Source organism: Glycine soja, chromosome 14, assembly GCF_004193775.1.
Source record: "Glycine soja cultivar W05 chromosome 14, ASM419377v2, whole genome shotgun sequence".
Lineage (NCBI taxonomy): Eukaryota > Viridiplantae > Streptophyta > Magnoliopsida > Fabales > Fabaceae > Glycine > Glycine soja.
Genome location: NC_041015.1, coordinates 48,155,759 through 48,227,481, shown reverse-complemented (window position 1 = coordinate 48,227,481; position 71,723 = coordinate 48,155,759). Strand labels below are relative to the sequence as shown.

At 32.7% G+C, this 71,723-nt stretch overlaps 8 protein-coding genes across 11 annotated transcripts in view; 3 read left to right on the top strand and 5 right to left on the bottom strand.

The window, feature by feature from the left end:
• LOC114382961 (probable NAD(P)H dehydrogenase (quinone) FQR1-like 3) overlaps positions 1–346 on the bottom strand; it is a 2,235-nt gene extending 1,889 nt beyond the window's left edge. The window contains exon 1 of one of the 2 annotated variants that reach the window (XM_028342512.1): positions 313–346. The gene's annotated coding sequence lies outside the window, so the exon portion shown is untranslated. Of the gene's footprint in view, positions 1–98; positions 245–312 lie in introns of those variants that run through there. The other variant, XM_028342511.1, reaches the window with a different exon arrangement.
• A 12,653-nt stretch (positions 347–12,999) lies between these two features.
• LOC114383445 (transcription factor MYB64-like) lies at positions 13,000–14,696 on the top strand. Its single transcript, XM_028343123.1, has 3 exons — positions 13,000–13,349; positions 13,480–13,606; positions 13,928–14,696. Exons 1-3 carry the CDS (start codon positions 13,000–13,002, stop codon positions 14,573–14,575), a joined length of 1,125 nt encoding a protein of 374 aa, XP_028198924.1. The 3' UTR covers positions 14,576–14,696.
• Positions 14,697–15,403: 707 nt separating this feature from the next.
• LOC114383137 (cytochrome P450 86A1-like) lies at positions 15,404–18,089 on the bottom strand. The gene is made up of 2 exons (XM_028342737.1): positions 17,330–18,089; positions 15,404–16,511 (listed from the first exon to the last, which is right to left on the bottom strand). Exons 1-2 carry the CDS (start codon positions 18,061–18,063, stop codon positions 15,623–15,625), a joined length of 1,623 nt encoding a protein of 540 aa, XP_028198538.1. The 5' UTR covers positions 18,064–18,089; the 3' UTR covers positions 15,404–15,622.
• Positions 18,090–36,239: 18,150 nt separating this feature from the next.
• On the bottom strand, positions 36,240–37,363 carry LOC114383673 (josephin-like protein). The gene is made up of 2 exons (XM_028343398.1): positions 37,144–37,363; positions 36,240–36,974 (listed from the first exon to the last, which is right to left on the bottom strand). The coding sequence occupies exons 1-2, from the start codon at positions 37,225–37,227 to the stop codon at positions 36,507–36,509; spliced, it is 552 nt and encodes a 183-aa protein (XP_028199199.1). The 5' UTR covers positions 37,228–37,363; the 3' UTR covers positions 36,240–36,506.
• A 1,650-nt stretch (positions 37,364–39,013) lies between these two features.
• LOC114383447 (zinc finger CCCH domain-containing protein 48-like) lies at positions 39,014–42,596 on the bottom strand. 3 transcript variants are annotated; one of them, XR_003660507.1, is made up of 8 exons: positions 41,526–42,596; positions 41,026–41,211; positions 40,824–40,925; positions 40,527–40,676; positions 40,210–40,389; positions 39,986–40,083; positions 39,689–39,888; positions 39,014–39,572 (listed from the first exon to the last, which is right to left on the bottom strand). XR_003660507.1 is itself a non-coding variant. In XM_028343126.1 (8 exons), exons 2-8 carry the CDS (start codon positions 41,928–41,930, stop codon positions 39,744–39,746), a joined length of 1,266 nt encoding a protein of 421 aa, XP_028198927.1. In that variant the 5' UTR covers positions 41,931–41,936; positions 42,477–42,596; the 3' UTR covers positions 39,582–39,743. The 3 variants fall into 3 exon arrangements, 1 of the variants encoding a protein (XP_028198927.1); XR_003660508.1 differs by having other exon boundaries at positions 39,014–39,503; XM_028343126.1 differs by lacking the exon at positions 39,014–39,572 and having other exon boundaries at positions 39,582–39,888; positions 41,526–41,936; positions 42,477–42,596.
• Positions 42,597–44,074: 1,478 nt separating this feature from the next.
• Positions 44,075–52,091, bottom strand: LOC114384600 (ATP-dependent zinc metalloprotease FTSH 9, chloroplastic-like). Its single transcript, XM_028344307.1, has 13 exons — positions 51,090–52,091; positions 49,345–49,410; positions 49,090–49,224; positions 48,873–48,938; positions 48,312–48,497; positions 48,140–48,226; positions 47,918–48,031; positions 47,687–47,811; positions 47,490–47,598; positions 47,194–47,319; positions 45,619–45,942; positions 45,422–45,545; positions 44,075–44,994 (listed from the first exon to the last, which is right to left on the bottom strand). Exons 1-13 carry the CDS (start codon positions 51,888–51,890, stop codon positions 44,870–44,872), a joined length of 2,388 nt encoding a protein of 795 aa, XP_028200108.1. The 5' UTR covers positions 51,891–52,091; the 3' UTR covers positions 44,075–44,869.
• Positions 52,092–57,794: 5,703 nt separating this feature from the next.
• Positions 57,795–58,377, top strand: LOC114384167 (N66 matrix protein-like). The gene is made up of 2 exons (XM_028343826.1): positions 57,795–57,870; positions 57,947–58,377. The coding sequence occupies exons 1-2, from the start codon at positions 57,795–57,797 to the stop codon at positions 58,375–58,377; spliced, it is 507 nt and encodes a 168-aa protein (XP_028199627.1).
• A 5,137-nt stretch (positions 58,378–63,514) lies between these two features.
• Positions 63,515–67,164, top strand: LOC114384166 (protein prune homolog 2-like). The gene is made up of 5 exons (XM_028343825.1): positions 63,515–64,410; positions 64,556–65,400; positions 65,589–65,999; positions 66,302–66,535; positions 66,622–67,164. Exons 1-5 carry the CDS (start codon positions 63,516–63,518, stop codon positions 67,162–67,164), a joined length of 2,928 nt encoding a protein of 975 aa, XP_028199626.1. The 5' UTR covers position 63,515.
• Positions 67,165–71,723: the final 4,559 nt, after the last annotated feature.

The following is a 71,723-nucleotide window of genomic DNA, read 5'->3' as shown; positions in this document are numbered from 1 at the left end:
TTGAATTTAGCTGATTCAATTTCATTACTGAATTTGGTAAATTAAATTAAATTCATTTAAAATGAACTAATTAAGTCATATAAAATACCAGAGCATACCTCCTGTGAACACATCAAGGATGACCAGAGGACCAAAAAAATCAAAGATTATTGTTTAATCAGTGCTAGAGAAATGGGGTGTGGTCCTCCATGAAAGATGAATAAGATGAAGGGATAAACAACAGGAAAATCATAATAGTTGAGTTGTAAAGTGTGATGGTTTCGACAAAAAACAATACAAGTTAGGCAAATCGATAATAGGAGAGAAACAAACCTTTGAACTGAGATGAATAGAGCACAGAGAAGGCGCAAGACACAGAAATCGATGGCATATATTTATATTTATTTATTTATTCATTTATGATGATGTATGACTATGAAGAGAATTTGATTAAGCAAAACTTGCAATTGGGTGGTGTGTGTTAAATGAAAAATGTTACTTAGATAATTCTTTAGTTATATAAGAGAAAAAGGAAAAAATGAAAATAAATAATTGATTTAATTGAGGATGGAATATGATTAGGAAAGAGATATAAAGAAAAATAAAATATTAATGACTGAACATTTAAAACCTGTAATTGTTAAAATACAAACTATCGTGGTTTTTTTCGTAAATATATTTTTTTCTTTTCTATTTTTTTTCAATTTACATTAATTTGTAATTTAATTTTTAATATACACTACTCGGGATTTTTTCTCTTATTTTTTTGTTTTCTTTTTAAATTTAAAATATTATATTATATAATTCTTTTAATTGATTTTAACATTACTTATTTATTAAATTTAAAATTTTATAATTTTGTTTTTATTTTTTTAAAGAAAAAATATACAGATAAAGAAAAATAAAAAAATTGGATAAAATTAGAGTATATTTTTTTAGTTATTTTGTATATATTTTTGTAGTTAAATTTATGTGTTATTGATATTTTTTTTGTTATGTTTGTTAATTAAAAAAAATTAGTTAGTAATATTAAAATAAATTAAAGAACACAGTAAACAAATAATTGATACATCTATCTTATGCAGTAGACATAAAATCTCAAAGAATAGTAACTATTATATTCAAAATATCTTTAAAAATGTTTATTTAGCAATTATTTTTAGCTTAAGTGATAAGAGTTGATATTTTTATTATTTATGACTTGCATATATAAAAAGAAAAGATTAAAATATCCGAAAGATACTGATAAATGTTAAATATGAATTATTTTTTATAACAAAAATATATTGAAGATGACTGTAAGAAGAAACAGAATGGTAAAAGGTCCTGATCCTATGGGGGGTCCTCGTCCAAGTCCTCGTCAAGGAGGGAGATGACCCTATAGACAAAGAAGTAAATGAATGAGAAAGTAAAAAAAAAAAAGATGTAAAATTTATCGGCAACATGACATGACAGAAACAATTGTCCTAACAATTTTAAGTTTTTCTTTTTAGTCAAGTGTAATTGATTAAGTATTTTATTGATAATGTAATATAATGTTCTTCTATAAAATAAGTTGTTAAACATCAAGTCTTCTCATTTTTAATTAAATCTGATGACATAAATAAATTAATTATATTTTTTAATATAATTATATTAGAAAATTTAGATTTTAAATAAAATTATTCACCTAAAAAATATGTTAAATAAATTAAATAATAAAACAAAAATAATTATATTTAATAATATCATTTTCTTTAAAAAAAATTAAAAAACAAAATTATAAAATTTAATTTAATAAATAAGTAATTTTAAAACAATTAAAAAAGTTATATAATATAATATTTATATTTTATAATATTTTAAATTAAAAAAAATAAAAAAGAAAAAAATGTCAATAATATATATTGAGAATTAAATTATATAGATTAAAAATAAACAAGAGAAAAAATATATTTACTAAAAAATCAACGATCGTCTTAAGTAGGACAAAGAATTAAAACTTTACGTGGCTCCGTACGGTATCACAGATACTCGTGACGTGGAGAAATTAATGTTTCTGTATCTTCTATGAAAAAGTATGATCCACTGGACAAGAGAAAAATTGACCACAAAATGTGTGGATCAAGTAGGTACATTGTTTTCAGCTTAATTAATTATCTCTATTTGAGTCTTGATATATATATATATATATATATATATATATATCAGTAAAAATGTAAGTGTTGTTGTGTCTGTAAGTCTGTATTTTTATTTATTTATAATATATTTTGTTAAAATTAATATATTTTTATAATTTATTTGATTATATATGTATTAAGATGTATATTAATTATTTATTTTAGTGCTTGTTTGTTCACATTTTTATATTAATAAAAAGTTGTAATAATATCTCTTGATCTAATATTTAATTTATGTGTACCAAGTTTTGCTTCAGTTTTTATGTTATATAGACAAAATATTACTTCATCTCGAATTTCATGTAAATATCACTTCAAAAATATTATTGATAATATTAAAAATTATTATTATTATCATAAGTTTAAAGGATTTTATGTATAATTTTTATCCTGCAATTATTACATACTCTCATGCTATATATATATATATATATATATATATATATATATATATATATATATATATATTACTGCAACTGTTATTTATTCGTAGTTATATATTTACTCACATAGTTAATTAATCATTTTTAATTTTTAGTAGATTTCTCCTAAAATACTACTTTCAATACACGGTTAATTAACCTCCAATCTTTATCTAATTATCCTGTTCTTTTAACTTAACAATTAAATTCAAAATAAAGATAAAATAATGGGTAAAAGAAGTACACCCCAAAAAGAGAAAACTTTAATTTTCATGTATCTTTTTCTACAAAGGAATCGAAATAAAAGCTAAGAAGATGGAGAGAATTGTAAAAAGATATAATTGGTAAATAAATTTAATCAAAACACAAATAACATGTCAAGTCAAAGCAATAAGATACACTAATTGATTATATTCAATACATGATATAGGTATCTAAAACAAAAATAGAATGTAAAAAGAAAAATTAATAAAATATTACACTGAAAAATCTTATCTATTATCTAAATCATTCCAACTTTCTTCAATAACGCACCAAGATTCATGTTGATTGTCTCCATTGAAGGGTTGCCATTGATTATCTTTGGCAAACCAAGATTTTTTTTTTCTCTCAATTAGTTACCTTTGTTTAGGAATAGATACCTTAGTTTAATTCGGAATGCATAAAAATCATATTTTTTAAAATATATTACACAAAATTGCACATACCTCTCATTTATAATATTTGTTCCTTCTTTGCTAGAGAGTATACTTCTGAAATTCATTATTATATCTTTTAGTTCTATATCATTTCAGCTACCAAAAATACTTATCTTTAACCATCTTTGTTAAAATAATAGATATATATCTGCCATAACAATGAAAATGAATAATTAAAAGATTAGAAACAATATTTCTATTATATGTTAAAGAGAAGAAGAAAAGTAATTGACTATTATAAATTTGAAAAACATGAAGGGCAACAATAATGGATTATAAAATTATTTTATTGTTGATCGGTAGATTTTAAAAACTCAAAAAGAATATTTTTTATTCATTGAAAAGAAAGAACAAACATAAATAAGAACAGAATCAATTGCAAATTAAAATGAATAATCATTAAATTCAATTGCATTTCAAAGTATTCCATCAAAATACCTGTAGAATGGCATATTATCACAATCTCCATGTCCATGAGAATAGATATACTATCTTTGATAATATTGGTCACCAAATCTGCCCAGGCTCGAATGCACGACTTCCTGGAATTGAAAAAGTTGAATCTGCCTCATGCACCCCCTACTGACTCATACTAAATTGAAGAGGAGATATCACCCTTCAACCTTCACCCTTGTCTGATAATAATTTGAAATTTTACAGAGAATAAATTGTTGATAATAATTCATAATTTTGAAGAGTAAAATTTTATGAAAAAGAAACCGTGAATACAAAATAGTAAATAGTTATTACCTGATGACGATTGTCTTCGTCTACTCGCAACTCTCAACTCTTACCTCACTCTTTCACACTCTTTTCCTTCAAATGGTGACCAAATCAATTATGAGCCTTTTCACGTTGCTTGTAAAATCGTCTCCATCACCACTCGAGTTCGAATCACACATGAAAAAATTAAGAAATTAACAAAAACAAATATCAATAAATTATTTTGAAAAAGAATTAAGAAAAAAATGGGTGAAAGGAGTTAATTAAATAATTTGGTCTGAAATCATTCAATAATTAAATAAATTGTAAGGAAGTATTCAAACAATATTACTAAAAGTGCAGGTGTCCTTAAAAAATTGAAAATGCTTTCCTTCAATAATATTACAACAAAGGTATTGTGGAATATGGAGGAAGAAAGATATATAATAATATAGAAATGAATTGTATGCATTGTGCATGGAGAGATAGTGGAGAAAGAAAGAAACCAACTGATAAATACACAATTTCTAATGGAAGAGTCATTTGTGCGGTTAATGAAATAGAATAATGGGTCATGGGAAAGAGGTTAAAACTTACAACATCAGAATTGTGGGCAAATATATGCACAGTAAAAAATGGAAATAGAGAAAATATTATTTAGTTAAAATACGATCAGTTGCACATACCTGAAGTGAGTGGTGAGAAAAAATGTTTGAAAAATCGTGTAACTTCTAGTGAGAGAGTGAGTAGAAGTGACGATAAAGGTTTTTCTGAAAAAAGTGGAGAATAAATAGTAGATTTACATATCTTTATTTATTTATTATAAATGCATATTAAGGGCAGAAATGGAAAAGTAGCAATGGAGACCAACAAATCATTACAATATCTTGTATTGCCTTTATCCATTATATATATATATATATATATATATATATATATATATATATATATACTTAAAATGAGATCTTAATTTATAAATACCTATTAGATACCCATTGAGATTCAAATATACTCCGCACAAATATTTGATCCTTAGATACCCTTTGGAGGTATATTTGAAGTGTTATGTGAGATTGGATCTGATTTGTGTGAACCAACCATATGGGTCATTTGGTGTAATATAGTATAATATTCAATCCTTATTGCTCTAAAACCTTTTATGACATATAACATCTTGACATATTCATATAAAGATGAATATCTTTTATGGACAATGTTAGAGTGGTTTTCTCCTTTAGCATGGTGACGTATGAAGCTCAATGGGTATCTCAGAAGATCACATGAAAATTAGTTTCTATTGTGATTATTCACCGTTCTTACTTTATGGAGTAATGACAACTCTGGTCTAGAAATGAAGCTCAAATTTGGGAAACTTTTGAAGTATATCCCTTGGAAGAAAGCTATCGGAACCAACTTGCAAGACATCTTTGAGAAGTTAACAATGACTCATATAGACCTTTGGATTCAAATCTACCAAGTTCATCCCAAAGGCCAAAGGATAGTTATCCTAGTGATAGAATAATACTTCAGAATACTAATGAAGGTCAAATCCGAACAGAGATTTATGTTCCAGAACCTGAGTTTCAAAAGGTAGAAGATTTGGTTGATGACTATTCTGCATTAGAACGAGACTGGGAAGACTACAATGCTTAATTGATGGAGGAATTGTTACACAAAAAGTGATATCCTTATCATCACCCAGCATACGAAAGTCTCACCAGGTCAGAGGTACAATATTACAACTTGTTATTATCCACCAGATCAGACTAGTGACTGCTGAATAAATCTTGTATAAAGGTGTGTTGTAGAGAGAGTAATATTTAGGATAAGGATAACCGTAATCCTATCCTCCTCATCGTGTGTCACGTGTCAGTCGTTTAGAAGTTGTCTTATCTTGAATCTATTCAGCCTTATCTTATCTTTAATAAAGTAGATTTTATGTTATCTCTTGTTGTAATAATCTTATCCTTTCCCGGGTAAGACTTTGTATGTTAGTGTCCATTCCCCTCCCTCCTGTATAAAGGGGATAAGTCTATATGTTGAGGCACACTGAATCGAATAATACTTTCTTCTTACTAAGATGACTTTCTTCTAAAATTCTTCTTCTTTGAAACTCTGAGTTATATAATGATTATCATCTGAAACTCTCACCACCACCTAGTATGCTCTACACTCGCCTTTTTGAAGGATCTTGTGTATCAGAACACCGAATATTGATATCAATTGGTGGGTTATCCCTATGGTCTGTAGATATCTTGCATCAAAGTTATCCTGAGATGCTTAATGCCTTGGGTATGGCTCAACAACATAACGGATATACAGAGATAATAGGTATTTATAAACCTATTAGGATAATATTGGAAACTTAAGATAGAAAATCAAAATGGGTCTGATACTTATTTGCTGTCATTATTAAGGTGTAGTTATTTGCTTTCAATTCTATTTTCCATTTTTCAAGGATTTAGTGTAATTACCCTAGGAAGAGCAAGCGGTGTGCTTTGTGTATATAAATCAGTCTTTGTGCATCAATACAACATACAAAATTCTGCCTCATCATATTCTTTTATGGTATCAGAGCGAGGTCTTGAGAACCTGTAGATGACCAATATGGCAGAGAAAAAGGATGATGGCAACAAGATAAATGACGAATCCAACAAAGATGAAAGTGGGTCTCATTTGAAGAAACAGATCTCTCCCTACGATCTGTATTCAAGTGATAACCCAGGAAATATCATAACCCAGGTACAATTGAAGGGTGAAAATTATGATGAATGGGCTCGTGCAGTCCGAGGCTCGTTGAGAGCACGACGAAAGTTTCGATTCGTAGACGGATCGATTAAAAAACCTGATGATGCTGCCCCTGAAATCGATGATTGGTGGACTGTCAATTCCATGATTGTTTCGTGGATTTTCAATACGATTGAACCGAAACTTCGATCGACCATCACATACAGAGAAAATGCACAAGAATTGTGGGATGATATCAAACAGAGGTTTTCTATTTCAAATGGACCTCGCATCCAACAATTGAAATCTGAATTGGCGAATTGCAAACAGAATGGAGACTCGATTGTCACATATTTTGGACGGCTTAAGAAGCTGTGGGATGAATTGAACGATTTCGACCAGATACCCATGTGCACATGTAATGGGTGTAAGTGCGGCATATCTGCGGCGCTAAATAAGAAGAGAGAAGAGGAAAAGCTTCACCAATTTCTGATGGGCCTTGATGATACTCAGTTCAGGACCGTGCGGTCTAATATCCTGAGTCTAGACCCGCTGCCGAATCTGAACAGAGCATACCAGATGGTGGTGCAAGAGGAAAGAGTCGGAGTAATGACTCGAGGCAAGGAAGAACGTGGAGATCCAATCGCATTTGCTGTCAAGTCTGGTAGGACATCGAGTTGGGAAAAGAAACCTAACACAGGGTCGGAGAAACCATGCTCACATTGCAAACGTGATGGGCATGATATCGACTCATGTTTTCAGCTGGTGGGTTACCCAGATTGGTGGGGAGATAGACCTCGATCTGTAGGTCGTGCGCTTGGACGTGGAAAGCATGTGCATTGACCAATGAATGGCGCGGTAAAAGGAAGAGGCAATAATGCAAAAGTGAATATGACACAAGTTGTTGATGACACTGAAGTAATGAAGTATGAAGATGATCAGGTGCTGCCGGGGTTGAGTTCAAAGTAGTGGAATGCTCTTCTTAATGCGATTAACACACAAAAAGGTGGGACGAGTACAAGACTAACAGGTGAGAATTCATGGATTATTGACACAGGTGCCTCTCATCATATGACTAACACTCTTGCGTGCATGAATGATGTTCGAGATATAGAGCCTTGTCCGGTTGGAATGCCCAATGGGACACGGACATATGCAACTAAAGAAGGAATGGTCACTGTTGGTGACAAGCTAATGTTGAAGCATGTCCTTTTTGTCCCTAATTTAAATTGCAATCTCATCTCAATCTCTCAGCTCTTACATGATGCTGATTATATTGTTCACTTTACTAAAACAATGTGTGTTATACAGGACCGCACTTCGAGGATGATGATTGGAGCGGGTGAACAATCAGAGGGGCTTTATGTGCTTAGTGTGGTGACACCAGTCCGTGCATACCAAGCAAATGGCATTAGATTTTGTGAGTTGTGGCATAGAAGAATGGGACACCCATCATCTAAGATAACTAGTATGTTACCTGATGTAATTGAAAAAAATATTGATAGTAGACTAAAGACTTGTGATGTTTGTTTTAGAGCCAAGCAAATAAAATAATCATTTTCATTGAGTGAGAATAATGCAAAGAATTGTTTTGATTTGATTCACTGTGATTTGTGGGGACCTTATAGAACACATGCCTCTTGTGGTGCTGCTTACTTTTTAACTATAGTCGATGATTGTTCGCGTGCATTATGGGTATACTTATTGAAAACAAAAGATGAAGTTCCACATATCATTAAACAGTTTTTTGCTATGATACATAGGCAGCATAACAAACAAATTAAAGTTTTGAGAAGTGATAATGGAACGGAGTTTAGAGGACTGAAAAGTTATTTTCAAGAAAAAGGTGTCCTTCATCAAACTTCAATTCGTTATACACCGCAACAAAATGGAAGGGTGGAAAGAAAACATCGACATATATTGAATGTGGCAAGGGCATTGAGGTTTCAAGCCAATTTGCCTTTGAAATTTTGGGGAGAGTGTATTCTTACTGCTGCGTATTTGATTAACCGAACTCCTTCTGCACTACTTGATGGGAAAACTCCTTATGAAGTGTTGTTTGATGCTAAGCCTGCATATACACAAATCCGAACATTTGGATGTTTGTGTTATGCTCTTAATGAAAATAGGGGGCGAGATAAATTTGATAGTAGGAGTCGGAAGTGCATTTTTGTAGGCTACCCTTATGGAAAAAAGGGGTGGGAAATGTATGATATTGAAACTGAAGAGTACTTTGTATCTCGAAATGTGAAATTTGTGGAAGACATATTCCCCTTCTCTAGCAATGACAAGGTGAGTGAAACACACGTAGATGAATGGGGATGGCCGCTTGATCCAATTGATGAATGTGAGGAAAGGAATGAGACAAGAAATGTAGTGACTACTAACGACTTGGGGGCTGTAGTTGTGGGAAATGATGTTCAGGACATTGAAAACCATGAGGAAGTACATGTTATGGAGCAGCAAACTGAGACAATTGAAGATGTAGACCAAGGTGAGAGATTGGATTCTCAACAGAGTATTCGAAGTGATGAACTTCTTGGTCGGGGACATAGAATCAAGAATCCCTCTACACGTCTGAAGGATCATGTCACACACACTGCGACTGTAAGCCTCTCGACCAGTTCACCACTTCATTCAAAATCCTCAGGTACGCGTTATCCCATTGCACATTTTATTAATTGTGACAAATTTTCTGTACAACACCGTGCTTTCTTGGCAGCAATTACTGCAGGGTATGAGCCAAATTCTTTTGCCGAGGCTGTTAAGGATGAGAAATGGCGAAATGCCATGAAGGAAGAAATTCAAGCTTTGGAGGACAATGGTACATGGACAACCGAAGATTTACCACTGGGAAAGAAAGCTATAGGATGCAAATGGATCTATAAGATCAAATATAATTCAGATGGGTCTATTGAGCGTCACAAAGCAAGATTGGTTATTCATGGCAACAGACAAGTTGAAGGTGTTGACTATAATGAGACATTTGCTCCCACGGCAAAGATGGTGACAGTTCGAACATTTTTAGCCATTGCGGCAGCCAAGAACTTCCAACTACATCAAATGGATGTTCGCAATGCGTTCTTGCACGGAGACTTGGAGGAAGAAGTGTATATGAAATTGCCTCCTGGCTTTGAAAAGAAATCTCCCGGTAAGGTGTGTCGCCTTCGAAAATCTTTGTATGGTTTGAAACAGGCCCCTAGATGTTGGTTTGCTAAATTGTCGGATGCCTTGAAAACTTATGGCTTCGAACAGTCCTACTCTGATTATTCTCTTTTCATGTTGCGCCGCCGTAACACCGAGCTGTATGTCTTGGTGTATGTTGATGATATAGTTATATCAAGAAATCAAAGTGATGCTATACATAAATTCAGTGATTATTTGGGCCACTGTTTCCACATGAAAGACCTTGGAAAGTTGAAATATTTCCTTGGCATTGAGGTTGCTCGGAATGCTACAGGTATTTTTCTCTCGCAAAGAAAATATGCATTGGATTTGATATCTGATTGCGGACTACTGGGAGCAAAGCCTGTGACCATTCCTATTGAACAAAATCATCAATTGGCCCTTGTTGAAGGGGAGGGCATCAAAGATCCAACTGGATATAGGAGTCTCATTGGACGACTTATCTATTTGACTATTACTCACCCTGAGTTGTCGTATTGTGTTCACATCCTCGCTCAATTTATGCAGGCTCCAAAGATTGAGCATTGGAATGCAGCTCTTCGGGTTGTTCGGTACCTAAAAGGCAATCCCGGTCAAGGGATTCTTCTAAGAACTGATTGTGATTTGCGCTTGTATGGCTACTGCGACGCAGACTGGGCAGGCTGTCCCCTCACTAGACGATCTTTGACAGCTTATTTTGTGATGTTGGGTAGTTCCCCCATCTCTTGGAAGACTAAGAAGCAAACTATAGTGTCTCGATCTTCGGCCGAAGCTGAGTACCGCTCCATGGCTGCAGCTACTTGCGAACTCAAGTGGTTGAAAGGATTGTTGAGCTCTCTTGGTGTTGAGCATACTGATCCTATGCAACTTTATTGTGACAGCCAATCTGCCCTTCATATTGCTAATAATCCGGTCCTCCATGAGCGTACGAAACACATTGAAGTTGATTGCCATTTTGTGCGAGATGAAATTGTCAAGGGTAGCATCCAACCTTTGTATGCTCACACTTCTAAACAACTAGCTGATATCTTAACAAAGGCTCTAGGAAAACGTCAATTTGACTCTTTGCTGTCCAAGTTGGGCGTTCTTCATCTCCACGCTCCAACTTGAGGGGGGGTATTAGGATAATATTGGAAACTTAAGATAGAAAATCAAAATGGGTCTAATACTTATTTGCTGTCATTATTAAGGTGTAGTTATTTGCTTTCAATTCTATTTTCCATTTTTCAAGGATTTAGTGTAATTACCCTAGGAAGAGCAAGCGGTGTGCTTTGTGTATATAAATCAGTCTTTGTGCATCAATACAACATACAAAATTCTGCCTCATCATATTCTTTTAATCAAGGGAACAATTCAACCGAGTGGTATCAGAACCAGGTTTCGATCCTGGGACCTATGGGCCCAAAGAAAATACTAAACCTCTTAGTATAGATCATAGGTATTTATAAAGCAATTGACATTTTTTTAACATGATGTTAATGTGAAATATCTACTCCAAATAATTATGCTTGAAATTATTCATCATTTTTTATGTCATCATAATCATAAATATTACATTCAATTATAATGTTATTTTATAATTATTCTATAACTTAAAATCGTTAATAATGGAAGAATATAAACAACTTTAAGAATATTTGAAAATATTATAAAAAATTATTTATATATAATTATTACAAGCATGACTCATCAAAACTCTTTTATAGTCATAAAATAGCATGTCTTTCTTCGATCCTTAATCAGCCACATTAAACAATTTTCAAAATTTGTCTGAAAGAATCTCATACATAATCTTAAACCCTCAATTATTATATTTCATCACCCCTAACATCTATTGTCATTTTTAAGTTTAATAGATAAGTAGGTCTTCAAAGTTTTAGAATTTTTTAATCAGATTCTTAAATTAAAAAAAATTATAATTAGGTCCTTAATTTTCTACGTACAATTTTTATAATTAAATTTTTAGAGTTAGTAAAATTGACACAAATCATTATTTTTCTAACGATTTTAAGTCATCATAAATTATTTTCAAGGACCCAATTACAATTTTTTTACAAAATCAATAACTTAATTACATTTTATTAATTTAAAGAATAAACTCAAATTTTTCAAGAAATTTAAGAACCTACTAATATATTAAACTTTATTTATTAATAATGACTAATTAAAAACCTCAAAATTAATATTATTTCAATTTTTTTAATTCTTATAATTCAACTACAGTACATGTTACACACAAACAATACTTCTCAAAATACTAAAAGTTATATAGTATTCATAAAACTATTCTATATATAACTCATCGTTAGTAGTCATAAAACATACAACTATTTTATAATCATAGTTTTAGTATCCATAAAATATATAATTGTTTTACATATCACAATACCGAAAAGTCAAAATAACAATAATAAAATAATCATTTAAATTTTATACATGATACATAGAATTAGACGATTAATATATTATTATTATGTAATTGAGTTAAGTCAGATTTACAACTCGTGAATCCATTACTAAATTAATTATAATTTATTACACAAAAAAAACTTAACCTAACTTATAAAATTTGAATTAGTAGATTCACGTCCCCCGCTTACACTCCTAAGCTCCTGAGATATAATTTAGTTTTATTTTAATTTTCAAGAAAGTAATTTAACGTCATAAAATATTCAAGCCTAGTAATATTTTACTTAGACTAACTGATAATATAGAAGTCACAATATGTGATACTAAAAAACTTAAAAACAGAGTTAAAAAATAATTAAAAACAAGCAAAAAAATATTTTAAAAAAAATTATATCATAATTAATGACTCATAATTGAAAATAAACTGAAATTTATATGAATGAAATTAATTAGTCTATTAAGATGATATTAAGTAATAATTCAATATCATTTAAATCTAATAAAAAAATTAATTTGTAAGTAAATAAAATGGATTAACAGCACGTCAGCACCCACTAATCCCTCTCCACACCCTTTTAATTTGTCCATAATTAATTTTAGGAGTTACACTATCAAAATTAATTCCCGTGGCTTGGCATAAGCTTCAGTGTTTGTCAACCATTTTTTCACCAAATAAATAACCTTTACACCTGCACACAAACAATACTTTCCTTGATTTAGTCTCCTTTCGTGGATTTCATGGTCAGAGGAGGAAGTCAAGGTGGTGACAATAATGGCTTCCAAATTTATGGGTGTGAAGTTATAAACGCTAGCAACAACCCTCCTTTGACAGCCATAGGCATAGATAGGTTCTTATGTGGCCACTTTCCTCACCAGCAACAACATGCAAGGAATTACAATGCTGCAAATGTTTTTGCTGATGAGGAGGCTTTTAATAATAAGTGGACACACATCAACCAAACCCCTACATTATGCCTGAAAGGTATGCATGTTTTAGGTAAGAATGCGAAAGTGGTGCGAAGAAGAAGCAAGAAAAAACAGTCTCCTGTGTGTTGGATCAAAGGACAGTGGAATAAAGAAGAGGACAGGTTGAATACATTAAGATAAGGCTAGATCCATTATTTTTGTATTTTTTATATGCTCTTGTTTGAATAATTCTTGTTAATATACACTTGTACTATAAGCTTTTAAGTTGGTTTTTATTTGGTATAACTGAAGGAAACTGATAAGGTTGGTGAAGCAATATGGTGAAAGAAAATGGGCTGAAATAGCTGAGAAGTTGGAGGGAAGGGTTGGTAAGCAGTGTCGAGAAAGATGGAATAATCATTTACGTCCTGATATTAAGGTTTGTTAATTAATATGCTTAATACTAACACCCTATGATTAGTTGCACATGACCATGAATCTTGTTCACACTAGAGAACCACAACAAAGTTGGTGCATTTTTTCATCGGTCACAAATATATATTATTAATTTTTTCATATAAGTTTACAACATATATATATATATATATATATATATATATATATATATATATATATATATATATATATATATATATATATAATTTTCATTTGATTGATTTTGTGTTGCTCTATAAATTTCAGTCATAATGTAACATTTAAACTTGTTATCCATTTTCCTTGGCTACTAAACTTTTATCAGAAAGATAGTTGGAGTGAAGAAGAAGAGAGGATACTAGTAGACACCCATGCGAGGCTCGGAAATCGTTGGTGTGAGATAGCAAAACACATTACAGGAAGATCAGAGAATGCCATAAAGAACCATTGGAATGCCACCATAAGGAGACAGAATTCAAAGAGAAAGAACAAGAAGACAAAAAGCTCTATTAATGGAAAGCCACATTCCTCTATACTTGAAGACTACATCAGAAGCCAGAATCAAACAACTAGTAGCAACCCCACACCTGGCATCATCACTGCCACAGATACCATCCACACAACACTCTCACAGGACAATGCTGCAAATTTGGCTAATGATCTACTCTTCATGAAACAAATTTTCAAGGAGAATGTTGAAGTCTCTAAGCACTCTAAGATGCCTTCAACCTCATACTTGGATTATTGTCAAATGAATGTTGATGATGTGGGTGAGTGTGAGTATTCCCTCCAATACCTAGATATTAATAACATTAACATGCACTTGAATGATGCTAGTCTCTTCCCTAGAGAGACTCATCCTACCCACATAAGTTATCTACCTTCGGATCTCCATCTCTCTCACTTGTTCAACGTGGCACCTGGTTATGGGAATCAAAATGGATTTTCGACATCAAGGTTGTTCAGAAGTTAAAGGAGAGGTGGATTTGATAGAGTTTGTTTCTTCTTAGTTCAAATGATGTTTTTCATTCTGATAAGAGAACTGAGCTATTGAATGTGGCACGTATTTTGAAATAAGGTCATAGCAATTTTAATTTGGATTTCTTAAGTTGCTATGCTATTTGCATGGGATCTACTGATTTTGCTTAACTACTCTTTCGGTTAAGTCCTTTTGATTGATTTTCATTGTTGCTCAAGTTCTCTGAACATTGAAATGTTAGGTAGAATTTTGGTAACTCTTTAATGACGAGGAGTAGAATTTTGGTATCTACTCCTTTGACGCAGTTAATATTCTCAAGTTTAGGAGTTAGGAAAAAAATAACCATATCAACAATGATGTTTCCACACTTCATTTTTTCACGCACTCCATTAACATTTTTTTATAATATTTTTCTTCTTTTCATCACATCATATATCGTACCTAAAAAAATGTTTGAACACTAAAAAATATACATTTTTTTGTTACTGCTAAGAAAATGAATTAAGGAGCAATTGATTGACTTTTTTTTTTTTTTATCTAGCCGGGTTTTAAAATCCTACTCTTTTTCTTAAATTAAAAAAGTATTATTATAAAGCGTTGATATATTAATTAAATATATTTTTAAATAAACTTATAATTTTATTTTAGCTTTTTAAATAAATTAAGGTATCTTTTTTAATAATTTGTTTAATTAATTTTTTTAAAAAAAATTGAATTACCTGTAAATTAATTTTAATTAAAAGTTATATATAAATTAATTTCAATCATAAATTTACATTGAAATGTATACTCCTATAATTTATTTTCAGACAATGAAAACAATTTTTTAAACACACTTTTTTTTTATTTTCGAAAAATAAAAATAAAAATGAAACATAAATAGTGATACACAAATTACAGTTACACAACACCCTAATTCCAAACATAAAATGAACATAAATAAATACATACACACTCTCAAACGTACCACCGAATGACCATATTGCCACTATTGATTATACTCTCTTAATTCTGAAGCACAATGACGAAAAGACCCTCGCTTTAAGGTGAGGTGGCAACCCCGGGCCCACTTTCTAGCTTACGTGGATGCAAGAACACCCTGAGCCCATTCTTCATGAACAAAGTGAGAGACATCTTCTGTTCCACCCGGTGACCGGGAACCAGCGATAGCCGGTAACGCAGAAGCACAGCAGCAGCCACGGACTTCATTTGTAGGTAAGCCAAGTCCTTGCCCAAACAAGTTCTCGGTCCAGCGTTAAAAGCCACGAACTTGAACCCATCTTTTGGCGGTTCGAACCGGTCCCCGCGAACCGAAAGCCATCGCTCCGGTTTAAACTCCATGCAATCTTTCCCCCATATCGTTTCCACCCTCCCCGCGGAGTATATCGAGTACGTCACCGTCGACCCCGCCGGAACCTCCGTGCCGTCCGGCAGCACGTCGTCGGCCACGGCCTGCTTGAAGTCCTGCGGAACGGACGGGTATAAACGCAGCGTTTCGGCCAGCGCCGCCTTGAGGTACACGAGCCTGTCAGCCTCGCCGAAGTCGAGAGGGTCCTCCGTCCAGCGGCGTCGGTCTCCGCCGCGCGTGTCGGCCAGGACGGTTGCGATCTCAGCCACTATTTTTTGCTCCACGTCGGGGTGGTTCGTGAGGAGCCAGAAGAACCAGGTGAGGGCCACCGATGACGTGTCCCTGCCGGCGAGGACGAAGTTGAGGACGATGCGCTGAAGCACCGCGGCGGAGAAGGAGCTGCCGGCGGCGTCGCGCTTCTTCATGAAACGCGAGAGCAAGTCGTCGGAGGGAGCTTCTGTGCGATCCGCCACGGCGTCGTTCATGTAGGTTTCCACAACTTTGAGGCTCTCCTTTAACTTTTTCTCCGATCCAATGCACAAAAGCTTCTGGAATCTCCACACTAGTCCCGGGTAGAGGAACCTGTACTCCATAAAACGTTTAACAAGGGGAGCAAAAATATATAGTAGTACATAATTAATTATATTAAAATTTCTGAGTTCTATATAACATAGAGCTCTAGATTGTAATTGTGAATGTACGTGGTTATACAAACAATAGCATTAATAATATTAAGAATTAATTTTATATACAACAACACTTAGATACATTTGTTTTAAGTGTTTTTAATACTGGCAAAATGATTCTTGTATACAAAGTGTTTAGATCTTGATTAGAGAGATATATATAAAAAAAAAAAGAAAAATTAAGTTATTTATATGGTTACTATATGATAGAAAGAGAGAAATATGTTGATGAAGTATTTATAAGTTGTGGGTGTCTAAATATCTAACATCGTTAACTTTATTGTGAGAGTTGTTACGTTGCGTACTCATAGGTTTAAAGATTTTGGCACAATTTTTTTTTCTTTTGTTAATAGTTGTTGAATTAGTTTTGATACACTAAGAAAGTGAGAGATATTGACAAAACCTTTGAAATTTAGAAAGTATATCGTAAACTTTCTCTATTATTATTCTTCAATCAGCTAGAAATAAAATTCCACCTTATATATATACATAATGTGCATAATAAATGTTCATAATATAGATTATATATTAAAATAAATTTTCAAGTTTAATAGAAAAATAGTGTAAAGAAAATTAAGAAACTGTGTCTAAATTTTGCTATTGGATACATTACTTGAGGTTTTAAATTATAGTTGTGAATGCGGTCATGAAAATCTCTAAAACTATAGTATTGCCAAAAAAATTTAATTAGGTGTATTGTGTAATTATACAAACCTGTGCATGGTGGCTTCAGTGGCAGTGTCAAAAGCAACAGCGAACGGGTTTTCTGGTAGCTCCGGAGAAAGAGTCTCTGGGTCTTTGCCGAACGTGAGTCCACAAATATTATCAAAGGTTAACCGCAGAAGAAGGTCTTGCAAATCCACCGAGACGCGTTCTTTCGCCGCTTTGTCAAGTATGCACCACAACCGGTTCTTAATGGATCGGTTAACCCAACGAGACATGGCTTGCTTCAACGTTCGCGTGGTGAACTCTAATGCCGCGGTTTTACGTTGCATGAGCCATGTCTCGCCATCGCTGTTGAAGATTCCTTGGCCCAAAAGATCATGGAACGCGGTTTGCCACTTGGGGCCTTTTGGGTAGTTGTCGAAGCGCGTCTTGAGGATGTGCTCGAGGTTCTTTGGATGGCACGTGACCGTGTAGAACCCTTTCTTGCGTGCCAAGAAAGGGAATGGGATGATGCACGTCTGGTACGTTGCGGAGCCTCCCCTGCCACGGAGGTTATCCGCGATCCAGTCGTGGACTCGATCGCGGTTCCTGAAAAGGCTTGGGAGGCTCCCCACTAAGGGCCAGGGCTTTGGCCCGGTTAGGGTTCGGGCGAGGAGGTGGAACCAAAGGAAGTAGGCTGATAGGGTTGCTACTAGAGTGAGGAGGAGAGGGAGGGTTTCCATTTGCATCATCATGGTGTTGTAAGACACGTTGATGATTAACTTGGTTAGAATGAGGAACATCCTTGGTACGTTTTATATATTTATGTGGAATGAGATTGTGAGAAGGTTTAGGAGAGAGTTGGTTGGAATTTTTTGGCAAAACAAAAGTGGTCTACGTTAGGTGGACATGCACATATATCATGGTATGTTTAGTATCTGTGTGCTTAATTGGGGGAGCTGCTACCAGAATTGTAATTGATTTTGAAGTATTTATGTTTGGTAATATATAAGTTTATTTTCAACAAAAACTATTATATATTGTATTTGGGAATGGATATAAAGAGCTTTTGTAATTCTTGTGGAAAAGAAAAACCTAGGGTGAAGTTCCACAAAGATTTTGGATGCAAAAATTCAACGTGAGAAGTGAGGAAAAGAAAAAAGAATCAAGTGATTTTTAAAAAATGGGCACAAATCGTATATTGTACCTCAATCAAGATAAATCAATTAGGATTTCTTTTTTTTCTCATTATCTACATTATCTTACTGCATGTGTGTGTTTAAATTTGTATATCGTCGTTTGTATTATATAAGGTTTAATTTTTAATTTTCTCATTGAATCTGGAAAACCTATTGATTTCCTTAATTTTGTCAGATATCAATACCCAAAAAAAAAAAAAGATTAAGGGAAATTCTCATTATTCTGAAACACGCACCCAAACCACATGCTTGTGCTATTTTATTTTCTAGGGTAGATTCTATAAAAAAAATTTCATCTAATTTGCTTTGTAAAAAATGACAAACATTTTGTGGTGTACCTTAATGTTGAAAATGAAATAATAGGATAATCAATATCGATTGTATATATCATGACTTTATTCAGTTAGTGTGACTATTAGTAACATACGGTATTGAATTTGAAAACATTGACGTTTTGTATTGAATTTGAAATATGATAAACCTGTCTTAATCCTGTAAACTAAATATGTAAAGGGACACACTATCAAAATTCCTTTCATCGTTTCATTTTTAATAATATATGGCTTAAGTATAGTTGATTCTTACACACTAAGTCGCGTAAATTGGAACGTTTAAGGTCATTTCGTGTATCCCTCAATATCATTTAATTAGTTAAGTTGTTGAAATTAACGCAGTGGAACTTCTCTGATCAAACATTAAATGCGGAGGGGACAGGTGGTGCAGTACTATCTCCTTTTGTGGTAAGGGGCAGGTATCGGGAGAAGGGATGGAAGAAAAAGTAGGAGTCTAATTCTAAGGTGAAGTACTAATTTTTCTCTCACCCATAAAGTACCTATTATCATCATTGAATTTATTCATAAAATATTTAATGGTTGAGATTAAAGCTTGCTTAACTGGTTTTTGTTTTATATATATTTGAATTTCTTTTTCTGATTATAAAAAATTTCCGTTTTTGTTTTTTCCTAATTTTGTAAGCTCATCCCTACCTTGCTATCACCACTCTTCACTCCCCTGCTAGTGATTTATTCATTTCGTTCCAAATAACAAATCTGAATCCGTTAAAAGTTTCAAACTTCAGAACCTCAAATTAATGGATTGTTAACCTAAAATCAACAAATTAATCTCTCAAATAAATAACAAATTCATCCAAAATTTCAAATCCTCCCATTAAGCAATTGAGATTTAGGAAAGAACAAAAAAAAGAAGTTAATCCATGGTATTTGTAATGTGCTTAGTTATAACAGCAACTCATAATAAAATATATAAAAAAGAATATCAAATTCTAAAATTGTAATAATCTAAGAATATTTCATGTATAATAAAATAAGTAAGTAAAAAAATAGTCTTTATTAAAAAGATATCCTCAAATTATAAATATTTAAATTAAATAAATGTTAAAAATATAACAAAAACAATTACATTCAATATTTTATTTTAAAGTACTAGATTAAAATAAATGCAACTAATAAAATTATGTCTTCAAATTTTTTCAAATTCAACAATTTTTTATCTGAAAATAACAATGAGATAATAACATAGTGAATAAAACAAATTCTAAAAAGAAAACCACAAATAATATTGTTTGTGTGACAGTTCGAAACATCGACCACAATATCCGTAATAAATTTAAAATAATATTATATATATATACACACACCCCAATAAAAATTAAAAGGAAGACAATGATTCACTCAAATGCAATACATAGTCACACTCAAAATAAATTCAATTTCAGAAGGTAAATCCAATTATATACACAGGTAAATGTAATTCTTTCTTCAACTAATGTCATGTAATTTGTAAACTTCGGAATTTAATCTAATATAAGCCAAATGCATCCATATATGTTATCCATGGACGGGTTTAAAAGCAAAGGACTTCATGCCAAATTTAAGAGAATTGATACATACTACACGGTTTTCCCTCATCAAACTTTCTGTATATATAACAAGAAAAATTCATAATTCTTTGACAATTCGTGTACAAGAAGCATCAGCAAACAATTATCCTGACAACCAAATCTTAGTAAAAAAGCTAACTTAGTCGTAATAGGAAATATCCAAAATCTACTATAATACCTAGAATTTTATTGATCTCAAATTTTATATCAAAATACGAAATTCATTCTTTAAGATTCATACCATTGAAATTTCAAATCCTCCCATTAAGCAATTGAGATTTAGGAAAGAACAAAAAAGAAGTTAATCCATGGTGTCTGTAATGTGCTTAGTTATAACAACAACTCATAATAAAATATATAAAAAAGAATATGAAATTCTAAAATTGTAATAGTCTAAGAATATTTCATGTATAATAAAATAAGTAAGTCAAATAAACGAGTCTTTATAATAAAAATATCCTCAAATTATGGATATTTAAACTGAATGAACATTACAAATATAACAAAAATAATTACATTAACGTTTTATTTTAAAGTACTAGACTAAAATACTAACAAAATTATGTCTTTAAGTTTTCTCAAATTCAACAATTTTTTATCTGAAAATAACACTTATAATGAGATGATAATATAGTGAATAAAAAAAAATTCTAAAAAGAAAATCACAAATAATATTATTATCAGTCTGTCTGATAATTCAAAACATCAATCACAATATCCTTAATGAATTTAAAATAATATTATATATATATATATATATATATACACCCCAATAAAAATTAAAATGAAGACAATCATACTTTATTTCCATTCTCATATCTATGATTATATAAATATATACATATAAAATGAATACATATAATGATTCACTCAAATGCAATACATAGTCACACTCAAAGTAAATTCAATTTCAGAAGGTAAATTCAATTATATACATAAGTAAATGTAATTCTTTCTTCAACTAATGTCATGTAATTTGCAAACTTAGGAATTTAACCTAATATAAGCCAAATGCATCCATATATGTTATCCATGGACGTAAGGGTTTAAAAGCAAAGGACTTCATGCCAAATTTAAGAGAATTGATACCTACTATACGGTTTTCCCTCATCGATCAAAAGCATCAACAAACAATTATCATGACAACCAAATCATAATAAAAAAGCTAACTTAGTCGTAATAGGAAATATCCAAAATCTACTATAATACCTAGAATTTTATTGATCTCAAATTTTATATCAAAATATGAAATTCACTCTCATACCATTGAAATTTTAAAAGATAAGTGTTTACTCACCTCCTACAGAATGAGCAACCTACTAATATCAAGAGAGACTATACATCTATGTGATTTTAAGAGAAGAAATTGTTTATCCTTATATAAGAGTTGTACATAATTTAAAATTTATTGAATGAATTTTTCTTTATATATTATTTTATTATATTTAATTATTATTAAAAAAACCAACCATCACCCGTTTCTCTTTTTTTTTATTATCATATTTAACTCAAAAAATTATACTAACTTCTCTTTAAAAGGTTATACAATCTACCTATTTATTTGAATAATTATTGGATGATTTTAGGATGTTACAATATTAATTAGCAAAACAAACAAAGCAAACTCCTAGAAAGAAAATACAACTAAAAATAGAACATCAATCCGTGGCTATAAGCATGTTTATGCTTTTGGTAATCTCAGACTTAGAATCTCCAACACAAACAAAAAAGGCTCCATCGATTCGTGAAGCAAACGTGTGGAACCTTGATGTCATGAAACAAAACGACCAAGAAACTTTGGGAGAAAATTGTTGAACTCAAGAATAAATGGCAAGAGTGGGGTTTGGTGTCTAATGGGTGATTTTAGTTCGGCATGGACAACACAAGAAAGAAGAGACTCAAGAAATTTGATGGGAGGAAGGGATATGGAGGCATTTAACAAATTTATTGGGGATATGGAGGCATTTAACAAATTTATTGGGGATATGGAGGTGGAGGACATACCTATGGTGGGAAGGAAGTTCACTTGGTATAGGGTGAATGATCATTCAAAAAGTAGGCTCGACCGAGTGCTTGTCTCAAGTGATTGGGTTAATGAATGGCCGAGGAGTACACAATATGTCATGAATAGAAGCTTTACGAATCATTGCCCACCATGAAAAGTTCTATTATGGGTTGGGGGCAAAGCCTTTCAATGTGTTGCATTGCTGGTTCCAAGATCATGGGTTTCTAGAGATGGTGAAGGATTTGTGGGACTCTTATCAAGTGCAAGGGTGGGCTTCTTTTGTGCTTAAGGAAAGGTTGAAAGGTTGAAAAATGATTTGAAGAAGTGGAACGTGGAGAGCTTTAGAGATGTTAATAAGCAAATCAAGGAGGTAGTAAAAAAACTAAATGCTTTAGACGTAATTGATGAGGCGGAAGGTCTAGATGAGGTGGAGATGCAAAATAGATGGTCACTTATGGGTGAGTTTTGGAGTGTGTCTAGGAGAAATGAATCGCATCTTCACCAAAAATCTAGGGTAAGATGGTGTAGGGAGGGGGATGCTAACACTTAAATTTTTTCACTCTATGGTCAAATGGAGGAAAAATTTAAGTGAGTGGAAAGGGTTGGAGGTGGACGAGAGATGGGAAGACGAACCAATAAAGGTGAAAAAAGGGTGGTGGATTACTTCAAAAATAGGTTCTAAGAGCACATGGGGATAAAACAAAAGTTGGATAGGGTGCACTTGGAGACACTTGGGAGGGATGATGATGAAGTCTTATGTGAATCTTTTCGAGACACTTGAGTAGCTTGTGGGGCGGACAAAAGCCCGGGCCTAGATGGTATCAACTTCTTTTCATAAAGAAGTAGTATTGGGAGATTGTGAAGAAAAACTTCATGAGTATGATGAAGGAATTTTGGGAGAATGCTAGGATGCCTAGAGGCGCGAATTCTTCGTTTATTACATTTATTCCCAAGAAAGAAAATGCCCAAGGTTTGGACGAAGATAGACCTATAACACTTATCTGTTGTATTTACAAGGTCATCTCCAAGGTTTTGGCAAAGCGAGTGAAGCGGGTATTGGGTAAAGTCATTGATATGAGACAAAGTGTTTTCTTAAGAGGGGGTAGATGGTGTACTCGTAGTAAATGAAGTTGTCGAGGAAGCAAAGAGGGGGGTCATGGTTTTCAAAGTAGACTTCCAAAAGACATGACTCAGTGTCATGAGATTTTCTTGTTATATGATGCAGAGGTTGAGGTTGGGTTTTTATGAAAAGTGCATTGGGTAGATTAAAGGGGGTTTGGAATCATCCGTATGTTTGTTTTGGTAAATGGTAGTCCTTTCAATGAATTCATCCTCCAAAGAGGTCTAGGAGTAAGGAGGGTCGCCACAAAGGCTTTGAGGTTGGAAAAAATCTTGTGAAAATCTTAATTTTGCAATTTGCAGATGATGTTTTAATTAGTTCTTTCTAGACCCCACTATACAAAATGTTTTATGCTTGAAGATAATTTTGAGGTGTTTTGAAATGGGGTCAAGGCTAAAGGTCAATTTCTTTAAAAGCAAGTTGGTGGGCATTGGGGTATCAGATAACCTATTGGATACTTTCACCAGCATGCTAAATTGCAAGTTGACGATCATCTCGCGGCTGGGGCCAATCCTAGAAGAGGTAAAACTTGGGAACCAATCATCAATAAGGTGAAGGGAAAGTTGGCTTTGTGGAAACAAAAATCACTTTCGCCAGGAGGGAGAGTCACACTCATTAATTTCGTGCTATTTTCATATTGCCATTTTTTATGCATCTTTTTTCTAAGTTCCACCGTGTGTTGTTAAAAGGATTATTAAGCTCCAAAGAAACTTTCTTTGGAGAGGTGAGGAGAATAAAAGGAAGATTGCTTGGGTCAAATGGGAGGAGGTTTGTTTAGTAAGGAGCAAGGGAAGCTAGGAATATAGAACATTAGACTATTTAACCAAGCTCTTTTAGGGAAGTGGAGACTTGCTTTGGATCAAAGTTCTTTGTGGGCAGTAGTCCTAAAATCAAAATATGGAAAATTCGGGAATGCTGAAGTTCAAAGGTCATCAAGGAATGATTCCTTATGGTGGAGAGATTTGGTTGAGGTTTGTCGTGTAGGTAAAAATAAAGAATGTTATGATAAGAGTGTGGCTTGGAAGGTAGGCGATGACAGAAAAATCTTGTTATGGCATCAACCGTGGGAGGGGGTTGAGTGTTTGGCTACAAAGTTTAGAAGGCTATTTATGAACTCTGAGCAAAAACAAAGTATTTATGCTAGGCAGTATTAGAACACATTTGTAGGGGATTATTCTGTTACAGGATAGAGAGAATATGCAGTATTGGAAACACACAACCTCTGGGTTATTAATTTCTCAGTGAAAACAATATATAATTCTTTGGCATATTCTCCTGAGGCTGACCATACCTGTGTTTACTTGGAGGTTGTTTAAGGATCAATTGCCTTCTATTTAGAATCTCAAGAGGAGAAATGTTCAGATAGTGAGGGTGCAGTCGAGATGCACATTCTGCCAAACGGAGGAGGAGGATATTACACATTTGCTATTCAACACTTAGAGAGAGTAGAGAGAGAAGAGGTAAAATGATAGGTGCGATAAAATTTAATTTAAATTTATGATGTGATTAAAAAGAAGAGATAAAAAGAAATAAAAAATATTTAGTGTGTTTAAAATAAATGATCTTTCGTGTATCATTACTCTTAAACAATTGTTGGGCACTCTTCTGCATAGGTATACGTGGTAATTGATGATAGTGAATGGGATTATATGGCATGTGCTGCAACTTTATATGTATCCACCTTTTCTATTGTCTCTGCTTTGGTTATAAGTTATTTATGATTCTGGTATCATAAATATAAAATAACCAGGTGTATTGTATGTTTGAGGAGGATAGGAAGCATATCGGGTCCTTCTAGTACCTCTTTCATTAATATATATATATATATATATATATATATATATATATATATATATATATATATATATATTATTGGGTGATAAAAAAATGATAAAGATATGATATAGGATAAAAGGATAACTGTTAAGTTTAATTAATTCACAATAAACCTTAAACAGAGAAGTATGTCTCTTATTTAAGTAGTAAAAATGATAACTAAAATTATAAATAAACAACCTAGCTATTATCAAATTCATTTTTATGGTTACATGAAATTTATCACACAATCATTGACAGATCATAATTTTGAGGCACATGTTTAAATATTTAATTTGGTTTTGTGTACATAAATACAAGGTGAAGGAAGTCAGCTAACCAATATTATATATGTTTGGCCTTTAGTACTGTCATGCTCCTAAACTATCCACATATTTGGTAAAATTCGTCTTAATTCATAACCTAAGCTGTCATGCTCAAGCAAATATTAGTGTTAGACAAATAGCTAGCTACTATAGTTAAATCGAGTCAAACAAAAGTGCCCACCATTTAACTACTATAATCCCTTGTACCACAATTTAATAAATTTAACAAAGTTCCAATGGGACGGTTGATCCGAAGCAAGAAAATGGGGCTTGCAACAAAATATGAATCAAGACAGAAAAATGGTTAAAATATATTTTTTAAATATTAAAATGTTTGAAATTTATCCTGTAAAATTTTATTATATTTTTTGTCATTGTAAAATCAAAATATTTTTTTTTATTCAAGCTTATCCAAACTTAGGTCCAAATCTATCTGAAGGAGATGCAGATTTTTTAACTTTTTAAAGTCATTTACAAGTATAATTGATATAGGAAACGTTATTCTATAGCCTATGTAGACGTTCCTCCTTCTTTCATTGTTACCTCTCTTCCCTCACACTACACGCTAATCACACAAATTAGGGATTACAGATCTGAACAATCAATATCCTTAATTCATCCCTAATAAATTCCTACACTGTCGATTTTGTGGCAAATCAATAAAGTAATTAAACTTTAGATTATGCAACAAGTAATAACACCATCGACAAATTTCAAATTATAAATAATATCAACTCATAGGAGAATTTAGATCGAAGTTCGAGGCGATAACTACGAGTGTAGAATAAGAAAGAATTTAATTGAGGGAATGAAATAAAAGAAAAATTGAATAACTATCTATGGATTCAAGAAAGAGATAGGGTTGGAGCATTGGTGCCCATAAGGTTACCGGACTGATTTGGTGGTTTAGGTTATTTTATGTTAGGGTTTTTATGGGAGACTATATATGTTGGTGTCATTTTATTGAATTTGGGTGAACCAATATTTTGTACAATGAAGTTGTGAGAGACAAATACAAACTTGCGGTTGTGGCAAAGAAAATTCAAATTGAATCTTTTTGTTTTGGAAGGCAAAGGAAAAGGCAATATTAATAAAAATAAAAATAAAATAGTGCAAGGTATCAACCACAAGTTGTAATGATCATCTCTACTTAGATGTTGCGGGTGGAGCTTTCGGGTTGTTGGTGTTTAAAGCTTACTGCACAGTGAAGAGTAATAAAGATAATTCATTTCTATCTTAGTTCTTATACTTGTTTCATCTATCTATTGAAATTTACAACTGTCTAATTTTTTGAATTTTAAATTAATATACCAATTTGTTAAAAACAAAAGCCCATTACCAAATTCTTAATTAAAACTACCATTTTTTTAATTTTAATAAAAAAATCGACCAAATTGTTAACTAAAACTGCTCATTTTGTTTTAATTTTAAAATCTCAACCAATTTGTTAATTAATTTAAACTATCTATTTTTCTATTTTTAAAAATCTACTTATTTTTTTTAGTTAAAAGACTCTTTTTTGACAAATTTAAAATTTACTATTCTGTTTATTAAGTTTCCAATTAATTTTCTCTCTCTTCTTCTTAGCCTGTTTAAACAGTATAATATTAAACCAATTTGCAACTACCTAGTTTTCTCTTCTTATTCTGCATATGTATCGGAAGTTTTTTTTTTTTTTTCAGCTTTTAGTTTCCTAAAATTTATTTTTGTTTGTATTTTTTCTTCATTTTCATATTAGTTTCTTTGCTTTTGCATTTGATTGTATTGACTACTAATTAATACACATAATCTGATAAGTTTAATTTTTTTTTCTTTTTTTTTTACTATTTTTATTTTTCTTTCTCTTTGTTTTTTCTTCTTTCTCATAATTCTTATATCTGTCGTATTGGAGGTCATTCTCATATCTTTTTTTCTTTTCTTAATCTCTGTCTCATGTTAAATATCCCCCCCCCCCCCCCCCCCCCCCATTTTATGCCTAAGTAAATTAAACATGACCATTTGAAAACTATCCATTTTTTTTGTTGAATTTTAAAACGTATCAAGGTTTGTTTTGAGATTGAGATTTGTTAATTACTTTATTGCACGAAGTAGTTTTCTTCAACTTTTTGAGGATCAACAACATAAATCATTTTATTTGAAAACCGCCAAAGTATTTAAATTTTAAAATTCAAAATTGTTCCATTATTCTCTTTTTTTATATTTTTTTAAATAGACCAATATATTTTCTCAAAAAAAAAAAAAATACGTGGTTTGTCCAATGAATCACATCCTTATGTTATGTCAATGAAGGTTAACGCAACCTGCAACATTTCATTATTTTAATCGTAATGAAGGTATGCTACTTTAGCTTTTGTTATATACGCCATTTAATGTTCTTAAAGTAAGAAATACTCAATTCCTCATTGAATGACTAAAAATGTTTTACTAACTATAGAAGACTATTTTTTTTCTATCATGTTTCATATTTTGCTGGAAGCTCTATTTTCTTTCTTTTGATAAACCTTCTGAACGATTCTTTTCTCTTGCACTCTACGCAAAGTGCCCGACAAATCATACAAAGAAAAACACGAGCTTAGCATTGAAATCTTGTTAAGTTTATTAAATTGTCGTCGTACAAGAGGGACTATAGTAGTTAAATGGTGGGCACTTTTGTTTGAGTTAATTTAACTTATAGTAGTTAGCTATTTGTTTAACATTAATATTTGCATGAGCGTGACAGTTTAGGTTAGGAATTAATACGAATTTCACCAAATAATTTGTTTGCAACACTAAAGGCCGAACATAAAATGCAAATTATTTATTATGAAAATTTTAGTTGGCTTTTTCAATAATATTGGTTAGCCGACTTCCTTCCCCTTGCGTACACATCGAAATTAAATATTTACGCATGTGCTTCAAAATTAAGATCTGTCAATGATTACTAATAATAATAATAAAAAAATTGTCAATGATTACTCTTGACAAAGTTAATTTTTTGAAGGGTTGTCTGTCCTTTATATTCAAATGCTGAGTCAAATGCGTATTTGTTCTTTTCTCGCAGGAAATCTCTCCAAGTTTGGATTTACATTCGTAATTTAGCTCCTTTTCGCATGCGTTTCACTTTGCAGCGTATTACTCACTCTTTAATTAGAAGTAGATCCACATCAGGTGTTCAAGAAAATTTTCGTTGTCTGGCTATACTACTGTATCTGGCTGTCTAGGAACAAACTGATGCTTGAAGATTATCAATTTTCTGTAATAGAGGTTATTATGAAGATTAAGTTTTTTTATGTATAAACAAGCACATCTGTTGTATTTGTTTTAACATTTTGATATAAGTTTTTTATTTTCTCTACCTGCGGGTATGCCCAATTTATTGTTGTATCATTTTGGGTTTAATATAATTTATATTTTTCCCAAAAAAAAAATCTGTCAATGATTGTGTTAAATTTTCATGTATCCATATATAAAAACGAATTTGATAATAACGTGTTTGTTTATAATTTACTATCATTTTAACCACTTAAAACAAATAACAAATCTACTTCTATGTTTAAGGTTTATTGAGAATTAATTCAACTTCACAGTTATCCGCATCTTATATCTTTTTGAGTTTCATCATTGACCAATCAGAGAAATTCCATTTCGTAACTACTTAAACAAATTTTAACTTCACTAATTAATTATTGATATTGAGGGATCGACGTACGTACGAAATGACTTTAAAAACGTTCAATTTCGACTTGGTGTAAAAGAATCAACTATATCTAAGCCATATATTATTTGAAATGAAATTATGGGAAGGAATTTAGATGTGTGACAGTATCATTCTCCTTTACATATTTAGTTTGCATGGACTATGACAAGTTTCCTATATTTAAAAAATTCAATACAGAACGTCATTGTTTTCTGCTTTCCCCCGCACCCTTGCTATTATCACATACAATATGCATGTCACTAATTGTAGCAATAAAGTGGTAATATATAGAATTAATATTAATTATCTCGTTATTTCATTTTCAACAAGACACTGCAAAATACTTGTCATTTTGATAAAGCAAATTAGTTGGGAAAAGAAATTAGAGAATCTACAGATTAGAGAAATTATTTGCTTGTGTCAATCTTGTCTCAGGCACATGGGGATAGATCATACAGGAGGCAACTTCCTCAAGGTAGCAAATGCTGCTAATACACCCAGAATCCAAGTGGGTGTTAACCAAGGGACACTTAAACAATCAGCATCACATTTCCCTTTTTCATTACCACCAGATTTTGAGCCTTTCTCATCATATATCATCATCAGAAAGTCCTTCATATCCACCAGGATCAGCTCCATTATGAAAGGATGGATGGGCCTAGGAGGTCCAAATAGAGGACTTTTATAGAATAGATAATTTAGATATTATCCTTTTGATATTATTTGGTTTTATTTTAATTTTCTAAAATACTAAGATGGTGACATATGTATATGGTTGTTATCCATTAAGAAAATTATATAATGTAAGGTTTGCATCCTATTGAGGAATGAATGAAGTGAAATCTGAAATCTATGTTTATTCTCTTTAGCTTTTATTTGTAGTTTTAATGGTGTTTTCTTAGGAGCGAGAGTAATGTCAATAAATATCGCTAATTTTGGATTGACATTATAAAATGTGATAATAGTTTAATAGGAAATATCGTGAAAAAATTCATTAACACAATTTAATGAGAAAATATACAATATTATCGTTAATTTTTAAATGACACTATCTATATATAGATAAGTTCTATTCAAAGTAAACAATCGTTGGTAATTGTGTTTAATATAGTTTTATTACAATTTTATAATAGACAATTTGTTCAAGTTATTTTCATATATTTAATAATTCATGGCCGGGCATAGCACGGCTAAAATACTAGTTAGCTACAAAACTTCTTGCATTTTATTCACAAAATCCATCTCGTTGTAACAGTATTTTTGACATGTCTCTTTAGGATTTTTAATTTAATTTACTAATTATAATAAAAAAGATTGACATCCGCGCAAGGGTATATACCTAGTTTGACTAAATTGCTAAAATAAACTCTTCATTTTTTACATTATTGCGTTCTCAAATGATTTTAATGACTATATTATTAGCACTATTAATTCCTTAATCCAAAATCATTTAAAATATATTTGAATAAAAAATTTTAACTAAAGAAAATAATTTATCAGAGGATTTAAATTTCTGTAATCTAGAATTCATTATTTGAATGTTTTTTTTAATAATTTAAAATTTTGAAATTTTAAAACAGAATTTTAAACAACTAAAAATATGGAATTTCAATTTCCTTCTAAAATGTGAGAAATTAAAATTCTCTTCTTACAATCTTCTTCAAGAAATATGAGATTGTAGAACATTGATCGGGTCTGAGCATAGAGGAACACGTGTAACTAGCACACCAATCATATTTTTTCTTTTTTTTTCATTTATTTTTTTCACCCTCATAATTTTAACTTTTTTTATCCAAACACAAAATTTTGAAAATAAAAGAATTTCAATTGAAGTATTTGAAATTCTTAGAAGTTAAAATTTCTCAGAATTTTAAATTCTTCCATCCAAACAGCCATATTATCAAATTGTAAACGAAATTAGAAGACAACTAAAAGTAAGGAGCAAAACACATTAAATGTATTACTCCAGGATTAAAAATTTATAATTTATATTAGAGTCAAAACAATATAGACATGTACAGAAACCAAAATAATAATTATAACAAAACTATAACTATACAGACATATGTCTTCTATTAAATTATTAAGATGAATTGAGTAAAGAATACTATAATTAAACATTTACTCAATGACCTCATAAAATGAGAATTGATTAATTAGTTCCCATGTCCAAAGCAAGCCCAGTCCAACAGCTAAAATTCACTTAGGACAAGTAAGTAGTCACAAGAGATATATTGGCACTTGGATTCAAATCCAACCAAAATTTCTAGGCTTTGTCGTACTCTTGTAGATTAGCTTCCAAAGCCAGCAAGATGGCTTCCCTCATCATCTCATTTGTTTCACCAACTCTAAGGCTGTGTTTGTTAAGCGCCATTGGAATTGTAAGTTGGCGGTTTGGTACAAGTAATTTAGCTGAGGAATAAGAAGAGTGTGGTGGGCCCCACATAGAAGCATCCCCTCATCATTACCGTTAACAAAGGCCAAAAAGTCCGTTATGCCCTTTTAAATCTCTTATTTCACGTTACATTAACTATTTTAGAGGGTATTTTTGTGAATAAACAATTTTATAATACTATTTTTATTCTATTTCTCTTAACCCAAACAACAAAATATATTCTTTTATTTTTTTTCTTTATTTCTTCTTTTTCAAATTATTTCTCTTCTATTTTCGTCTATTCTATTTTTCTTTTTTGAAACCAAACACGGCCTAAGAGTCTTTGTAGAAAAGGTTGCAGTGATGCAGGTGGTAGCAAAGAGTAGAAAGGATTACAGGATTGGATTCTGGGAGGATTGCATTATCAGTACTTTTTCAAATGCATTATGGTCCTTCCTGTCCATTTAACTTTTTCAAGTATTGACCATTTTGGAGTCCTGAGTTGTGTGTTTTGCTCTTTTTGATCATTGGAGTTTATACAACAATTTGATTCATTTTGGTTCAGTTACCATGCAGGCACAATTTACTTGGGGCAAGGGTCATATGACAGAATCATGTCTATGGCATTGTATCAGGCTTACTTGTTTGTTTTTCTTTTTTTTCCTTAGGGGTACATCTTGAACTTCTTTTGTGATCTTATTAATAAAAAAAATTGTGCCATTAAAAAAAAAAACAATCAGGCCCAATTTTTAACTTTTACAATTTAAAGGCTCGTGCTTTATGTGGCGATTATGATCTTGATTTTTGAAGTATGGGAAATTCATTGTAATGAACCTGATTAAATCATGCAATTAGCACTACCATCCAGTTAATGTTGTTGGTTTAACCGAAGAAGATTCTGGGCTTATGCCTCATTCTGTTTGTTGATTATATTAGAAGTTAAATGTTAAATTACTTCAATCCAATTCATTTGTGGGAAAGTTCCAAAAGTTGGATGGAATTGAAACCAAGTCCCAAATTATGATCAACTAGATGAGATCCAAAACCATCAAAAACAGAAACTACTTGAAGCAAAGAACCTTCTGCTTTGAGCTTTCACTCTAATAGTTGATATAACCTTAGCAGTTAGCACCATCAATATATCATTTGTTGAAAAATAGTGAAAATAAAACCATTCAGGTTTGGTACTTTTTAAGAACCCACAAAGATTAAAATAATGCGATCATTCAATATAGAAAAGAACTCACTTTCATCCGTGCATGTAATGCGGAGACAAGGGAATTTTTCATGGCTTCAATATTTGATACTAGAACGAGAATGAGTAACCCTGCTATGCAAATTATATTCCAAAAGATCCAGAAAAGAAAGAACAATACGAACATAATAGAGATATAGGATAAGGATATTATATATTCATCACATATTCTTCTAAGCCTTTCCATCACGAAATCTTGTAATTATTTCTTACTTTCTGCATGTGAATGGTTAAACATAAAATCCTGCCAATCATTTTTCAAAATATTCCTAATGAGAAATGTAGTTGATTGCAATTGATTCATTGAAACATGCTATTTTAGCCGAAATGAAAAGCACCTTGTAAGAAATCCATCAGAAGAATATACACTGCTTCTGTTTGTACAGAAACATAACACAATCACTTAATTCCCATCACTATTATTTGTGGGGAAAAAAAAGGAAGATATAAACCTAAGCATAGTAGCAAGCACATGATTGCAAGCATCTCAACTCAAGGAGCTTGAATAGAATCTTGGCGGGGTGCTTCGGTTGATGAATTTGATCTGGAAAAGGAAGAGTGGATGAACTCAATGCAGTCCTCAACAGCAGCAGTTCTATGAGAATCAATAGAGGACCCTGTTGATTTTGATCTTGATAAGGAAGACGAGCCTTGGTGTAAAGATCTCTTTGGAGAGATCAAGCGTAGAGCATTTGTGACTCTTTCTGCAAGATCCTTCACAAGTTCAATGGGAGAGCTCTCAGACTGCCAAGGAATCCTGAACATGCAGCTCTTCACTTGCCCATTTCTGTTTGATTTCCTATGGGAATTCTGTCTCAAGGACAAGCCTGATTTCTCATTGATGTAGCCACTTTGACTCATATTCTGTTGTTTATTCTTGTTTGGATGATGATAGCATTATATTCAGAAGAGAAAGAGATATGAGAGACTGTGGTATGTGATGCTATTGAAAGTTGAAAGGAATTATATGTGAGACTTGGAAGTTGGAAGCAGAGTTGTTAGAGAGGTGGGAACTGTGGAATGAGGAGGTTCTCATGTGAATGAAAAACAAGCATTTATAGAAGTCTTTCAGTATTTCTCCTATTTACCTTTATCATGAAAGAACTGTGTAAAAGTATATGGAAACAAAAACAACATTAAATAAGTCTTTTTTATTAGATGAGATTAGTTACATAGATTAAACAATAGGTGATTTTCTTCTATTGACTTTCCTTTGATTTACTCTCCCTAATCATATATAGAGGGAGACATATCTAATGAAGTAAATTTTTATCATACACCAATATATGGATAGTCTATATTGTTTTAATTAGTTTTAATCTTAAGCATTTGTGGGAATTATATGGTTGAAATTTAGTCCTCTCGCACTAACATTTCTCACCTGATACGCTTCTTTTATATATATATATATATATATATATATAAAGTGACACAGTTGGATTAAGGCGGTGAGAAAAGAAAAGGAGCATATTAAAGGTGTAGAGAGTTGGAGATACACTAGCCCTCTTTATTACTTTCTATTCCAGTTGCAGTGCCGCCTTGTGACTTTGCAGAGCACACGTTTATGGTTTTCCATGTAATAATGGAGTAAAGAACCGGTATCTAAGATAAGTATAATCAAAGATAGCAGGAAAATTTTTAGTATAAAGTAATTTAGTCATCATTCCTCAGAGCTAGAAACCCATTTTTAAATATGAGGAAGGTGGGGGCAATATTCTTTCACTCATTTCTCTGAAGATGCTCTCAAAACAACCACTAGGATTGCTCCATTGTTATTCCCTATTTCTTTACTCAAAGCTCCAATTGCAACAAGACACAGCCAACCGAGTTGCTGCTGAATATTTTATCTCTAAAGAATAGGATCCACTGATCCATTGTGGACTAGTTGACATGATATGATGGATCTTCACTTAGCATTGGAAAAAAGAAAAATGATACTTGAATATTAAAATATTGAATGTGTTCACACATCGCTTTAGAAGATAATAAAGGGTATGCAGAATAAATAAATAAAAAAAGACAAAGGGTAAGAATGTGTGTGCTATTCTTGTTTTATTATCAACAGAATATAGAGCAAAACGATGATGTAATGAAAATGTGTGTAAATAGCAAACATTTATGATATAATTCTAAGCTTTACGGGCAAAATGTCAAACTTAGAAAGTTTAAAACAAAAATACGGTGTGAATCTTGGAAAGTTAGAAATAAAATATGATATCCAGGATCTTTTGACTAAAAGAAAGCGAAGACCCATCATCCAGCATGCTATGGAGATTGACGATTTAATGTCACCATCAATTTTTCTACTCATTGAAATGAAAAACATTCAACACTTAGGTAGAAACTTTCGACCACATTGGAGCTCCTTAGAACAAGCTGCGATTTATATTTTATGCAGCAAAAGAAACATACCAGGTGAGTTACCCTTCTGCCCTTTATCAGCAAATTATTAGCTAATATGGTCACAAGTGGACCACATGCCAGAAATGGCCAAGGGTTTGATATTCTCCACTGAGATGTTGAAATGATTTAATAACTCAATCTGTCAATCATGAAATTGAGTGGAAACATGTTTTAATAATTATGATTCTAGTTTGAATATACTTAAGAAGTACTTAGAAGAAAATAAAAAAAATTAAGGAGACAAAATGAATGAACATCCTCACATAAATTTCAGAAGCTTTCATCTCATTTTTCATAAGTTGAAGTACATAAGTTGATTAATTATGAGAGAAGTTTGATTTTTTTACCGCTTTGATTAATTATTAGAATTGAACAAGAGGTAGCCAACGATGGGTTAGATGCTTTGCTTGACAGATTAAGGGAATGAATTTGTGCACTATAGAGATATGCATGAAGCATAAGTATCTCTACAAAATAAAACAAATTATTTTCTCCCACCTGTCCCATGCGTAGCCGGTAGCCCTAAGTGCTAATAGCTAAAGATGGCTATAACCAGTGCTTATAAGAACAATCAATACCAAGAGGATGTGAGATTATAAGAACTTGTAGACAATAGCTAGACAATATTTTACAAGTCGCATTTGTGGAAAAATTGAAGTTACATATCCGCCTACAGCATAGGTGTTTATCAAACACTTTTGTTCATATCCGCCTACAGCATGATGGGGCTTGAAAAATATCCACATGCATTTGTGGGCTCCCTAGTGCTGAGAAAAATATCCACATGCTGAGCCTAAATGCTTATACACTATCACTTTCAGAATCAAACAGTATCTAATGGTTCAAAGGTGCACTGCAGATCAAAGACACAATGAAGCCTGCATTTATCAGTGCTTTAACACACTATTTCCTATAAATAACACCCTCTGGAAGCAATTTTTAACATTATTCACAAAAAAAAAAGTCATGAAAAAATCATCAGAGACACGAGGATGAAGGAAGCAACAATCTCCATTAAAATACTATCGGTCTTACACTATATACATGGACGCACACAAACTAACAACTAACATTGACCAGTAAAAAAAAAAAAAAAAAAAAAACACTATAACATGGACGCACACAAAAATCGACCATAAATGACCGAGTTAACAAACATTTACTTAATTATTTTCAAGACTGTTTCTCATTCATGACAATCAAAACCTCCCCACCATGCACCAATGTGGAATCCAAGAACTCCCTAACTTTATATGTATCAAGAAAGGGTTGAGGGGCAGCAAGGTCACTGTCCAAGTTATACCAAACCCCATCAATCTTCCTCAATGCAATCCAGTGCCTACTTCTCCAGATCCCAGCAAACCTTTTCAATGCCACATTGATCACAACCCCCATCAAAACATCCTCAGGTGCATCAACATCAATGGAAGATGCCCCCTTTCTATGATCATGCCACACTACACTCTTTCCCTTCTCTTCCAAAGCCGCAATTAGAACATTTATATCATAGTTCCCAGTCAACACATTGTGATGGGGCTTGAAAAGAACAGATAGTGGGGTCCACGTTTCACTGTTGGAGTCTTCAAGTGCGAGCCTTTCAGAAATTGTATTCAATTTTGCTCGAGTGAAAGCGTCCTTTTGCTGATTGGAGGGAAATTGAATAGACCCAGAAGCAGAACGAAACGTTAATCGATGAAATTATGACAAAAGAAACGAAATTGGAAAATAAAACATGGCGGGTATCGTTGATGGGGCTTAAATTGAAGAATCAGTGCTAGGGAAAGAGAAAAAGGGGAAAGAGAAGAAGCACCTGAAAGAGGGAGTTGAGAGAGTGAACGAGACAGAACTGTAACCTTTGCCTTTCGTGGTAAACTTGAGAATTCTCTGTTGCCATTTTCGCGTGAAATTTCGATGTTCACGTTCTGGTGTTAGAGTTGAAATTGAAATTTGATGCACTTGCACAAAGACAAGCTTGGTTTGGTTTTGAATGTGCAGTGTTCGTGTTTGTTTTTTACTGAAGAAAAAGTGTGTGTTTGATTTAATTTATGTTAAGAGTGTTTATTTATTTTTGTTAGATCTAAAAAAATTGTTAAAATAATAATAATAATTATTATTAAAAATTGTGTTTTTTAAACATGCATTTTGTTCAATTCTCTGAATTTTTTAAGACATTTTTTTCATCTAATTACTTTTTCGCTTCCAGACTCTAGCAAAAATTGAGACCCAAATTTTAATGGAGCAGCATATATTGAAATTTGAAAGTCTAGACTCTAGAATGGAACTAAAATATTTATTTATAACCAATTAATCGTTTGAGGCAACAAGATATATAGTGTTTTTCTTTTAGTAGTATTTCAGTATATACTAAATACATGATATGTATTTATTGAGTAAACTATAATCACATCTTTATACAAAATATTTCTACTGTTTTTTTACTCTTACAATGACCTCGCTTACGGGGATAGATGCATAATATTTTTTAAACCTCAAAGGACTGTGTAAGGTAAAATAAAAAGTGTTAGTGTAATATTTTTTGAACAATTAAAAGAGATTTGTCTGGGGATTAAAAAAAGCATAAATATTTTGTGTAATTTGATAAAATCTTAAGGAGTGTCATTATAATTTATTCAAGTTTTATAGTTTAAACTTTTACAAATGATTTTTTTGTCAATTTTGGTTGTTAGAGTATTGTTTCATGATTCTCCATCTTGTCACTATTTATTATAGTTTCAAAAACCCAAATCGATGATCAAACAACTACGGGCACAAACATGATAAATTATTATTATATATATTTATTTATTATAGTTTTAAAAATCTAAACTAGTAATCAATCTAATAAAAGCATTAGAGCATTAATTAGATCATTAAGTCAATGATCGAATAAGTGAATAACTAATCAAATAGTATGATCCGGTATTATTGGTTATAAATTATTATTATATATATTTATGTAATATGCTTGTTATAAATATAACATTTGTCAATAATATTACAACAAATATTTATGTGTTTGTGTCAGTTGTTTGTCACGTGATTGGATCGACTTGCTATGCTGTATTTTTTTTTTTTACTTCCTTGATTTATATATATTAGGAGGGATCAAATTATATCGGTATAATTTTAATAACTATTACACTATTTTATAACTTTTAATTGGATATATTTTCTAAAAATTCACCATTGGATTGAAAGTTCTTTTCGTATAGATCACATATACAAAATTTCATATTAATTCAAAATTATTTTCTACCTCATTCATATAGATTAAAATCAATATAATATAAATCTTTCAAAAACATTAAAATATGAATTTGATTACTTCTTGTTGTTCAATTTTAACAAAATTTAGCACAAACAATCCTAAACTCAACGATTGTGTGTGTGCGGGTGTGTGTAAGACCCAAGTTAAAAATAATGTTTCTTTTTTTTTATAAGACTCAATCTATAATAATGTTCCTTACATTAATTATTTTTAGAGTACAAATACCCCTAATTTAAAGAAGAGAGATAATTTATTAACAAACAATTAAGAAAGAGGGAAATATTAATTACAAGGATAATTTTGAAAAAAATTACGAATTTAAGATAAATTTATATTGACAATTAAACTAATTATTTTTCTTAATCTTGAATAATTAGGTAATTATGTCTTATATATAAGAATAGAGAGAGTATTAGATACAAAATATATATTATAAATATCACATTTTTCAATACTAAAACAATAAACTCCAGCAATTCAATGTGAATTCAATGTGTGCAATTCAGTTGGTATAACACACTGAATTTATGATAAAAAAAAAAAAAAAAGAGTTTAATTCTCACATTACTGTTAAGCATTTCTTATCTCTACTAGTCTCTGCGCGTAATGGTCTTCCCTCATTAACCAGAATAATAAGAGATTTCTTAGTGTCATTCCAAGAACTATAAATAACAATAATGAGATTTCTTAGGCTGAAGTTTACACTTCAACATGCTAATCTTGCTCCTCCTTCTTCAGTTGTGCAGCAAGTATGGTTCGAATTAAGATAAGAACAAACCTAAACATTCCTCCCGCGACAATGCCTACCCATATCTTGAGCTTCATGAGTTGAAATACAAATAAGCCGCAAAAGAAGTACATCATGCTACTTTCGACACCGAGACTATTCATTCTTGATATGGCTAAAGCAATGATAGCATAAAGAGCAATCCAATAGTAAATATACTAATCAAGGAAGGAGAGCATTACATCTGCTGGGAAGAATATAAAAGAATGAAATTGGTATTTCTATATAATTGTCAATTCTATACAATTGTTTTTACAGTGCATTTACTGCTCAGAAAAATAAATTCATTCTTATCATCACCTGCTTCAAGAGGAGACAGATGGATAATACAACTCCAAAGTCGAAAGGGAACACATCAAGAGGATGCCACCTTGGGTACATCCAACCATTTCCACACCATCAGCAAACCAGTCTCATCTCCAGTGAAGAAGAGGCCACCAAGACCTAACTCAAATGATGCCACATCTTTCTTGGCAAATAAACGTCCCCTCTCTGAAAATCTGTTTTAAAAAAAATGGTAAGAGGATGCAACAAAAAAATATTACAATGATGGAGGTAAAGTAACAAAAAATACGTGAATAATTTAGGTTTACTTACGATGGCAATTCATACATATGAACTGAATTGTCTCTGCACGAGGAAAATAATATATGCTTGCCTTCTGCATCAGGCATCCCAAAAAGTGAAACAACACCCTGTAATAAACATTAAAGAATTATCTACTGGAGATTGACCAACTCCTTTTGACCATTATAAGAAATATCAGCTTTGTTCTTTACAAATAAAAATAAAACCAAACAATAGAAAGTTGAGTAGCATACATTTTCTTCCGTGTGCGTATATACCACTTTCAAAGATCCTACTTCAGTGCAAGCCCAGACCTTAATTGTACAGTCAGATGAACATGACAACAAATATTGGTCCCAACAAATAAGAGATGTGACTATGTCAGTATGCTCATTTAGTGTCATTGTACACTGTAATGTATCCATGTCCCAGACCTGAAAAAAACAAAATAACAAGATCCAGTCATTCAATGATTATAGGGCAGAGTTCAAAGGAAATTACATCTTTTTTCAGAAAAGATCCACATGTTAAAAAAGACAATAGAATCCCTATATTGTCCAACAACACATACCTTTATGCTTTGGTCCATGGACCCAGAGTACAGCATCTTGCATCCAATAGTCAGGCAAACCACTGCTTTAGTATGGCCAGTGAGTGATGCAACCAGTTCAAAAGGAGATTTAGCTCCAGAGCTTCCTCTCCAGGCAAAAATGACACCATCCTAAAATACATATATTGATAGCCAACAGAAAAAAATGTTTAAAAAATTAAGAGTTTTGAATATGATGAAAGAAAAAAAAATTCAGTTAACCAACTACAGAAAAAATAGGTTAGGGGAATATGATTAGATAATAACATGGTTAGTTACCTCTGCACCAGCAAAGAGTGTATCATTGCCAACAGTCATGGCACGGACTTGGCCTTTGGGTCCATCAAGAGTAAACTCTGTAATGGTCTGGATGTTCCAAGCCTTCACAACAACCACAGACACATAATCAGTTTGTATGTACTACACCTATAATTAGACATTATCATACATCAAAACAAAATAATGACAGATAAGAGCTTACCTTGACAGCATTTTGCTGACCAACAAAAATCCATGGCCCCTCACTGATCAAAGAGGTAACCTCAGCACCAAGATTGATGACTTTAACACATCGACCAGTATGGCAGTCCCATATCCGAACTGTCCCATCACTGCTGCCAGAATAAAGTTTGTCCGATCCAACAGGAAGTGCAATGCCAGTGATAACCTGTTGTCAAAAGCTTTAATTTTAACTACTCCAAAAGTATTAACATGATGCAAAGGCTCACAAATTCTAGCATTTCCTAGGAAACTAGGGATGAGAAAGTTTTTCCAAATACACTTTGGCAGACATTAAGTTATTCTAGCATATAGTTACATTATAATACTCTATGACTCAATCAATAATTGCAAAAACATTAGTCGATTATTAAGTCAGATATCAATTTTGATTTAATTATTATACTAAAAATGAATTATGAAAGAATTTTAAATATAATTTCGGTGTGTTAAATACTAAATGGTGGTTTAAGAGTCAAGTACCTTCTTATGTTCTTGAAGCTTTGTTACGGTGGAAAACCCATCACCATGAAACCATGAATGCAAATACAGGCATTGTTCACCATGTACACAATTGTTGTTGATCCAGTATTTACATATCCTTGTTGATGATTTCTTGGACGCCTTAGCGACCCTTGTCGCATCTCCTCTATCTCCATTATCGCTAATCAATGCTGTCTTTGAACTATATTTAGGGGTATTCTCAGAGGAGGAATGGGGCTTTTTTCCATATCTATATGCAGTATTGACATAACCACAAGCAGTAGGTGGTGATGGTGTCTCTATGTGCAAAAATCTGCAAGGATTTCTGTTACATCTCCCAGCTCTCCAATAGGCACATGCTGTTCCACCAATGCGCTCAGTCCTTCGTGCAAACTTTGTATTCATGATACTCTAAAAAAACAAACATTGCAATGCAATGACATCCCAGATCAGATACTGTATCCTATCAATAAAATTCTCCATAGCTCATGTTTTCATTCATTAACTCAATGATAAACCCTAAGCCGTAGACTCAACTCCTCATCAAAAACCCAAAACCATTTGGGTCCCAAATTTTACATCCCAAAATAACAGTTGTAAAGCAAGTGATGAACATGGCAACAAAACTATGGCAGAACAAGTCTATCGAGGAAGATCAAGCACGTCAAGGTCAAAACCCATGACAGAATTGGATCAAAGATCAATAATTTAACCCTGATCATAACGTCAATAGAGACTATCCCAAAACCCCCCAAATTAGGGTATCGCCGATCCTTCTGAAAACCCTAATAAATAAATTGAAAGGAATCCTACACGCGAAACCCTATCTTTGCATCGGGGAAGCACAGAAAAGTTCATTGAGATAAATGAAGTCGGATAGAACATAGATTCTCGCAGATCATCCATCATAAAACCTAAAAGTGTTAGATTTTCGCGTTCCGCGAAGCAAACCTGAGTGGTAGAAACGTAGCGAAACCTTCAGAATTCAACTCGTGATTTGTTTGGAACGATTGTTGAGAGAAATAACAGAGAACAAGGTTTGTATTTTCAAACGTTGGTGTGTTGCCACTGTTGTGTTAGGCTTATTTATAGTTTACCTGTTCACTTGTAAAGTAAGCAACAATAAGATAAGATTTTGTGCCTTTCAGAAAAAAGTTAATAATAATAAGATAAGATTTTCGATTTTTTTAAAAAAAATATCTTTGCCGTTATAAAAAAATAAATTAAGGCTTAAAAAAAAGACAATTATTTCTGAAATTTAATTTTTTTAGATAGTTTAATTTACTTCTGAAAATATTACATTTAAAATTCAATTTATAAAATTATTTCTAGTGTGTGTGATGTTATAAAATTTATAATTCCTATTATTTTCTTTCCATGAGAATTACTTATAATTTCATTTCAAATATATTTTTTTGAAATTCTATAATTATAGTGCTCCATGAATTTTGATGCCACGTACAGAAAAAATTGAGTATTTTTTGAAATTAGTGAAAAATAAAATAGAACCGTAAATGCAACAAAAAAAAATGAAAATAGCAACGAATGAAATTTGAAGTGGAGCATGACAAAAAAGCTCCGTGAAAGCTTATGAGTCATGACACTTAGGATAGGCTCCGCCAATAAGCTTTTTTTAAAACTCATTTTTTTATATTTCTTCTTAAAAATAGGTTCTTTATATTTTTAAGAGCTTTTATATAGTATTTGCCCTTGTTTTTATTTATAAGGAAGAAAAAAAACTAGGCTAAACACTACCTCTTCATAAGTCTTAACTCCTAAGATACACTCACCCCTTCTAAGACTTTGTACAAGCCAACAAACAAAACAAGAGTTTACTGTAAGAACTTCAAGAATAAATCATCAATTTCGTCATCAAAATATTATCTTATCTCTTAAACAGTTTCTAAACTAATAAAATTATATTAAATAATGTTTACAATATCGAAATGTGGTTTACTAAAGTCTAAAGACCAATTTGAAAAGTTTTTAATATTTAAAAGACTACTAAGCATAATTTCTAATACTTCTAAAGATTACTTAAGCAATTTTTTATACTTAACCATTCAAGAAGGTTATAGTTGAAGAATAAAATTAATGATTTATTCATACCTTGGAAGATGTATGTTTTTGGTAATGCAATATTTTTCTTTTGATTTTTATATTCTCATAATAAAATAAAGAAGAATCAAAGAACAAGTTTTAAATAAAAGTGACAAAGTGGGTTAATTTGTCCTAACCCAAACCAATCCATTATAATTCACTTTGACTCGCTTTTAATCCTCCTTATACTAGGTGGGACAGGTTGATTCACCAATAAAAATACACACTTATTTTGCCACTCCTAGTTATAAAGGCAGCTCTACACCACTAATTATCCACTTGATGTTTAGTTGTCAAAGCTTCTGAGCAATACAACGATATTATTATGAGATAGTAATATACAATACAATGATATGAATATGACATCGTATCTTTCCAAAGAAACTCAGCCACATGGGACAATGGTCCACCAGAGGCACAATGCAGGTTAGCTCTTTCTCTAGTAAAAATGTACAAAAACGTTGCATTCAAGGAACACTAGATATTTTTGTTCTCTCAGAATATCACAAGATCCCTGTTATATGAATACAAAAATTCCTTTCAATCATTCACACCTGGACAAATGACTAGAAACACTCTACACCTTGTAGCTGTTTACTTGAGTTCTGAAAGAAGACAAAGATGATGGTGCACAGTCAACAAGAATACGGGGTCAATTCTTAAGTTCTATATGTCCTAACATAGTAGCTTCCATTCCAAAAATATTTTTTACTCTGACTGCAAATCTAAACGTAGCCCCAATACAGTTGTTGAATGACCCTGCTTTGTTTGATGCGGAGAATCTGTAAACGGACTTCAATACTAATCAGCTTACTTACAATTTGGAAAAGATATTTTGGTGTAACATATAGCAGAGCCGTTTACATTTCACAGAATCGTTAATGTATACAACAACTATATACCAAATTACATTTGCAAACAGCCACATCATGACTGAAATAATAGTCAATATACAACAAATTCAACTACCAGTATATATGTAGATGGTGAGAAGCACTACTGTGTATTTTTCTTTATCTTTTTATCTCCCCTGTGGCTTTGGATGAGTGAATTATGAGTTAAATAACAGGCTGGCTACGTGTTAAAAATGATGCCAAAATTCACCTTACAGGAATATACAAAGGTTGTAAGGGTGAACTCATTTGTTTGAGATATATCTGCACTGGCTTTAGCCCGCCAACGTCAAAAATCATACCTTAAGTTTCACTCGACATTGGTAGCATAAATAGACAACTCTCAAATGTTCAGGAACCTGTCTGCAATGGGAGGAGAGACCCTTGCTTGCCGTCTATGAAGATTTCCAGCTCTGTCGGTGCAACTACCAATCTTAACCACTTCTGTAGCTCTTCACCCTCTACTTTCTCTTTTTCTGAAGAATAGGCACTATTAGAACACCATAGCTTACCAAAAACACAATAGTTCAAAGTCATTTGTATCTATATTCTATAGTCTATACATAATTTGGTAGAAGCACAAGATGCTGACATCCCCATTTCACCTATCCCTTCACATGATCATTATATTATATTTAAGTGCAACATTCAGCGTTGTATAAAATTTCAAAACCAAAATCTGAAATCTAATTCACCCATGCAATTTCAATTGGAGGCAACGGTATACAAGCATGATATTCTACATATAAGACCTTCTATTTTATAGTTAAGCCTTATCCCTAAACATAGATACTAACCATTTAATTAAGTTAAAAAAATTGTAAGTATTCACTATTAGTTTTTTGGCAATCAACACAAACATTCCACCAATCACCAAATATAAAATACAGCACGTACAGTTACCTTCTAAATGAGCACCAAGACCCTCCAAAACAGTAGGATTAGCCCGCACAATAGAAAGTGATACTTCCAGCGCAGACTGCAGCAATGCTTTCACCTCTCTTTGAACTAGATCAACAAGATGTCCCTGTTGTGTTCAGATTAAAATCAGCATACAGTAAAATATTATGAAGAAGAAATAAGATAATGAAATAGAGGACCTGATCCCTTCCCCAAGGAGCTGATCCCCCAGACTCGTCCATTCCACCATTAGAAAGGGTGGAAATTGACACAGGGCCTATTGTCTGATTAAGACCATATTCAGCTATAGCTTTGTATGCCATATCAGTTGCTCGCCGTATGTCATCAAGTGCACCTGTTGACACTCGACCAGAATAAACAATTTCTTCTGCAGCACGTCCCCCAAGTAGGGTAACCAGGCGGCCACGCAACTCATCAATGAAAAGCAAGTATCTGTCCTCATTTGTTGGAGGAGTGTAAGTAAATCCCAAAGCCCCTCCTGACCTAGGCAATATGCTTAGTTTCTGATAACATCCCAAGATAGTAAGGCATGAATATCCTTATAGATCTTCTTAATAAACAATAAACAAATAAGAAACTTAACAATGATTTTCATAACACAATTAGGCTACCATTCCAGAGATACTTTTGCAAATACAACAACAACAACAACAACAACGCCTTATCCCACTAGGTGGGGTCGGCTACATGGATCAACTTCCGCCATAATGTTCTATCAAGTACCATACTTCTATCCAAATCATTAAGTTCGGAGATACTTTTGCAAATATTCATTTCAAAATAAAATGAGGGCAGGTTAGGTCCATTTCACTAGTAAGTACAATTGTTGATCGTGTTATCAATAGTTAGCTTGTCTAGATAACTAAAAATCCAATTACCTAACCAGTAAGATTTTCCAACTTTTCTTTATTAAAACTTCAAATTAATGCAATTTTAATTTTGTTATCTACCAATAGAACCACACTTCATAAGTATATGCAATAAGTATATTCTTTAAATAAATCTTATGGAGGGAGACTTCAACTTAACCTTCATGAATGAATATACTCTTCAGTTTTTATTATTGGGAACCTGAATTTAGTGTGTCTTATATAGTAAAGGAAAGAAAACAAAAATGAAAAGAGAAGAAATATCAAATAAGTGAGGGTAATTAGGAGTTTAAAAACATTAAAATGGTTTTTAAATTAACAAATCATTATTTTTCATAATAAGGAATCAGCGTAAATACAAGAATTACTAGTTAGACAAGGAATAAGGAACAAGTATTCAATGAAGAGTATTTTGAGGATAAAAAAAATTGTTAGAGCAGTGGGACTAATGGGAGTGCCAAGATGCACACCCATAAAACACTAGTGTATTTACAAAATGAAACAGAACATTTGATTTATAACTTGTTTTATTATCGCTGAATATCACACATAACAGATTTATACTTTTCTTTAATTTCCCACCATAAAACAAGATAAATGAATTCTAAAATAAGATATCACAAAGTTCACACCTAAAATAAAAAAAAAATAAAAAACTGAAATTAAGCAATTTTTGTCACAAGTCATTGAAGTAGGAATCTGATAACCAGAGCCTGTATGAACTAGAAATCATCAATCAGAGTATTTCAGAATAATTATAGTTCAATAGTGTGACAATTCCAAAAATTCAAGCAGGCAAGTAACTTGGTCCAAGCATCATCTACATATCTGCAATGGCATTGACATATTTAAATGGCCAAAAATAGAGCATTTTCCATGGTTTACCTCAACACGTGGCTGTCCAGGAAGAAGGTTTGCAACTGCAGTACCTACCACAGCATGACCAGCTTCATGCCGTGCAACTACAGCCTTCTCACTTCCTTTCAACTTGGCAGTCTTCTTTTCTATTCCCTGAAACAAGTAACTTGGTCCATTTATCCAGAATAGATAAACTAGACTCAAATTTACAAAACTAAAATTTTCAATTTAACATTGTGATCGACACATCAAAATCCAGCCAGACTGCAGCTGGAAAGTGAAAACATGCATCCACCAACATTTCAAGAGACACTGTAACTTACTGCTATTGATCTTTCAACAGCTTGAATGAAATCATTTTTCTCCACAACAATTTTGTTTTGTCTTCCTGCCAATAATGCAGCCTCATTTACTAGGTTTGCAAGATCCGCTCTTCAATGATGTGCACCATGTGTCAGATCAAATCTCATTCTTCTCAATATTTAAAGAACAAAAAGTATGGAGGAGACAGAATAATTACCCAGTGAAACCAGTGGTCATACAAGCAATGTCGCCAAGGTTAACATCCTTAGCTAAAGGAAGTTCTTTCTTGGAAACATGAACTTTAAGGATAGCTTCTCTTCCAATCCTATCAGGTGTTTCCACCTAAATAGAAAATGAGAAATCTTTTCTAAGAATATGCAAAGTCAAGGTCTTTTTGAAATCAGTACAAAAACCAAGGGAGGTAATGCATTTAATCTAGAATCCAGACCATAACAACCCGATCAAATCTTCCTGGTCTTCGGAGTGCAGGGTCTAAGACATCTGCACGATTAGTTGCTCCAAGAACAATGACAGCAGAACTGCTGTCAAAACCATCCATCTCCTGCAATGCAGTTTTAAGACGTTAGACTCATTGTGACCCCCCCCCCCCCCCCCCCCAAAAAAAAAAAAAAAGAAAAATACAAGAAAATGAATATGGAAAAATGCTAACAGTGAGCAGCTGGTTCAAGGTTTGTTCTCGTTCATCATTGCTGACAATGCGAAATTTACCATCACGACTTTTAGCCACAGCATCTATCTGCATACAAAAGGAAAGTTTAATTGGTTGAATAGTAAATATTAAATCAAACATCTTAATAGAATCAAAGAATACACATTCATACCTCATCAATAAATATTATGGATGGTGCTTCTTTCTTAGCCCTTGCAAAGAGATCTCTCACACGGGAAGCACCCATACCAACATATAACTCTACAAACTCACTAGCAGAACAACTTATAAATGGCACATCAGCTTCCCCTGCCACAGCCTTTGCCAGTAAAGTCTTACCTGTCCCAGGAAGACCCACCTGTAAGATAAAACAGTGGATATTTACTACCTACATGTCAAATTAAAACAATAATAATATGAAAAGGTAACTTGGCTATAAATAATCCACATACACTGTGTAAGTGAAAACTATTGAAGAATTAATTCCTAGAACCACCAGTTCAATCGAAGACAATAGTGATCTCATCTTTTGCAAGGTAATGATTAAGAAAATAAGAGAAAGCATAGACCATATAATACAGTAGAAAACTTGGCTAGATTTTAGCCAAAAATATTCCCAAAAGACATTTCTCATATTTCATCCCTTCCCCAAGCAAATATCCTCATGTGCTTTCATCCTGGGATCATAAGACCATTGTGTGTTACTTATCAGATATCTCTGGCTATTACTCACCAAGAGAACCCCTCGGGGAGGACGAGCTCCAAGTCTTATATATCTGTCTGGATTGCGAAGAAATTCCTGGCAAGTGAACATCAGCATATTAAAAACTACTTGTCCATATCTAAAAAAAATGAAAATGAAGATAAAAGCCCTGCCATAGAATAGAAAGCCTTGTATATGCCCTAAAGGTTGTAAGTGCTGAATATGAGCTGAAGGAAGTCCAGCCTACCACAATCTCTTCTAGTTCCTCCTTAGCCTCGTCAACACCAGCGACATCAGCAAATGTGATTGATTCACCTTGATCAGATGACTTTGTGCCAGCAGAAGTTCCTGATTTACGATTCCTAATCTGACCAGCCGTATGCTGCACATAGCATTCAATTTCTCAAATAAATGCTGTTTTAAAATGTGTAGACAACATAAGCCGTTGGATAAGAAGGCCTAAGAAAATTGAAATTGAGAGGGGGAAGGAAATCACACTCACCTGAGAAAAACTAACAGGGAATCGATGGAGAAGCCCTGCAAGCAGAGCACAATAAAACAAGGCTATCTGCAAATATGAGAATGGAGTCAACATGTTACATGATATATAGTGTCAACCACGACTGTCAAGGAAATTTATAATGAATGTTGAATGCCTTAAACTACTGATACATTATAATCTAAAACATGCCATGCCATATTTGACAAATGTGAAAGTTTTTTGTTATACTGTAAGAAGATTTACCTCATGAAGCTAATATAAAGATTATCTTCTATTAATCACCAGAAGTAATCAGTTCTTAAAAGTTATCATTTCAAATTCTCATGGTACAGAATCTATAGTTTGTAATTATATATAAACCATGTAAATTATAATTTCTTGAGCTTGATAATTTTATCAACCATACTAGTCACAGATAAGTTGCTCAGAATTTGATAGATATCCATTAGTTTGTTAGTTAGTCATGTTAGTTACTTAGGTTAGTTGGTTGAAGTAATGAGGCATGTTGCCTATAAATAAGAGGGGAGGGAAGAAAGAGATCATCTTGTCAATTGTGAGAGAATTAGGGCCTTTGGTTTGGGAGGTACAGTCCCTCAAAGAACTGCTGTGTGTGTGTTTTATTCCGTTAATTAGGAAGTTCATCCTTGTACTTCTACAATGAACATACAAGGTTTCTTACTATCCTTCTTAAATACAGAAGACTTGAAAGAATGGAGCAATGTACACCTATGGGGTCATTTGGTTTGAGAAAACAATTTCTATTTTCATTTTTAATTATAACACCTAGTTTTCTTTGCTTTCTCTTTTCAAAAGTTTGCAATGTTTCCTAGATAAACTTTTGAAAACAAAAAACAAAGCAATAGCAAATGCAAGATGGCACTTTGTAATTAAATGTGAAAAAGGGTAGCATTTCCTCAAACCAAACACAGTCCCTAAGTTTCTAATGGCCCTTCCAGAAGTAGGGAAAACTTAAGGACATAGCCTTAGTCCAGATTGAGTGCTATAGCCTATAGCCATTGAGCATTCACATTCACACAGATTACAGTTTTGATAGAATGATTGCAATTGGAGAAAGAACCATAACCTTTATTCCTCTTTCAGGTCTCAGAAGGTTTGCACAAATGAATACAGCTGAATTTATGTGTTATACTTCAAACCACCAGCCTCCTCCCAACATCAACCACATCACAATCTTAAGCAAATTCAATAACACACAATGCATACTCAGGGATAAAACAACTTCAAAAATCGTAACACACAACATAATTATAATACAATGAACAAAACAAATCCAAAATTAGCACATCATAAAAACCTTAAATCACAGAGAGAACTTATGCTTTAAAATCAAGTATAAAAAAAATTACATAACCCAATGACAGAGGTCCCTTGCTTTGCGGCATTGCAGTCGGGCATAACTGCATGAGTAATTGTTAATAAACACAACAAAATGCTAAAACTTATATCTAACTATTCTAGTTTACCAAATGGTATTGACATTAAAAAGAGAGAAAATATGTTATGCATGGAGAGTGTAAAACAGTTTTAACCGATCATCCAATCACACACCACCATGTATGGTAAATTAGTTGATTTTTATAATAATTACCTTAAAAGTTATACCAACCATAATTTCTTATTGGTTTAACACTGTCAGTGACCATTAAACTCTTGAAAAAATACTATAAAATGCATCTAGAAGCATTCAAAGTGTGGAAAGTGGAAACCACATTCCAAATACTTACCAAAGCAGAGTTGAAGAATCCACCAGACCTCTTATCCGGGGACCCGAACTCCACCTCATTTTCCATCATCTTCCCATAGGGAGTCCTTATATCACTAGGCCTTGTGGTAGTGTAAACAATCTTCTTGGTAGGAGCAACACTCTTAACCAACGACTCTGACTCCGAAGGAGTAGCAGCAGAAGAAGCCACTTCAGAAGCCTCCACGTCAGACTTCAACTTGAACATGATGTGGACCCCATCAACCTCCACCTTCTGCACCTGATCCCCATTAATCTTACTCAAGAACTCGCTATAAGGCACACTCACAAACGACGTCGCAGCCCTCGGTTCGGAGCCAGGTAAGGGAATCCCAGGCCTCAGCAACCTCATCACAAACACAACAATCCCTAATTGCAAAAGCAACACTCCAACCTCTTGAGCTTGAACAATGGGTTGCCACCGCCACTTCCCACTCTTCGAACCGAACCACCACCCTTTATCTTGCTTCTCCCTCCTCCGGTTCGAACCGGACCTGGTCGAACCCTTATCGGTGACCCCCTGTCCCTCGCCGCTCTTCTCGCCGGAATCCCCCTCCTGGCCACCACTCGCCCTGGCGGCGCCACCGTGGACCCTCCTCAGCCTCCACAAATCCACCCTCCCGGAAAAATCCCTCCATTGCCCCGGAACCCTAACGACCGCCGAATTGGGAACGAAACGACACGCGTTTTGCCGCAGCGGCGAGCGTCTGCGCCAGGTGTGGGAATTGAGGTAGATTTTTGTGTACGTTAACGGAGAGAGGTAGAGATACTCCAACGCCGACATGGTGGAGAGAGAAATAGAAATACCCGCGACGTGAAAATCGAAACTTTGAATATCTTGTTTGTGTTTTGGTGCATTAATTTATATGGGTGTAGATAATATTTTCTGGGTTCTGGTGATGATGATGAGTGCCAATTGGTAGCAGGAGAAGGAACAGGGAGTGGAAAAGAGACAAGGTGATCCGACAGGACATGGTGGCCGTTGGATCGATGATGGGTTGGAGATCTCCACGGTCCAGATTGCCGTGTTGGATTTTTTTGAAAATTAAAAATTTGTTGCGGTTTCGGATGATTTTATTCTCGGGTTGGTTTGTGGTGATGGTTGTGTGTGGGGGAGAGATTCCGTGCGAGGAGGCGTAGGGGAGTGTGGTTTGATGGGTTGTGAGAGTGCCACGTGTAGGGTGACATTAAGTAGGCGTGGGTCAGAGGATGATTATGTGGCGTTGACGTGTGCTAATCGGCAACACAAATTAGGGGTACATCCAAACATTGAGATTTGGGAGTGAGGGCCACAAAATAATCATCAGTGTAATGAATTAATAAATATATTTTTATTAAAAAATATAATTAATACTTTAAAACATTAAATGTTATGTTTTTAATTGTCCCAAATGTTATCTTTTTAAGAAAAAAAATATTTAATTTTAATTTTTTAGTTAATGTTTTTAAAATACTCGTTGACATTTTTTATAGTTTTGTTTTATCAGTCTCTCTCATTTTAATTTTGTTTATAAAATCCTTATATCTTAATATTTTTACTTTTTGAGTAACTTTTGTATTTTATTATTATTAATTTTTTTAAGAAAATTAAAGAAAAAAGTAAAAAAAAATGATGTATTTTAAAATTTGGATAAAAGTATACCAAAGATAATTCTATAATTTAATATTTTTTTCCATTCCAAAAACTCACTTTTTCAAGTTTCCGGAACTCAATTACTCCTTGCTGCCATTAATTTTGCTTCTTTTTGTTGCCAGGAAATTTTGCAACCGGGCGAGTTAACTCATCTCTCCTTCTCATTCCATCAACTCTCTTTAAGAAATGCTATCTCTTTTAGACATTGTATAAGCTTTTCAAGGATGTTGATCATGACCAATATATGAGTAAGGTTGAATTTTCTTGCTTCAAAGTTCAAGTTTTTATTATACAGAATAGTTCAAGAAATTAGAAGTATTTATAGATTGGATTTTTCTAAACTCATTACCCAAATCGATGAAAATTTTATAGGTTGGATTGAGTTTATGCTATTTTTTTTTATAGATCAAATTATATCATAAATAAATTGGGTTGAGTTAGATTTATTGAGCCGAATATTTGGAAAATATATATTTTGTAAATAATAATTTTTTTAGAATAATAATTTATTTTTGCCTAAAATTTTATAAGTACATAATTACTAAATTGTAATAATATTTGACTAATAGAATTAATAATTTTAAATACGATATTTTTTATTTTAGATAAAAATAAAATATTATATTAGCAAAGAGAAAACATAAACAAAATCAAAACTGAGATAAAAATAACAACTTAAAAACATAATAATGGGTAATTTAATTTAATAAATTACATGGAGTAAAAGTTAATGTGTTTTATATTTGATAATTAATTTATATATAATAAATTTAATTATTTGGATCAGGTTAAAAAAATAAAATTCATTATCCAATCCATTTATAATTAAATCTTAATTGAATTAGATCCAAATAATTAAAAACTCAATTCAGTATAATTAAATGGGGTTATATCTCGTGAAAGTCAGAACCGTAAAAGAAATTATTATTTCACTAGTTTGGGAAATAAATTGTACGAGGCCACTATCTATTTATCACACTTTTGGAAGCCACTATGTAGTTTAGATGCTACATTTTTGTCGTATCACGAAGTGTATAAGATCAATATGCTCATGGTATCACTTCTCCACAAGTGCAGAGCCATTGGGTTTAGATCCATATGCTAGTTGTTTTGTCCCTCATAATAATTGCAAGGATGTGGTTCAGTAAACTGAGACTTTCGGAAACTTGAAAATTTTATTTTTTAGAATGTAAAAATAATTGAGTTCCAAGATTTAAATTATAGAATTGTAGAAAAAGTTTACTTCCGGAAAAGCTTTGCTATTTGAAAGTTGTCTTCGGATTATGATATTAAAGTTGTCTTCTTTTAGATTTGTGCCTTGTGATAGCATTGGCAATCGGCAACTAAGAAATTGCTTATGCGTTATTGCCATTGACCTAATACTGAATTCTACGTTATACTTTCTATTGGTGATAAAATGATAAATTGATTAAGATTGCTGACTAAGGATAGAGAGTTCTACTTTTGTACTTTCAGTGGCAGCATGCCATAACTGACTTTGTATAATTAATTATAAAATAAATAGATAATACTATTGAGAATTGGACTTTTTGGGATTTTTTAAAGTTATATTGCATAGGCAATATACATATATTTGTTCTATCTTATAATAAAATTTGATTTTAATTTTTAAAAAGTAAATGAGAAATATCAAATTCTTTTTTACTTTTACTTTATCATAATTTTATAGGTACTTTATTACAATGTTAAAAATTTAAATTTTACAAAATAACTTAAATTGTTAAACAAAAATTCGTGAATAATTTTTTATTCATGAACTCATTATTTTTACATGTATTTCGTGTATTTTCGGATTCTTTTGTACACGTGTATGGTTGTAATAAAGGGAAAATATACAATCATATTAAATTTATAACTTTTCAAAATAGGTATCTTAGACTTTGTGATGAGAATCATGAAACTAGCCTAATACAGGCTAAAGGCCCAAGTGGAGAAGGACGAAGGCCCAAGTGGAGAAGGACAAAGCCCCCGAGTGGAGAAGGATGAAGGCCCAAGTGGAGAAGGATGAAGGCCCAGAGGCAGAGACACTATTAAGACTATTAATTGTTGCTGAAGGCCCAAACTAATTTGAAGGCTCAAGTTAAATAAATTTTTAGTTATAATTTATTTTTATTCTAATTTTGGCTCAAACTGTTTAGAAGGCCCATGTCTATTTTTATCTTTCTGTTCAGCTACACTATAAGTATTGGTTTTTGTTTTGAATAAAAAAAAACTTTTGGCATTTTGATAAAATTTGGTGAGAGTTTCTCTCTGGGTTCCTTGTTGAACCAATTATCAGACTTATCAAGGTAATCCTTGTGGCGTCTACCCAGACTTATCTTCCTTCATTGGAAGTGGCGTCTACCCAAACTTATCTTCCTTAACCGGAAGTGGCGTCTACCCAGACTTATCTTCCTTCACTGGAAGTGGCGTCTACCATGACTTATCTTCCTTCACTGGAAGTGGCGTCATCCAAACCTTCGTAGCCTGTATCAAGTGATCCGCCCCGTAAGATTCTTATCATCTGGTATCAGAGCTTCGGCTCTTTATACAGGTTCTATCCTATCCTATTATTTTCTTTGTATTTTGTCCAGGTTCGTGTTTTGTCCTTGTTCTGTTATTTGCATTTTTGTTTATGTCTTGTTTCGTTCTTGTTTGCGTCTTGTGTTCTGTTATTTGCGTTTTTGTTTACATCTTGTTTCGTTCTTGTTTGCGTCTTGTGTTCTGTTATTTGCGTTCTTGTTTACATCTTGTTTCGTTCTTGTTCTTGTCACGTTCTTGTTCTTGTTTCTTGTGTCTTTCACACTTTGTGTCAAAAAAAAAAAGTTGCAAAAATTTTGAAAAAAAAAGTGGGTGTTTGATCTTTGAACACGAAATTGAGGCATTTAGAGGTGTTTTTTTGAAAGAAAATCGTGGAACAAATCCCCTTATATAGATTCTCCTCTGAATTCTGAGCGTTTTGATATATAATGGGCCTCAAACAGACAACCGTAGCAAAAGTTATGAGCATTTGAAGTTTACTTGTCATATCTGTTATCTTATCTGTTATCCTATCTGTTATCTTATTTGTTATCATATCTGTTATCCAAATTAAATCTAATTTTTTATCCAAATCAAATCAAATCAAAATTTTTTATCCAAATCAGATTTGTTATCCAAATCTAATCTGTTATCCAAATCAAATCCAATCTGCTATCCAAATCAAGTCCAAGTTGTTATCCCAAATCAAATCTGTTACTCTGATAATTATATTGTCTTTCCTTTTATTTTATATTACCTTGTGTGTCTAATTCGGTCCATCCAGGAACTTGAGAGGGAGTGAGTGGTAAAAGGCAAGAGTGAAAACATCACACAAAAGCCTATATTGAGAGCATCAAACACGAGTGAACTACCATTAAAGAGAGAAACACGTGAGTAGAGTGTGGTGAGGTCCTGAATTTTTTTTAATTTACTGCAAAATTCTTTGTTCCTTAATCATGGCAAGAGCTGGTGACAATGGTGGTGTATATCATCAACTAGACGAATCTCAACGCTTATTTCTGGATGCGTGGACTACACAAATGCAACGTTTGTTGAACCGTAACAAAGAAGAGCCCTACAGACGAATAGCCAAATCTTCCTCGTTTACTCTTAAACCTCTATCCCCTAGAGAAGTGTGTGATGACCAAATCAGAATGAGAGAAAAGAGAGAACAAGAGAAAGAAAATAGTGAGGCACCACAAAGGAATATGAAAAAGAAGAGTGATACACCCGAGGAAAAGAGTGATACACATAAGAGAAAGAGTGATACACATGAGAGAAAATTTAATTATTTTGCAAAGGCGAGTGAAGTGAGGAAAGTGTTACCTGCTCATGAACCACTCAATCTACAGTATTGCAAAGACAATAAAATTTCTACTGATAATTCTAATGAGTTTACTATTTCTATTTCTCCTAGTGTTCAACCATTATTGCAGGAATTTAAAAATGTCTTTCCTAAGGAGATTCCTCATGGACTACCACCTTCAAGAGGCATAGAACATCAAGTTGATCTCCTCCCCGGAGCTTCATTGCCTAACAGGCCAACTTACAAAAGCAATCCCCAAGAGACTCAACGTAAGGATGCACATGCCAAAGTTGAGTATGTGAAAAGATTGTATGACCAAGTGAAGGTGCAAATTGCAAAGAAGAATGAAAACTATGCCAAGCAAGCCAACAAGAAAAGGAAGGAAGTGGTACTTGAACCCGGTGATGATCCTGGACATTTGAGGACAAATGTTTTCCAAGAAGGAGGGAATGATGAGAATCATGAAACTGGCCTAATACAGGCTAAAGGCCCAAGTGGAGAAGGAAGAAGGCCCAAGTGGAGAAGGACAAAGCCCCCGAGTGGAGAAGGATGAAGGCCCAAGTGGAGAAGGATGAAGGCCCAGAGGCAGAGACACTATTAAGACTATTAATTGTTGCTGAAGGCCCAAACTAATTTGAAGGCTCAAGTTAAATAAATTTTTAGTTATAATTTATTTTTATTCTAATTTTGGCCCAAACTGTTTAGAAGGCACATGTCTATTTTTATCTTTCTGTTCAGCTACACTATAAGTATTGGTTTTTGTTTTGAATAAAAAAAAACTTTTGGCATTTTGATAAAATTTGGTGAGAGTTTCTCTCTGGGTTCCTTGTTGAACCAATTATCAGACTTATCAAGGTAATCCTTGTGGCGTCTACCCAGACTTATCTTCCTTCATTGGAAGTGGCGTCTACCCAGACTTATCTTCCTTAACCGGAAGTGGCGTCTACCCAGACTTATCTTCCTTCACTGGAAGTGGCGTCTACCATGACTTATCTTCCTTCACTGGAAGTGGCGTCATCCAAACCTTCGTAGCCTGAATCAAGTGATCCGCCCCGTAAGATTCTTATCACTTTGTTGGGGTGATTTTTAGTTTTGGGTTTTGAAAATTTTAAGAATAATAGTTAGTTTTTAGTTTTAGTTTAAAAAAAATTAAAGTAGTTTTTGAAATATGATTAGCTTCAAATAAATTGATTTAAAAAGTTTTACATCATATTCAAATTAGTTAAAGAATGTTTTTATGCAACAATAATGATAATGGTAATGGTGACGATGTCAATAGCAACAATGGCAATAGAAATATCAATGGTAATCGAGTGACAAAGGTGATAGTGGTGATAATGGTGATGTCGATGGTGGTGACAATGACGACGTGGTGTGGTAGCGGTGTTAGTGAAGACAACAAGTGGTGGCGATAGTAATGGTGATGGCAATGACATATGTAGTATTAGTGGTTGTAATGCCAACAATGATAGCAATGTAGGTGGTGACAGTGACAGTGGTGGGTGGTGGTGCCAGTGTGGTGGTGGTGGTGATTGTGGCCACATTGGTGGTGGTTGTAGTAGTGGTGATGGTGATAGAGGTGGTATCGTTGGTACTGATAACAATGATGATGGCGATGGTGATAGTAATGCCGGTGATAATGGTGATGTTGGTGGCAACAATGGTGACAGTGATGCTGGTGGTGGTCGCGACAACGTTGGTAACAATTGTTGTTGTGGTGATGGTGGTGACAAAAACGATGGTGGCGACATTGATGGTGGTGGTTGTAGCGGTGCTAGTGGTAGTGGTAGCCAGTTATGGCGGTCACAATGATAGTGATGGTGACAATGACGAATGTGGTATTAATGGTGGTGGCAAAGACGGTGGTGATGACGATGGTGACAACAAAAAGTGTCATTGTCAAATGTGAAAAATATATATCTTTTTAAAACTAAAAATCAAATTCACCAAACATTTTTTCATGGTTTTAAAAAATGAGTGTAACAGTGTTTCAAAAATTATTTAAAAACCATTTCAATATCATTTTTGCCAAACACGATTTGTTTTGAAAATTAAAAACTCACAATCATCCCAAACGATCCCTTAATTTTTCACTTTTTTTTTTACCAAGTTGACATAAATGTACCTTTTTATAGGTATTTACCCATTTTTCATAGTGTCTCCTAATTGCTATGATACTTAGTTGGTGCACTTAAATTATATAGCAATTATCTAATTTCTTTTATTTTGATGCTTCTTTTGACTTAAAAAAAAGATAGGAATTTGGATTTTTTTTGAGTTTTTATCTTAAGAATGTTAAAGTTAGTAATTTTACAGTGTCTTGTTCTATTTTGTAGAGTTTTTGGATACATCAACAAAGGAATGGAACATGATGAATAATTAGAGCAACACGCTCAGCGCGTTAGTGCACGCTTAACACGAAAAGCCAAGTTGGAAGCCAGTTATATCGTGCATGTGCGCTTAAGCGCATATTTGGAGGCTTAGCGCATGGTCACTTAAGACAATTGTACTATGCATGTGGGCTCAGCACGCACATGCAACCTTAGTACACACTGATTTTTTGAAAAGTATAATAGTGTAGCATTTTGAAGGATATAAAAAGAGACTTTGTGCATTTTGGAGGGAGTTTGTCTAGGGCATGCTCTAAAGCAAAAATATCCACCTAGGAGCTCTTTTCTTTCATTTCTTTGTTTCATTTTCTTGTTTTGAGTCTCTCATGACTATGAGAGGCTAACGTACCCATTGTTTGGGGCTTGGGTACCAAAGACTTTGTGAAGTAATAACTTTTACTATCTATTTAATGTTATTCCAATATTATTGTTTCATTTTTGTGTTTATTGATTTGTTTATGGTTTGATCACCCATATTCATCTATGTTATAGGATTTTAATCATTGGAAAATATTTTTACCCTAAGAGCTTGAAGGAGCTTCTAGGTAACTCTTGTCTAGGGATAGAATGATGTTATTTAGCCTTATTATGCATCATAGTCTTAAAGCAAATTACTTGGTTTAACTTTTAGGGATTAAGAATGAAATTAGGTGGTTTTAAGCTTTTTTGCATGAGGAATCATGGTTAGAGTAGTTTAGTTGATGAAGGTAATAGTTGGAATAATTTTAAATGGTGAAAAATCAATAACATTGCATCAAAAGTAATTTTGGTAGGCTAGGCACCCAACACATCTACAAAAATCAGCACCAAACATCAATTTCCACTTCCAAGTGTTTGTTTTCTTGTCTCTTGCATCTTGCTTTGCTTTTCTATCCTTTATTATGGTTGAAGCTTATATTTCTGCACTTGAAAAATATTTAGTTTAGTCATTTATTAGCTTAAGATCTAGATATATACAAACTTTGAGTACAATTAAAGTCCTTGTGGATTTAACACTCGATTTTACCGATTTAATACTACTTTGACAAATTGGTATACTTGCCAAAAAATTAACACCCCCAAAAATCTCAAACAAACCAAAATACCCTTGCCAGGAACTCCTCTCTCCCCCAAGGAAACCTAATCGTCATCACCAAAAAGATTGTGTCACCCCTATCTTCCACCAGATCCGTGCATAACACCACCACCGCACCCTCCACAGTTGTATGCCCCCACCCAGAGGTCTCTGCGTGTGCAAACAACCCTAGACAACCAGATCCTCGTGCAAAACCCCACCTTGTCATCCCCTAACATCGTCACATGTAGTGCCTCTCCATCACCATGTTGTAGCACACCATTCATCCCTTCTATGCCGCTAGTTTGTGGTTAGGTCTTGTGGACATGATGGTTGGAGAGGTTGGGATGATGAGGTGCAGTGCGGATGATGAGTTGTAGTGCAAGAGTGAGTCAAGTATACATGTATTTTAGAATATTCATTCCAGAATAACTTTTTTATATTCTAGAATAGCTATTTCATAATACATATACACTTTTAGAATAATTATTTTAAAATAGGATTTTTTATATTCCTAAATAATTGTTCTGAAAGTGTATAGGTATTTTGAAATATATTTATTTTTTATTTTAGAATAACTATTCCAAAATGCATGTTCCATAATAAAGAGTGGTTAATATCTCTCCCTTGTGTTTTAGTGGGGTTGTCGCCACTGCAATGGGGTTAAAAAAAGGGGTGTGGTGCTAGTGCAACGGGGAAAGGGGCTGTCACCGCCGCAATGTGATGCACATCAAAGTAAGAAGGAGGACATTATTACCTTCTCGAGGGTTCAAGAAGCAAAAAGAGAGGCGCACGAAGCAATTGCCCCTAATCCACAATCATAATGGCCTGGGACCTATGAAATAGTTGGCTGCCACACACATCATCTTGGCGTGAGTTTGATTGTAAGAAGAGAAATATAATAAATGAAAATAGAATAGAGATAATCTAAAAAATGAAAAATAGAGTTGAAATAAAATTGATTATTGAGTAATTTGGTTTGAGAAAGATAGATAAGAAATAAAGTATTTTTTTTTTAAAAACTTTTTTATCCTTCTAATTTAAAAAAGTTTATGGTCGCTCAACTAACCATTTTCCATCTTTTAATATATATATATATATATATATATATATATATATATATATATATATATATATATTTAAAAGTAAACTTCTTTGAAGTTTTTCTAGCCGTTAGATCGATCATCCAACTTTAAACAACTTTAAACAGCCGTTGAATTCAATTGAATTTAATGCTTCTAATTGTATTTAATAAAGAATTAAGTTGTTGACGTTAATGTTTTATATATATATATATATTATAGTAGATTTTCGTTTGAAATTTTGAGAGTTGTCAAATTAAAATTTTAATTTCATAATAGTGGTTGATCTAATTCAATTATGTAACATTTATATTAACATTTTTGAGTTATCAGATTGAAACTTTATGATATTATCTGTTATATGATTCAATGTGATTTAAAATTAACGGTAAATTATTAATTTTTAAAAATTAATCTTATATATATATATATTATAAGAGATAATTATGATTAAAATTTTTTTATATCTATTTAATAATAAAAAATATACTATTTTAACAAATTTAAAATAAATTTTTAATTTTGATAATAAATGCATTTAAAATTAAACATTATATCAATAATAAATAAAATAAACAAACAAATTTTAATAGTTATATAATATTATGTATTCATATTTATTATTTTTAAATTTTTTTTTTAATTCATGAATAGTTTTATTGAACCCGTGCATTGCAGGAATCTAAAATATAATTTTATAGAGGTAACGAGGACTTTACATTATAACTTTCATGAAGTCTCATGGACTCTGTGATACAATAGACATGTTAAAGTCGCATGAGGCCTTCTATTCTTATGAGGATTGGTTTGATCAATCACTCGGTCGAGATACTAGTTCAATGATTAAGAGGTCCAATCAGTGAGTCATCTTTTGACCAGGTTGATTCAGTATATATATTAAAAAAAATTTAAAATATATATAATATACTTAATATAATAATCAATTCTTATTTTTATACTTTAAAATTAAATTTATTGTTATGATCAAACTAGAAAATATTATATAATGGTTTATTACTATAAATTACTACTATTTTATTGAATATTATCATTAAATTATTAAAGAAACTCTTATTTTTTAGAATTAAATATAAAAGTTATCGAATAATCATAAATAAATATATTGAAAATGTATAAAACACATAAATATTGAACCATATCATGATCAATATCATGATAATTATTTATCAAAATAAATAAAAAATATTATAAAAAGATATTATATGTTATTTAATAATTAATTATTAACAATTTAACATGGTATAAGAGTTGAAAAAAAAAAAAAACACTCAATCGAGTCAACTCAATCCAACCAAAACCGTTGGGTTAATTGGGACCAAACCTAGTCAAATGTATTTTCGATCATATATCTTAATTGGATTGCCGAGGACACCTAATCCCATTCAAACTGGTCCGAGCAGCCGGGCCAGTCTGGTTTTTATAAATATGGTTAATTCTCTCATGTTTCTGCTATAACAAATTAATTAATAATTTTGCGCTTCAAAAAATTAGAAAAGAAATTCGGCGATCCAAAATTTCTAGATACGCATGCTAATCTGACTAAAGATAAGAGTGTGTTGTGCATTACTATCAGTTGAAGACACCAACACTATGGAGTAATGCGACTTTTTGACTTGTGAAATTGTTCCGTAAATTTTATTCATTCTCTCCCTTTTTTGCGGTTATCAAAATGGATAAGAAACACACATTAAAACTCCTAAATTAGAGATTCCTATAAAATTCTCAACCAAAAGAAAAATTATCCTAAAAAAGAAAATAATAAATTGTTATAGTTTCAACGGCTAACCATTTGTTAGGGAGAGGATCAAACTTTTCACTGCTGACCATAATTTATGAGCTACTATACCTATTTTCTGTATTATTCTTTCTTTAGTTTTTGAATTTTCAGGATGATTTCTATGGACTCAAAGTGAAAAATCACATCAATATTTCCATTCCCCATCATTGATCTTTAACCTTGTTCAGCTAGAACACCAGAGTTACATTTACATTTTCTTTAATTTTTTCTTCAAGGGGGGGCTTGTTCAGCAAGAACACCAGAGTCACATTTACATTTGATAATTACTATGATGATTATAATGACTTGTTTTGATGTGGTAATGGCTAAAATGTCCCCTTTATGAGTTTTCCATTGTGGGATTGTCACAAATGCATGCATGCAACTAAGACCTTGAAAAGCATTATAATTTGAGAATGGAACCTACTTTGAAGGAAACAAAAAAGGGTTTGAATGCAAGGGACATTCAACTTCGTATATTAAAAGTACTTCATGTTTCATTTGAGATTAGCTACACTTTCATGCAAAGGAATCCATTGGTTTCGGGTGCTTTGTTAGTCTTCTTCATTTTGTACATATTTCTTTCTTTTATTTATAACGTGTTGGTCTTCTTGTCCCCATTTTTCATGTGCACTGCCATTTTTGTTAGAATCTTTTGGAGTTCTGAGCAAAACCTCCTTAATATTGTCAACAATGAGGAGGAAAAGGGAGGGGAGAAAAGGGATGAACCAAAAATTTCACCTGAGATGATCAGGAATGAGAGACGTAGTTTGCTTTATAAGTGTCCATCATACAATGCAACAAGTAGAAGAAGAAATTTCACAGGGAAGAAATTGGATGTTTATGGTGGTTTAGAAATAAAAGCCAAGGATTTATCGTCGGTGTTTCGCAATGAATTCCCTAGAAACAACAATAAGATTGGAAGGACTAAATTTGACAAGGAAGAGATTGGTTCTTTGGAGGCTCCTATAAAGCAAGTTTTGTTTTCTGAACCTTCAACGATGAACCTGGTGACTCATGTTGTTAGTTCTGATGGTCTAGAGAAAAGGACAGAAAACAAAGAGGATGAGAAAAAAGTTCAAGAGGGTGGCAATAAAGGTGAATTGACAGAGGATGAACAGAAAAATGAAATGGATCTTGGGACATGTGAGTTGGAGAGACACAAAAGGTTGGAGAGTCTCATAGCTAGAAGAAGAGCAAGGAAACAATTGAAGTTGCAGATTGAGAAAGGTCTAATTGATATGAAATCAGTTACTCCAAGCCAAATTGCTCCACTATTTGTTTCAAGACTCAACCCTTTTGATTCTCCAAGGGAGATTGATGGCATGCAAATGCCTGGTTCTGCCCCATCTGCTTTGAGAAGCCCATTTGATATTCCCTATGATCCTTTTGAGGAGAAACCCATTCTCACTGGGGATAGTTTTGATCAAGAATTGAAGGGTTTGTTAATAGAACCTAGACAAGAAGACTTTGAAGCCATAGGCCACAGGTTGGCACATCCAAGAGTCAGAAGGCTGCAAGGTAATATTGATAATCACTTTCTTTTCTCCTCATCCTTTTTACTTCTTCTTTTCACCCCTTTCTGAGTTAATGGAAAAAGCAACACAAGAGGAAATTGAGGTAAAATTTGGTGATGAAAATGAATGCATCTTGCTCATTCATGCAGGTAGAAGAAATCATGACCAGCTTGAACAATTATTATCCAAAGAAGTCAGTGAAAGAGAATCAAGAGCTTCTATTCCATCAAGTGAAGGAGAGGAAACAACACATGAAGAGAATGGTAAATGTGAAATTGACAAAAAGGCTTACATTACAGGTGAGGAAGTGGACAATGCTCAAGCAACAAAGTCCATGTCAGACCATGCAAGAGTTCCTAAGCCTCAAGAGGGGCACCTCAACTTACCAATATCAAGAAATAGTGCTACTAAAATAAATGATTCTCTCTATGAATCTCTTTCACCTAACAAGGAAACTATGTCCTTCACTGGTTGCCGAATCAGTCACACCCCTTCATGCTCCTTAGCTTCTGACTTATATGTGGAGGTTTCTGAAGTTGGTTCACCAACTCTGAGAGTTGATGAGAACCATGAGACCAGTACAGATACAGAATCCATGATATATGATGGGGACATTGACAAAGATGTTACTTCTGGCAGTGAGGATATGTGGGGAGCATCACTTCATTCAAGAGAAGTACGTAGAGTAAGTGAGCAAGATATTTCAGAGTTAAACAGCTGGAGAGACATTTCTTCACCCCTTTCTATGCAAAACATAGATGAAGAAAATGCAGCTGACGTGAGCTCTATGTCCTCAAGATCTGACATGCCTGATGATACTCCAACTTATGCAATGAGTAGTGACCATAATAACATCTTTGGTAATATGAAAGATTTTGGTGCACCCCAAAATTCTCATTCTTCAGTTGTGTCAGAACGTTGGAAGCAATTGATGCGGTTGATGGACACACGTGATAGTCATTTACCTCATGATAGGCATTCAAAAAAACCAGGGGTGAGTCAATTTGGTGCTACTCTATAGTATGGTTGGGTTGTTAATCATTTAAATTGGTTGTTCCAAACAACGAACATATATTACTTATTTGACTTGCTAACTTCCATGATAGGTAATAAGTGGGGCAAGAGTTCCTTTTTTTGCTTGTCATTTGACTCATTTTATATAAAAAAAATGATGTTTAACAGGAATTGTTCAACCTCTCAGAGAATTCATGTAAGGCACAAGTTATCAATAATGGGAACAACTTAGCAGCCTCTGAGCAAGATAACACACATAAATCAAGAGGAAATGAAGAACCTGCTGCATCACATTCAGTTATGCAACAAGAAGTAACTGATGGAGTCTCAATCAACTCAAGTTCTTCATCTTCACCCAGGTCTGTATTGTCAATAACACAGAAGACCATAGCTAACCAAGTTCCCTCGTCAGGTTTCAATCCAGAGACACACCAAGATGTTCAGCAATCTAACATGCAGGATGTGTCACAAGGAACATTAAATGGTGAAGGTCCACCTGACTCCATCCCTCAAAATATTCAGCCTTCCATGGATGATCCAAATGTTGAATCACATAACAGTGACTTGAGTCATCCTCAGGTGTGGGTTGTTGAAATTTGTTATTTCCTCTTCATATATTTAAAAAATTGTTAGTCATTGACATATTGTAGCTTTAATATAAGTGGGGGGACATGGTGGTGTTGTGCCTAAAAGCTTTGGTACAATATGATCAAGTCATAAAGCCAAGGTTTTATGCGATTGTTTTACTTCAAATCTTTTTAATGTTTATATATTTGGCACACAAAAATCACGTCGTTATTTGAACATGCTTGCAACTTGGTTTTCCTTTAACTTGAAGAGTTCCAAGTCTTAAGTAGCTTGCTATTTGTGACATTGAATAGGGGCAGAATTTTCCACTGGAGAATTACATTCAGGAATCAAATATGTCTAGCAAGATGGATGATTCAGGAGTTTGTAACAAAGGAGAAGAAAATAAGTCAAAGAATGATAAGAACAGTGGAGACAAACTTGCTCCCCTAATTATACCAGATGCTTCAGCAGAACCCCATAGACAAGCAGAGATGATAGCTTCAGTGGATATAAGTGAGGAATCAAGAGAAAGATTTGATGACAATGTAAAATTTGAATCTTTAAACTTGATATATTTTGGTATATTAGCCAATACACATACAATTTAACTCTTTCTTGTGAAACTGAACAGGTGCCATTGATTTCTCTAATACTAGAATCATCCTTAGAAAGCCAAGGAGAGGAAGAGGATGAAGAAAGTTCTGAAGCATCAGTGAGACAAGAGGCAACCACAGAATCAAGTATCAATGCTGAAACAACAGACACAAGTTCTGATGAAGATTTTGAAAGAAACCGCAGTGGGAATGAAGCCATACTCTCAACAAGTTTGTCAGCAGGAGAAAGTGACAAGTTGAAAGAAACAGACAAGCCAAAGCATAGTTCAGAAGAAGTGAATTATTTGCAAAGTGAGTCAAAGCAGGTGGTTGAAGATCATATGGTGAAGGAAAAGTTGGATAAAGGTGACATCTCTAAAGAATCTCCACTTCCAATTGCCACTGAAGTAACCAATTCTGCAGACACAGAAGGAGAATGTAACAAGATGAACAAGAATGAAGCCACTGACCAGGAATTGAACAAGAATGAAACCATGGTTATAACTGAACCTGCAGCAGAAAGTGATCAGGTAATAAACACAGCACACATGAAATATCCTGAAGAAAGGACTCCAACTTGAGCAAGTTAGTGCACCAAAGCCATATAAACCAAATGATACCTCAAAAGAAGTAGGATGTTTCCAACAAGAGTCAACATAATTTGTTGAACAAGCAAGTTGTGGTGATGGCAATGAGGACTTGCCAACCAAGGGTCACTGAATCAATGATTACTTGAAAAGAAGCAAATGAGGGCCTGGTAGAGGATTCTCAAGTAGTGCACCTTGGCAAGTGTTAAGCCCTGATATTGTTTGGTGTTGCACACCTGAAAATTGGTTTGAATAAAGAAAGTGAAGCTCCATTAGTTATTGATATGGAGTTTGAACTTGCCATAATGAGAAGATTAACATAGAGCTGCATATAGATTAACCAATTTTTGTGCATGGATGCGGTCCATGGTTCCGTAGATGTTTATAATATTATTATATTAGTCACACTGCACATACTCTGTATTATGTACACAATGTACATAATACAGATGTACATAATACAGAAGGTCCCTTGTACCTCTTATACCCCATGTTATATATCAAACTCAAGTTACCATCATCATTTTGTCCGGCTCCTAAGGGTTATTCATTTATTTTTATTTCTTTCTTGGCTAAAATATGTTGGCCAAATGACCTTTTTTTTTCATTATCTTATTTTATTTGTTCAATTTGACTAAAATATGTTTTAGATTTATGTTAAATGATCAATTTTTGCTTTATATTCCTAAAATTTTTTCCATTGCATTAAACCCCTCACATATCAAAACTTTTGTTTGGAGTCTTTGTAGTTAGTTAAGTGATAATGTAACACCCTATAAACATATCTTTCCAATATAATTCTTATGTATAAAAAAAAGTTATATCCTTTAAGTTCTTTTTTTTTGTTGTTACATTGTCTAATACTCTATATATTGTCATTAAAACATTTCTTGTAGGGGACATTTGATAAGGGAGAAATTTTTATAGAGTTTCAAGCCAAAAGATAAGGTCCACATTTAATGCATAGTGGGAATTAAATTTTTACCACTAAGGTTTAGGTGATTTAAATGCAAATTGAAAGATTCTATTTTACTAGATAAAACTTATTTGAATTGATGCATTGAAAGTTATTTTTGTTTCAACTTCCAAGAGAACTTATTTATTATAGTTGGTGAAAATCTTCACTATAAATAGAGAAAAGAATTAGCGGAGAAGACACAATGAAAAAAAAAAGAGTGTGTGAAAAGAGAGATAGTGAAACAAAGTCATTTTGTTAGAAAAAATATCTTTGTGTGAGAGTGTTATCATTTCTTATAACTATTAAGTGGGATACTCAGGTTTGTAAAATGATACACAATTTAGGGTGAATTACAATCTTGTAATATTTGTTGTGTTCTCACGATCCTTTGTGAGTGTGGATAATTTTATTTGAGGAAGCGTTGATTACCCAACAATTTTTTCATGTTCGTCAATGATTTCTGGTAGTCATGAATCCCGAGAATCATGTTTTATGGGAATGAATATTGTGACACCCTCTATCCCGACATACAAATCAATAAATAAAACATATAAAAATATTGATCAACAAATTCATGTAGGTAAAAGGTTCACGTTCACTTCACTATTATCAAATAAGACTAATTCAAAAAAAAATTTGTTAAATCAGTGAGGTAAAATAAAATAAAATAACATCATACAATTAAAATAAAAACTCATTCCCAATGTCACAACCTATCAGAGCATTGTGTCCCAACATCCTCTGTCACGAGATTCTTTAAAGTCATCCACCTAGTCATCTGCTCCCATGAACACAAGGTTCGAAATCATCACAGGATCCAAATACAAATAATACACAAGGAGTGAATTATCACACAAAAGAAATAACAAAACCAATAAACAAGATGTAATCAAAATAAATTATGAAAATTTTCATAACATAACTCAACTTAATACAACTCACATCACTTCAGCACTTTATCTTTAAAATTCATTTTTTTTTCAATCACTACTCAGATTACACATGAATCACACACTTGAGTCAAGACGCAATAACACTCATCAATTTCATGATATACAATACCTATGATCTCATACTCATGTTTCAAACACGTTTAACACATTGCGCTACAATTTAACACTGGTTCCTAACTAGGAACCTACACTTTCTCTTTAACACTGCACATAAACACTTTTCTCAATATAAACATTGGTTGGTCGGGTTACTGTATAATTCACAGCTCACAACACAATTATTGTCATATCAAGTGTTAAGCACACACACACTTATTCATAACCAAATATCATGTCCACAATTTAACATCTCATAATGTCACAATCCATCATCACATGTTTACATGTATCTCACAAATTAACACATGTTTAACTTTGTAATTATACTCGATTTCAACAATAATATTATAAGCAGACACTGCTCATGAATTATACAATACTCACGATCTCATACTCATATTTCAAACACGTTTAACACATTGCACTATAATTTAACATTGGTTCCTAACTAGGAAACCTACATTTTTCCTTTAACACCGTGCATCAACATTTCTCTCAAGATAAACACTGGTCTAGTTATTGTATAATTTACAGCTCACAACACAGGTAATGTCACATCGAGTGTTAACCACACACTTATTCACAACTAAAACTCATGTTCACAACTTCACATCTTATTATGTCACAATCAATCATCTCATGTTTACGTGTATCTCACAATTTAACACATTCAACTTTGCACTTATACTCAATCTCCATAACAATATTATAATCTCTAAGTAATATATTATTCTACAATTCATCATATATTCAGTTTATCACTTATATACAATTTCATAATCCCAATATAATTATTTATTACACTAGTCTTATTCAAAACACAAACAAATTAAACAAAAATATTTTTCAATCCACGAGGAGTAAAACCCCTCAAACAATTTCACATAATCATACAAGAAGAATTTCAATACAATAAACATCCCAAAATAAATTCAATTTGATCCTTTAAGAACCCCTACACATATTCATTCTAACCCCAATTGCGATAAACCCATCCCTTACCTCTAAGCGAACTCACGTGTGTATTGTGACAGCAATAGCAGCATCTCTAGCGATTTCCTGAGATTCCTCTGACTACTCTAATAGGGTTCCCAAACGTTAGAGAGAAGGAGAATGGATTGAAGCCTCCATTCCACTGTCTACACGCGATGGGGATTTCTCCCCCCAACAGATGTTATTTTGAAAATCCCAATGGTAAAGATGTGCGGAAATGAATCGCAAACCACATATTAAAATTTCACAATAATACAACGGTTAACGAGTCTGAGATCGTTATTTTTCTAAAACAGTTTTGAGTTTCTGCGGGAAAAGAAACAACTACAATACAAAGGGTATTTCTCTTAGCTCCAACATGTTTTCGTAATTCCCAATGGTAAGAATGTTCGGAAATGAGTTCCAAACCTAGTGTTCAAATTTCGCGTCGATCCAACGATGAATAAGTTCGAGATCATCATTTTTCTGAAATAGGTTTGGTGGTATGCAGAAAAAAGAGAGAGTGAGTTTTGGGAGATGGAGAAGGAAAAACTCGAAGATGAGGCTTAGAGAATATAAATACAACCTATTATTTACTCTATTTTTTTATTTTATAAACAAGTACTCTATTTTATTGCGTATCAAATAAATAAATCAAATATATTTTCTTTTTTTTTTCTTCAAACCATTATTTTAATACATTTATGTCTCCTTATTTTTTTTAATTATAAAATCTTACCATTTTCTAAAATTCTATTTTTTTTACTAAAAAAACTTTTTTAATTTATTTATGAAAAATGGAATGTTATAAATATAATTTGTTTGATTGATCATTAGGAATCTTTAGATAAGTTTCCTAGGGATAAAAAAATTAAGCATATTATATCATTTAATAAAATTAAAGCTTAAATATACTTTTGATCCCTAATATAATTTAACTTTTTCGTTTGTTTCCTAATAAATTTTTATTTTGTGTTGAGTCCCTAATAAAATAATAATTTTGTTTTTGGTTTTGACACTTTATTTAGTCCCTAATAAATAGTGAATTTTGTGTTTATTTTCGGTTAATTTTTTTTTTCATTTGTAATTAGTTAAGACAAACAAAATATATTAATTTATCAGGAGTAAATATAAAATCCGTTGATTTATTAGATATTAAAACAAAATTATCAAGAATAAAAAATAAAATTGTTATTTTAGCATGAACTAATGCAAAACAAAAATTTATTAAAAAATAAACATAAAAATTGAATATTTATTAAGAATAATAAATATATTTAAGTCAAAAATTCATAAAAAATAACATAATATTTTTTCTATAATAAATGAAAAATTAAAATTGAGAAAGGAAGATTCTCACTTCCTGTTGATAGAGTTTTTGTGATAAACTGACTTAAAAACATTTTTAAAAAAATATTATTTTCCAAGTTTTTTTTTAAATACACCCCAAAGATGAAAAATTAAGTTTCACAACCTATTATTCCCCAAAAATAAAAAATTTCTTCTCTCCTACTATACGTTCCCTTAATGTAAACCGTTGATAAAAAAAAAAATTAAGTTTTACTCATGAG

Bases quoted from the DNA above. Each gene is read 5' to 3' on its own strand.
- LOC114383445 (XM_028343123.1), top strand. From the start codon at position 13,000: ATGGTCAGAGGAGGAAGTCAAGGTGGTGACAATAATGGCTTCCAAATT. The intron at 13,350-13,479 runs GTTGAATACATT...GTATAACTGAAG, and splicing joins TGGAATAAAGAAGAGGACAG to GAAACTGATAAGGTTGGTGA. The intron at 13,607-13,927 runs GTTTGTTAATTA...AACTTTTATCAG, and splicing joins ATTTACGTCCTGATATTAAG to AAAGATAGTTGGAGTGAAGA.
- LOC114383137 (XM_028342737.1), bottom strand. From the start codon at position 18,063: ATGTTCCTCATTCTAACCAAGTTAATCATCAACGTGTCTTACAACACC. The intron at 16,512-17,329 runs GTTTGTATAATT...TATGGAGTACAG, and splicing joins ACTGAAGCCACCATGCACAG to GTTCCTCTACCCGGGACTAG.
- LOC114383673 (XM_028343398.1), bottom strand. From the start codon at position 37,227: ATGGCAACAGAGAATTCTCAAGTTTACCACGAAAGGCAAAGGTTACAG. The intron at 36,975-37,143 runs GTGCTTCTTCTC...CCCTCCAATCAG, and splicing joins CTCTCAACTCCCTCTTTCAG to CAAAAGGACGCTTTCACTCG.
- LOC114383447 (XM_028343126.1), bottom strand. From the start codon at position 41,930: ATGAATACAAAGTTTGCACGAAGGACTGAGCGCATTGGTGGAACAGCA. The intron at 40,926-41,025 runs GTAAGCTCTTAT...GTTGTTGTGAAG, and splicing joins GTCAGCAAAATGCTGTCAAG to GCTTGGAACATCCAGACCAT. The intron at 40,677-40,823 runs GTAACTAACCAT...TATGTATTTTAG, and splicing joins CACTCTTTGCTGGTGCAGAG to GATGGTGTCATTTTTGCCTG.
- LOC114384600 (XM_028344307.1), bottom strand. From the start codon at position 51,890: ATGTCGGCGTTGGAGTATCTCTACCTCTCTCCGTTAACGTACACAAAA. The intron at 48,227-48,311 runs GTATGAATGTGT...TTTTGTATGCAG, and splicing joins CCATAATATTTATTGATGAG to ATAGATGCTGTGGCTAAAAG. The intron at 45,546-45,618 runs GTCCTCTATTTC...TGAACACAACAG, and splicing joins CTCCTTGGGGAAGGGATCAG to GGACATCTTGTTGATCTAGT.
- LOC114384167 (XM_028343826.1), top strand. From the start codon at position 57,795: ATGTTTTTATGCAACAATAATGATAATGGTAATGGTGACGATGTCAAT. The intron at 57,871-57,946 runs GTAATCGAGTGA...GTGGTGTGGTAG, and splicing joins TGGCAATAGAAATATCAATG to CGGTGTTAGTGAAGACAACA.
- LOC114384166 (XM_028343825.1), top strand. From the start codon at position 63,516: ATGTGCACTGCCATTTTTGTTAGAATCTTTTGGAGTTCTGAGCAAAAC. The intron at 64,411-64,555 runs GTAATATTGATA...TCATTCATGCAG, and splicing joins AAGAGTCAGAAGGCTGCAAG to GTAGAAGAAATCATGACCAG. The intron at 66,000-66,301 runs GTGTGGGTTGTT...GACATTGAATAG, and splicing joins GTGACTTGAGTCATCCTCAG to GGGCAGAATTTTCCACTGGA.